We start from the raw sequence: 54,760 nt of genomic DNA, 5'->3' as shown, positions 1-54,760 counted from the left end.
TGCACACTGTACCTTGGTACACGTGATAACAAAGAAGCCATTGCAGTGCTGCCTAGAAAGAACAAACTCCCAACAGGAAGATGTTTAAGAAAGAACTGCAGATGCTGGAAAAATCGAAGGTAGACAAAAATGCTGGAGAAACTCAGCGGGTGAGGCAGCATCCATGGAGCGAAGGAATAGGTGACGTTTCGGGTCGAGATCCTTCTTCAAACTGATGTGGGGGTGGGGGGGCGGGAAGAAGAAAGGAAGAGGAAAGGAAAACATAGAAACATAGATAGAAAATAGGTGCAGGAGGAGGCCATTCGGCCCTTCGAGCCAGCACCGCCATTCATTGTGATCATGGCTGATCGTCCCCTATCAATAACCCGTGCCTGCCTTCTCCCCATATCCCTTGACTCCACTAGACCCTAGAGCTCTATCGAACTCTCTCTGAAATCCATCCAGTGACTTGGCCTCCACTGCCCTCTGCGGCAGGGAATTCCACAAATTCACAACTGAAAGTTTTTTCTCACCTCAGTCTTAAATGACCTCCCCTTTATTCTAAGCCTGGTTATGGACTCGCCCAACATTGGGAACATTTTTCCTGCATCTAGCTTGTCCAGTCGTTTTATAATGCTATATGTTTCTATAAGATCCCCCTCATCCTTCTAAACTCCAAGCGGTTTTATACAAAAGGAAGAACTGTCTCCGCCTCTTCCTTTCTTCTTCCCGCCCCACCCCCACATCAGTCTGAAGAAGGGTCTCGACCCAAAACATCGCATGTTTCCTTCGCTCCATAGATGCTGCCTCACCCGCTGAGTTTCTCCAACATTTGTGTCTACCCCCAACAGGAAGATCATCTTTTCCACCCATCCTTTCTAGTTCACTGTCTGAACCAACGCTTGATGATTTTCCTCATCTCAGTGAAGAACATTGTCAAAGTGGAAAAGATGCAGAGATCAAACAAAATTAGTGAAATGAGATTAAGTTTTCTCCGCACCGTAAAACATAGCCTAGTTAATGCTGGAATCTGTGACAAGCTTCTCGCAGGATTTACACCCAGGATTTAGCTTCATTGATCCATAATGTTTCACTCTCTACAAAGTTCAGAAAAGGAAATTACAAAATTAGATGGGATTTTCATCCAAAGAAATATTTCATCCGAGTCCAGTGTCTGGGTCGGTGTTCCAAAATGTCTCTCTCCGCATGTACGACCTCACACATTCTCCATTGTCACCTCAGTGTTAGCTTTAACACACGGGCTTTTAATCTCTATTTTGGGTGCTATAGAATGATGCGGTTTTATACAAATGCTTATAAAAATGAGTATTAACGCCAGCAGTTAGCTGGATGTTGACAGAAGCATGCCCATCTCTCGACACCACTGGGTCAATCACTCAAGGATCAGTTTGTACCTTACTATGCAATACTCACCAAATATGTGGAATGGGAGGGTGGGGGTGAGGGGAGGGGAAGGGAGATTGCCAGAGTCTCTGAGTTTATAAGATTGTGGGTCTGTCCATTGGAACCCACTGCAGGCTGATCAGGGCCCACCAGCTCTTCAGTCACTCTCGCTGCCACTCTCCTCATTCTCGCTGGACTCCGAGCCCTGCTCGCTGCCGCTCTGCGCGGGCCGCTGGTTCTCGTTGTCCGAGTGCTCGCTGCCGCTGTTGGACGGGCTCCTGCTGCGCCGCTCGTCCTCCTCTTCGCTGCGCTGCTCGCCCTCGCTGCCGCTCTCCTCCTGGCCGCTCCCTTTCTGCCGGCCCTCTTCGCCGCTGTCGGCGTCGCTGCCGAAGATCTCCTCCTTGTCGCGGGCCTCGCGAGCCTGCTGGTCCTCCCCGCCGCTGTCGCTATCGCTGCCGCCACTCTTGCTGCTGGCCTTGTTGTCCTCCTCCTCCCGCTCGCTCTCACTCCCCGAGTGCTCATCCCCGCTCGGAGCCTTCTCACTCCCACTCTCCTTGTCCTTTTCATCATCTAATGAAAACAAACAGAAGGATGTGAGGAGGGGGTGGGAATATCATTGCAACCAGTAGAACCCATGCATCCAGTGAATTGGCCTCCACTGCCATCCGTGGCAGAGAATTCCACAGATTCTCAACTCTCTGGGTGAAAAAGTTTTTCCTCATCTCAGTCCTAAATTGCCTACCCCTTATTCTTAAACTGTGTGACCCCTGGTTCTGGGCTCCCACAACAACGGGAACTTTTTTCCTGCATCTAGCCTGTCCAATCCCTTAAGAATTTTATATGTTTCTATAAGATCGCCTCTCATCCTTCTAAATTCCAGTGAATATAAGCCCAGTCGATCCATTCTTTCATTATATGTCAATCCCTAGAATTAACCTGGTGAACCTACCCTGCACTACCTCAATAACAAGAATGTCCTTCCTCAAATTAGTGGACCAAAACTGCACACAATACTCCAGGTGCAGTCTCACCAGGGCCCTGAACAACTGCGATAGGACCTCCTTGCTCCTATACTCTCAGCAATTAAACGGATTATTGAAGAGGAACGCAATTTGGCCACAAATGAAGCATTCACCTGATCCCACGATGCGTTTGTTGCGTTCCAAATCCTCTTCATCCTCTGGTTCATGGTTCTCCAGCTGAGCTCTTCTGGCATCCTGTAGAGTGACAAATATTCAGGCAAACATTTCCAGGAATGATTTCCCGTAGCGCTGTGATCCCAGTAAGGTTCCCTCACTCCCCTTTATATTCCCCCTCCCTCCCCAGAGTCGCGGTGACCTGTATGTCAATATCTGTACGGCCGATGGGAACAAAATGACGACCTTCAGGTTCAAGTCAAGTCAAGAGAGTTTATTGTCATGTGTCCCAGAGGGACAATGAAGTTGCCCCTCTGCTTCCTATTAAATCCTTTTTCCTCTAACCTTAAACCTATGCCCTCTAGTTCTGGATTCCCCAACGGTGGGGAAAAAGGCTATGTGCATCCCCCCTGACGCTGCTCATGATTTTATACTCCTCTATAATATCACCCCTCAGTCCCTTACGCTCGAAGGAATAGAGTTGATGCCTGTCCAATTTCTCCCTATAACCAAGGCCTGCGAGTCTTGGCAACTTCCAGTAAATCTTTTCTGCACTCTTTCCATTTTAACCGCATCTTTTCTCCAGCATCTCATCAACTACAATTCTGCATCACTCCACCCCTTTGTGAAGATAACAACATTTATTAAAGCATTATCCACTTCCTCCATCACCATATAAATAGATTAGCTTTGATCCCCACTCCCTTGATCGTTCTGGGCTCATAAAGCATCTTTGGGCTATGATTTTGCTTGCCCTTTGTATTATTCCATACCCTTTCTTAATGACCATTTTAATTGATAGTCAGCACAGGCTTGATGGGCCTGATTGTATGCAGAAGAATTGTCTGAAGAAGGGTTTTGGCCCAAAACATTGCCCATTTCCTTCGCTCCATAGATGCTGCCTCACCCGCTGAGTTTCGCCAGCACTTTTGTCTACCTCTGATTGTATGCAGTCTTTCTCACTCTCTCCGACTTGAAACTGTTGTGGTAAGGATCATGTTTCCACATGGAAGCATTGAACTGTATAGTCATTAGGTCGGTGAACTAAGAGCAGCTTCACTTACCTGAGCCTCCAATTCCTTCTCATTCATGTCTCGGTGCTTTACCACCAACACTGCATTGGTGTTTGACTGCACACCATGGCCCCCCTTTGCACGCCGCTTGCTCAGACGCACTCTGTGAAAACAGACCACGCACGTCGATTATCTGGAAGCCATAGGTATGAGATCGCATTCACACACACGAGGCCTTTCAGCACAGAAAACCTCCGCAGGAAGCTCCAGCAAGGAGCTGACGGGAGGTAAAGATGGAAGCAGGAGAGCTGCCAACTATGGCACAGGTTTGTTGGGCGGCAGTGGCGCTGCAGTAGAGTCGCTGCCTTTCGGCGCCAGAGCCCCGGGTCCGATCCTGACAACGGGTGCTGTCCGTACGGAGTTCGTACGTTCGTCCCGTGGCCATGTGGACTTTCTCCGGGTGCTCTGGTTTCCTCCCACACTCCAAAAGACATACATGTTTGTAGGTTAGACACAAAATGCTGGAGTAACTCAGCGGGACAGGCAGCATCTCTGGAGAGAAGGAATGGGTCAAGACGTTTCGGGTCAAGACCCTTCATCTTGACCAGAAACGTCACCCATTCCTTCTCTCCAGAGATGCTGCCTGACCCACTGAGATACTCCAGCATTTTGTGTCTATCTTCGGTTTAAACCAGCACCTGCAGTTCCTTCGTACACATGTTTGTAGGTTAATTGGCTTCTATAAATTGTAAATTGTCCCTAGTATGTAGGATAATGCTAGTGTATAGGGTGATCGTTGGTCGGCGCGGACTTGGTGGGTCGAAGGGCCTGTTTCCACACTGTATCTCTAAAATCTAAAGGTTCGAGAAGAATCATATAAAAGGAGGTGATTATTTAGGAAACAGTGGGGGACTGAAATGGATAGAAGAGTGACAAGCAATACTGAAGGTCAGCACTCTGCAGTCGGTAAAATCAAAAGGACATTGTGTAGGTAGTTGGAGGAACTGGTTTTCACGCTGATAATGTACGTGGCGGGTGGCAGAATAATTTAGGAGTTAGGTTTTTATAATTAATCGCTCCAGACTAGAATCTGTTCAGTTTAAAGCTGCTCAAGATATGAGATAATTACCTTTAATAGACAATAGACAATAGGTGCAGGAGTAGGCCATTCGGCCCTTCGAGCCAGCACCGCCATTCAATGTGATCATGGCTGATCATCCCCAATCAGTACCCCGTTCCTGCCTTCTCCCCATATCCCCTGACTCTGGTATTTTTAATCTGGGGGCTTTAAGGGAACAGAGAAGTGGCAGTGTAGGTGTACATTAATTAAATAGCAGCAGAGACCGACCTCAGGTGCTGTCTGTGTGGAGGTTGCAGGTGTTCCCCGTGACCACGTGGGTTTCCTCCGGGTGCTCCAGTTTCCTCCCACGTCCCACAGACTTGCGAGTTTGTACGGTTAATTGGCCTCTATAAATTGTCCCAAGTGTGTAGGGGGTGGATAAGGAAGTGGGATAACAGAGAACGGGAGATCGATGATTGGCGTGGACTCAGTGGGCTTTTCTGCAGGACCCGTTTCCACGCTGTATCTCTAAATAAAAGAGTTCCCAACTGCAAAGAGTTCCCAATGACTGGTGTCTGCTGTCAGTGACAGTATGCTTGGGTACCCACCTGGTCTCCAACTCATTGTAGTAGACTCCGTCTCCATCACGGAAGATGAAGAAATAGTTCTCCTCGTATCCTTTACTGGCTTTGTTCTTCACATTCCAATTGTATTCTCTGGATATTTTGTACTCGTATCTGAAAACAAAGACCCGGTCATCAGATGCAATGGGGCGGGAGATTGCAACCGTCACGTGGTCCGCCCTGTTTCGACGAATGCATTCAACCTGGCGTGCACAAGCAAATAGAACAAGTTGTCCTACAACTTTAGGCTGTGCACGCCATACGCAAGATCAGATACAATGGGATTCAGAACTACTTCATTCTCACTTCCAATACACTAGGGTACCACCTAACACCTTTTGCTTTGTTAAGGTCAGGTCGGGGGGGGGGGGGGGGGAGTTCCCCTAAACGTCTGTCCCTTAATTCTCAAGTCATGTCCTCTTGTTTGAATCTTCCCTACTCTCAGTGGTACCCCCCTTAACCTTCTGCGCTCCAAAGAATAAAGACCTAACTTGTTCAACCTTTCTCTGTAACTTAGTTGCTGAAACCCAGGCAACATTCTAGTAAATCTCCTCTATACTCTCTCTATTTTGTTGACATCCTTCCTATAATTAGGCGACCAAAATTGTACACCATACTCCAGAATTGGCCTCACCAATGCCTTGTACAATTTTAACATTACATCCCAACTTCTATACTCAAGCACATCTGAATAATGTTCCCTCAGGAGAACTTTGAAGTCTAGCTTATTGTCAACACATACTAATTCCGATAACGAACGAGACTCCCACATGCTAAATTATTACACGCCCCCCTAGTCAGGTCAGGTCGGGGGGAGCTTCCCCCGCCACGGGTACCATGTAATCCCGTGCTACCTGCTCCATGGTCGGATAGTCGGCGACTAAACCGTCTCCCCCACCTGGTTTGCCAGGTGAGGAGAGGGCTGTGGACCCCCAGAAGGACCAGAAACAAGACCTGTCAAAGGGCAGATGAGCTTCTAGCGAGCCGACAGCCATCCACGCTTCAGTAGAAGTTGCGATCACTGTCGTACACGGCATTGTAAGGAGTGAAGAAAAACATGAAATGTAATTCTTCCCTCTCCGTGCTTCTCAAAAGAGAAGTTATTAATAATAATAAGGATAGCACGCAAAACAAACTTTATCTCTGAATAGTCTCATCAATGTATACTGTGGTACACATGATAGTAGTAAACCAATACCTATACCAAGCAGTGATGTACCAAGTGATGTACCAAGCAGACTCAGCATTTCAACTCCCCCTCTCATTCCGAATCCGACCTTTCTGGCCTGGGCCTCCTCCATGGTCAGAGTGAGCACCACCGGAAATAGGAGGAGCAGCACCTCATATTCCGCTTGGGCAGTCTGCACCCTAGCGGCATGAACATTGACTTCTCCAATTTCCGGTAGCCCTTGCTGACTCCTCCCCTTCTCAGCACTCCCTCAGCCTCTTCCTTTCTCCTTTCTTCTCCCCTCCCCCCCCCCCAACCCTACATCAGTCTGAAGAATGGTTTCGGCCCGAAACGTTGCCTATTTCCTTCGCTCCATAGATGCTCCAGCACTTTTGTCTACCTTCGATTTTCCAGCATCTGCAGTTCCTTCTTAAGCACAGTGATGTACCCATACTGGGAATGTTTGAACCACTATTTGTGTAACTGTGCTGAAACCCGCGGGATGGTTAGCTCTGCCATTCCTTCGCGTTTCGCAAGTCAAGTGTGAAGCTTTACATTCCGAAACGGTGGACTTACACATCCTCAGGCATGTAATCAATACATTCATCGTCGTCTCGTTTCCGTTTCCTAATGGTTTCCTCGCTGGGAAGGAAGTAAGCAACAAACTGGTTTCCTTCCTCGTCCATCATGCCCCTGGGCGGAAAGAAATTGTCATATTTCAATGAATCGCCATCGTGGGCTTGCATATTTAATATGTGTTTCACAGTTTCATTTCCAAACCTCTGATCCCATTTCAGCTCCCGGCAATGCTTCCCCTATGATCATTTGTGCCTCATCTAGACTCAGCTTTTGCCTTTTGCCTCTCCCACCTCCATCCCCTTTCGCCATGCACCATCACCCCTGTCATCAGTTCTCATCCCTTGCACCCTATCTCCAGCTCTACAGTCTTCAATTCCACACATGCATTTTTCCTACGATAGACACAAAAAGCTGGAGTAACTCAGCGGGACAGGCAGCATCTCTGGATTGAAGGAATGGGTGACGTTTCGGGTCGAGATCCTTCTTCAGACGGGTCTCAAGTCTGAAGAAGGGCCTCGACCCGAAACGTCACCCATTCCTCCTCTCCAGAGATGCTCTGACGGCTGAGTTACTCCAGCATTTTGTGTCTAACTTCAGTAATTTGTCACCTTAAACCCCCAACAGTATCTGACATTTGCTACTCACAAGCAACGAGTTAGTATGCCTCACCTGATCATAGCCTGGGACATCATTTCCACGGCACCAGAACCAACGATTTCTTTCGGGGCTGGGTCAGAGTCAAATATGACTTGCGCACATGGGTTTATCCACATCTATGGAAAGGAGAAAGAAATCGAGATTTGAAATCATTCCGAAACGGTCTAAATAAAATACATTTCCAGCATTGTATAAATGTGGCCACATCTCTGTGTAAAATGGGAGTCAGAACAATGGAGCTGCCTTTTCAGTCCACTCAAGACCATGTTGACCATTTGACACCCATTTACACTTATCCAACACTAATCTCATTGTATTCTTCCTTATATTTACATTCAGTATTTGGTTCACAAGCCAATGCTCTTTTTACTCCTCCATGGCCAGAATGAGTCCCACTGCAAATTGGAAGAACAGCACCTCATATTTCACTTGGGCAGTTTACACCCCAGTGGTATGGACATTGACTTCTCCAATTTCAGGTAGTCTTTGCTTTCTCCCTCCTTCCCTTCCCCTTCCCAGCTCTCCCACAGCCCACTGTCTCCGCCTCTTCCTTTCTTCTTCCCGCCTCCCTCCCCACCACCTCCACATCAGTCTGAAGCAAAGATCTTATAGCACTCTCTCTCCCCGCTATAGGATCTTTGGTCTGAAGAAGGCTCTCGACCCGAAACGCCACCTATTCCTTCGCTCCATAGATGCTGCCTCACCAACCAGCTGAGTTTCTCCAGCATTTTTGTCTACTTTCGATTTTTCCAGCATCTGCAGTTCTTTCTCAAACAAGACACTTTTTACAATTAGTTTTAACAGGGAAATGTCAGCTTTACATAGCACTGGGCGCTCTCACCCATATGGGTGGTGTCATCGACAGACAGCCCTGGTTGCCTTAAAGAGACTGTTTTCCTTTGGAAGAGTAGAAACAAGGAATAGAAGATGCCGGTTTACAAAAAAGAAAAAAACACAATGTGCTGGAGTAACTCAGCAGGTCAGGCAGGTTAGATAGAAAATGCTGGAAAAACTCAGCGGGTCAGGCAGCATCTCTGGAGAACATGTATTGGTGACGTTTCAGGTCGGGATCCTCCTTCAGACTGAAGGAAGGATCTGACCCAAAACATCACCTATCCACGTTCTCCAGAAATGCTGCCCGGCCCGCTGAGTTACTCCAGCACTTTGCATCTTTATTTGATAAACCAGCTTCCGCAGTTCCATGTTTCTACTCTTCGAAAGAAAGATTGTCTCATTATTCCAGCACTTTAACTTTTTTAATAATAATTTTTCTTTTCCTCGTTAAACAGGTTTGTAGGTTAATTAGCTTTGGTAAAAAAAAATCCAAAAAAATTGTAAATGATCCCTAGTGGGTAGGATAGAGCTAGTGTACGGGGCAATTGCTGTTCGGTGTGGACCGAACAGCCTGTTTCTGCGTTTTATTGCTAAAGTCTAAAACATCCGTTTAGGAACATGTATCCACAGGCCTTACCTTAAAATCAGGAAAGACGGGCATTACTTCCACAGGGGTAACGCGAGGTTTGCTGTAATGTTGAGTGACCTAGGAAACGGAGGGAAACATGAGAGAATGTTGCCTGGGTTTCAGCAACTAAGTTACAGAGAAAGGTTGAACAAGTTAGGGCTTTATTCTTTGGAGCGCAGAAGGTTAAGGGGGGACTTGATAGAGGTTTTTTAAATGATGAGAGGGATAGACAGAGTTGACGTGGAAAAGCTTTTCCCACTGATTCAAACAAGGGGACATGACTTGAGAATTAAGGGACTGAAGTTTAGGGGTAACATGAGGGGGAACTTCTTTACTCAGAGAGTGGTAGCTGTGTGGAATGAGCTTCCAGTGAAGGTGGTGGAGGCAGGTTCGTTTTTATCATTTAAAAATAAATTGGATAGTTATATGGATGGGAAAGGAATGGAGGGTTATGGTCTGAGCGCAGGTATATGGGACTAGGGGAGATTATGTGTTCGGCACGGACTAGAAGGGTCGAGATGGCCTGTTTCCGTGCTGTAATTGTTATATGGTTATATGAGTAAACACCAACCTGCACACCACACGCCCTCGCAGCAACAGGAGAGGTTTAGCTATAACGAGAGGTTGAACCAACTTTGTTTTCTCTGCAGCTTTGGAGACTGAGCGGTTGGAAAAAAATGCAACATCTACACTGACTCCCGGGAAGCCCTAGTCCACGACTACTCAAAGTGGGGAAAAGAGCATTCGGGATGACACTAAGAACTTGTGTGTTGGGAGGATAGGGATACCTGGAGTCAGTGGTAGAAGTAGTACAGTATTGTCTTACTCCCCACCCACTTGCACCACCAGGCACCTCTTCTATATCTGTTGCAGTTTGAGGGTCCCACAATGACCTCAATTGTCACCTCGGAACTGGAAGCATGTCTGGTTCAATCCAAAAGTTTGCCGAAGAAGAAAAGGATAGTTTGGGAGGGAGAGTTTTAAATGGTCTACCATTAAGCTGGGAAGGACATCATCATCATATACCCTGGTAAAGCTCATCACGAGATATTGGAAGAAGGAGGTTTCCGACCCGTAACATCACCCATCCTTTTTCTCCTGAGCTCATTGGAGGTGTTAAGTGGTACCCTAGTGTATTTGAAGTGAGTATGATGTGGTTCTTAATCCCATTGTATCTGATGACCAGGTTGTATGCCCAATGTGCTGACTAACCCGCTAAGTTACTCCGGCATTTTATGTCTGTTATTGGAGGTTGTAGTCGTCTGGGGTGCTTGCTATGTGCTGAATTCTCCCTGGTTCTTTCCCGTAGCAGATTGGGGCGCTAACTATCCGTATTTCTTTCCTACCTCTTTATTTGCATCAACAAAGGTCTTTTCAATTGCTGCTATCTGGCTGTCACGGTCCTTGTAGATCTCTTCTTCTGTAAACTGCTGCTTGACAGAAACACCAATCCTGTTTTTTTTGGGAGTGAATAGAAGGATAAAACAGTTAGACGCGGGACAAGCAACACTACAATAAGAAAATGGCATCCAGTTCAAACACCGATTCTAAAGCCAAACAACAACAACACGAATAAGAACTTCCTGACCACCTTTAACCAACTTTCCACATCCAATCTGAAGCTTCGACAAAATTATAACAGTGGACCAAATGTACCCTTTTGGGTTAAGATATCTTCACTTTGAATAGCTGTGTCGCAGGACTGCACTTAGTCCTTAATATGCTCTGGAGAACTTGCGAGGAGGCTCATTGATTTACAGATCTCCAAACCTGGATTTGGCACCAAAGTAACTAGAGTATTCAACTTTCCCAATTCTGGCTGCAGAATACGAAAGAGGACTTGCCTAGTAACCATATAACAATTACAGCACGGAAACAGGCCATCTCGGCCCTTCTAGTCCGTGCCGAACACTTATTCTCCCCTAGTCCCATCTACCTGCACTCAGACCATAACCCTCCATTCCTTTCCCGTCCATATAACCATCCAATTTATTTTTAAATGATAAAATAGAACCTGCCTCCACCACCTTCACTGGAAGCTCATTCCACACAGCTACCACTCTCTGAGTAAAGAAGTTCCCCCTCATGTTACCCCTAAACTTCTGTCCCTTAATTCTCAAGTTATGTCCTCTTGTTTGAATCTTCCCTACTCTCAGTGGGAAAAGCTTATCCACGTCTATCCCTCTCATCATTTTAAAGACCTCTATCAAGTCCCCCCTTAACCTTCTGCGCTCCAAAGAATAAAGACCTAACTTGTTCAACCTTTCTCTGTAACTTAGTTGCAGAAACCCAGGCAGCATTCTAGTAAATCTCCTCTGTACTCTCCCTATTTTGTTGACATCCTTCCTATAATTAGACGACCAAAATTGTACACCATACTCCAGAATTGGCCTCACCAATGCCTTGTACAATTTTAACATTACATCCCAACTTCTATACTCAAGCACATCTGAATAATGTTCCCTCAGGAGAGGTTTGAAATCTAGCTTATTGTCAGCACATACTAATTCCGATAACGAACGAGACTCCCACATGCTAAATTATTACACACACCCCTAGTCAGGTCAGGTCGGGGGGAGCTTCCCCCGCCATGGGTACCATGTAATCCCGTGCTACCTGCTCCATGGTCGGATAGTCGGCGACTAAACCGTCTCCCCCACCTGGTTTGCCAGGTGAGGAGGGGGCTGTGGACCCCCAGCAGGACCAAAAACAATACCAGTCAAAGGGCGGATGAGCTTCTAGCAAGCAAACGGCCATCCACACTTCAGTAGAAGTTGCGATCACTGTCGTACATAGCATTGTAAGGAATGATAAAGCACACACACCAAAATCCTACACTTCCAGCGGCGGAAGTCCGCAGGAACTGGAGGACAGAGATGTGTGGTGCGTCCGTCACCGTTCCCGTTGGAAACCAGCACCACTGCATCACTAATGTTTTCAACGATGACGAATGAATGAATTGTCACGTGTACCAGTGAAAAGCTTTTGTTGCGTGCCAACCCAGTCAACGGAAAGACTATACATGATTACAATCAAGCCATCCACAGTGCAGATACATGATAAAGGGAATCACGTTTAGTGCAAGATAAAGTCCAGTAAAGTCCGATTAAAGTCAAACCAAGAATCTCCAATGAGATAGATAGTTGTTGAGAACTGATCTCTAGTCGTTGATAGAGTGATTCAGTTGCCTGATAACAGCTGGAAAGAAAGTGTCCCTGAACCTGGAGGTGTGCGTTTTCACATTTCTATACCTCTTGCCTGAGCGGAGGGGGAGGGGGAGGAGGAGGGAGGGAGGGAAAGAGAGAGGGAGGGAAGGAGAGAGGGAGGGAAGGAGAGAGGGAGGGAAGGAGAGAGGGAGGGAAGGAGAGAGGGAGGGAAGGAGCGAGGGAGGGAAGGAGAGAGGGAGGGAAGGAGAGAGGGAGGGAAGGAGAGGGAGGGAAGGAGAGGGAGGGAAGGAGAGGGAGGGAAATGAGAGGGAGGGAAGGAGAGGGAGGGAAGGAGAGGGAGGGAAGGAGAGAGGGGGAAGGAGGGGGAAGGAGAGAGGGGGGGAAGGGGGGAAGGAGGGAGAGGGGGAAGGAGAGAGGGGGGGAAGGAGAGAGGGGGGGAAGGAGAGAGGGAGGGTGGGAAGGGGGGGAGGGAGACATAGATGGAAACTATTCCCCATCTCTCCCTCCCACAACTATATTTTCCCTGAACGCAGTCAGTGCTAACCATCCGGCCACCAGTTATTTTTTTAAGAAGGAACTGCAGATGCTGGAAAATCCCAGGTAGACAAAAATGCTGGAGAAACTCAGTGGATGCAGCAGCATCTATGGAGCCAAGGAAATAGGCAACGTTTCGGGCCGAAACCCTTGGGTTTCGGCCCGAAACGTTGCCTATTTCCCTGGCTCCATAGATTGAATTGAATTTCCTTTATTGTCATTCAGACCTTTCAGTCTGAACGAAATTTCGTGCCTGCAGTCATACATACAATAATACAATAATAGACAACAGAACAGACAGTAAACACAAATTAACATCCACCACAAAGTGAGTCCACCAAACACCTCCTCACTGTGATGGAGGCAAAAATCTTAGGGATGCAGTCTCTTCCCTCCTCTTCTCCCTCTGCGCTGAGGCGATTCCCCACCGGGCGATGGTAAATCAGTCCCGCGGCTCACCGAGCTCCGCGAACGGGCCGGTTCAAACACCGCGGCCCGGGGTGGTCGAAGCTGCCGCCCTCCAGTCCAGGAGCGCTGCTGCACCCGCTGAGTTTCTCCAGCAATTTTGTGTACCAGCTATTTTTTTTTAAACACTTTAATTCATTGAACGTGACTCATTGCTGGCTCCAAGCTGGGTCTGTTTCACAGCATAAGAAGAAATGCCCCTCTTAAATATTCCTCGAGGGTTACAACTGTACAGCGATGTATTACTTACTTGACTTCAGGTTTCTCATTGGAGATTCCATAGCGATTAAACTCAGTGGAGATGTATTCTGTCTTCCTCATCCACGGCACGACCTTGGCATGCTGCTGCGACCTGGACCCAGAGATCACACAAAATAAAAAACTCGTAACATTGGAGGTCAATATTTCAGGTGGCAATTTTTAAACTCCCCAGTTAAATTGTGCAAAGGCAGTGGAGAGAAAGAAATAGCAGAACCATTTTGGGGGAACAGCCGAGAAACAGGAAAGACATTGGTGGGAGGCAAATAATAAAACCAATAAAATTCTGGGGATACTCAGCAGGTCAGGCAACATCTGTGACAATAGGTGCAGGAGTAGGCCATTCGGCCCTCCGAGCCAGCACTGCCATTCACTATGATCATGGCTGATCATCCACAATCAGTACCCCGTTCCTGCCTTCTCCCCATATCCCTCGACTCCGCTATCTTTAAGAGTATCTAACTCTTTCTTGAAAGCATCCCGAGAATTGGCCTCCACTGCCTTCTGAGAATTCCAGATTCACAAGTCTCTGGGTGAAAAAGTTTTTCCTCATCTCCGTTCCAAATGGGCTACTCCTTATTCTTAAACTGTGGCCCCTGGTTCTGGACTCCCCCCAACATTGGTAACATGTTTCCTGCCTCTAGCATGTCCAATCCCTTAATAATCTTATACGTTTCCATAAGATTCCCTCTCATCCTTTTAAAGTCCAGTGTATACAAGCCCAGTCGCTCCATTCTATCAACATATGACAGTCCCGCCATCCCGGGAATTAACCTCGTGAACCTACGCTGCACTCCCTCAATAGCAAGAATGTCCGTCCTCAAATTTGGAGACTAAAACTGCACACAATACTCCAGGTGTGGTCTCACTTGGGCCCTGTACAATTACAGAAGGACCTCTTTGCTCCTATACTCAACTTATCTTGTTATGAAGGCCAACATACCATTAGCTTTCTTCACTGCCTGCTATACCTGCATGCTTACTCAGGTCAGTCAAGGCTTTCGATTAGTACGGGTGTCAAGGGTTATGGGCAGAAGGCAGGAGAATGGGATTGAGAGGGAAGGATAGTTCAGCCATGATTGAGCGGAGTAGACTTGATGGGCCAAATGGCCTAATTCTGCTCCTATAACATATGAACTTATGAACTTTCAAGGCAGTGATCCTTCAGCAAAACTACCAAACAGTGGTAGTTACTGACCCGCTGAGTTACTCCAGCATTTTACGGTCTATCTTCAAGGTAGACTCAATCCCACACTCCAACATTAACCCCCCACCTTTCAGCTCTATGCCCCAACCCCAAGTCACACCTATGCAGAAAACTGGCCTCCTTGTCAGGCAGAACAGTCCAAACCACTGAAAGTCACCCCTGGCCATGAATTACAGAATGCCACCGATCACTTACCGTTTAGAACTGGTCGGCGCCTGAATGTCTTCCTCCAGTAATTTCTCATCTGCAACGTCGAGGATTACTGGAAAGAGAAGTAAACAGAACACATGAAGGAACTGCTGATGCTGGTTTACACCAAAGCTACACACAAAATGCTGGAGTAACAGCGGGATAGGCAGCATCTCTGGAGAGAAGGAATGGGTGACGTTTCGGTTTGAGACCCTTCTTCAGACCTAAGGGTGGGTGTTTTTGAGTAATGGGTTGAAGAAGAGAGATGGGAGAAGTTTTAACATCAGCTAATGTGAAGGCAGCTGATTTTACAGCACAGGACAGTGCACAGCCACTGTTCCAACTTCTGATGCCAAAGAGAAGCTTCATAGCGAGAGGATTGGAGTATAGGAGCAAGGAGGTCCTACTGCAGTTGTACAGGGCCCCGGTGAGACCACACATGGAGTATTGAGTGCAGTTTTGGTCTCCAATTTTGAGGAAGGACGTTCTTGCTATTGAGGGAGTGCAGCATAGGTTAACCAGGTTAATTCCCAGGATGGCGAGCTGACAAATGATGAAAGAATGAATCGACTGGGCGTATATTCGCTGAAATTTAGGATGAAAGGGAGTCTTATAGAAACATATACAATTCTTAAGGGATTGGACAGGCTAGATGCAGGGAAAATTGTCCCGATGTTGCGGGAGTCCAGAACCAGGGGTCACAGTTTAAGAATAAGGGGTAGGCCATTTAGGACTGAGATGAGGAAACACTTTTTCACCCAGATAGTTGTGAATCTGTGGAATTCTCTGCCACAGAAGGCAGTGGAGGTCAATTCACTGGATGCTTTCAAGAGATATTTAGATATAGCTCTTAGGGCTAACGGAATCAAGGGATATGGGGAAAAAAGCAGGAACGGGGTAATGATTTTGGATGATCAGCCATGATCATATCGAATGGCGGTGCTGGCCCGAAGGGCCAAATGGCCTACTCCTGCACCTATTTTCTATTATTCTAAAAGAATGCAACAGGGATATGGATTTGGCCCAGATACACACATGGGATCAGTTATACAGTCCCAATAACAGAGGTTTTGCTGCTAGTCTGGGACTCACCATTGCTATCGATCCTGTACGTATCTGGATTAATCAGATCAATCACTACTCCTAGATCTGGCTCTGTCAACAGTTCATGTTTGTGCTGTTTTTCAAGAGAGGTAGCTTTATACTGTACAAACCTGGGAAATAAATTGGGAAAAAAATGTTCAGTGTTGTCAAAGTAAAGCATCGTATGTTGTTGAAGGAGCACGGTGGCGCAGCAGTAATGCTGCCTCAGACCTGGATTCAATCCTGACTACGGGTGCTGTCTGTACGGAGTTTGTACATTCTGTCCGTGACCGGGTGGGCTTTCCCTGGGTGCTCCGGTTTCTTCCCACACTCCAAAGACGTACATGTTAGTAGGTTAATTGGCTTTGGCAAGGATTATAGTGTGTAGGATAGTGCTAGTGTACGGGGATCGCTGGCTGGCGCAGACTCGGTGGGTCGAAGGGCCTGTTTCCGCACTGTATCTCTAAAACTAAACAATCAGTTTAAGATGTTGTCGACAATAATCTTGTTCTTACCCATCTTCCTGGTCCCTATAATTGCTGCAATTACTTCCCTCCATCAAGTATAGTGTCAAAGACCTTTTTGAAGGCTTCTCTAATGTGTATCCATCAACCGTCACAGAACATTCCCGATCTTCACCTCTCCCCGCGCCCTCAGGCTATCAATCTTTCAGTCATTAGAAGCAGTTTTTCCTTGTCAACCTGACCTACAACTTTCAGGATCTGTTTCCGCGCTGTATCTCTAAACTAAACAGAAACAACTATTATCATACCTGTTGGGATCAAACGGATATGTCACAAATTTGGGGTCAAAGGGAATATCGGGCAGAGAATTGCAGTATTTGACTCGACACACAACTCCGGACCTGGAAAGAAGCAGATATATTAACACTCAGTCATGGAGCAAAACACAAGCCAGCACTGGCGCTGGGCCAGAGCGACCACGGTGGCACAACTGTAGAGTTGCTGCCTGACAGCGCTCACAGCACCAGAGACCTGGGTTCAATCCCTGCTACGGATACTGTCTGTATGGAGTTGCTACGTTCTCCTCATGACTTTTCTCTGAGATCTTCGGTTTCCTCCCACACTCCAAAGACGTACAGGTTTGTAGGTTAATTGGCTTGATATGTGTAAATTGTCTCTAGTGTGTGTGGGATAGTGTTAATGTGCGGAGATTGCTGCTCGATGTGGACAAGGTGGGCCTGTTTCCACGCTGTATCTCTAAACTAAACTAAACTGAAATTCCAAGTGGATCCGGACTTCCTAGCCCCAATAATTCCCAGAGTCTGTGACTCATTAATCCATCCTCCTCGTCTGACCTGCTTTGGCTTTCCCCTGCTGGCTGACATTTATCAGACCCAAACACAAAGCTCAGTGCTGTGACATCCCACCACCACCCCATAGTCTCAGCATTTTAGCTGGGAGCCACAAAACTAGATTCCCGATGGAGGTAGAAAACATTGGCGAGGCCACATTTAGAGTATTGTGTTCAGTTTTGGCCACCTGCTGTAGGAAAGATGCTGTGAAGCTAGAAAGGGTGCAGAGAAGATGTACAAGGATGTTGCCCGGGCCAGAAGGCATCAGCTTTAGGGAGAGGTTGAATAGGCTCGGACTTGGATTCCTTGGATTGCAGGAGGATTAGGGATGATTTTATGGAGTTGTACTTACCTCTCAGGCGCGGCTCTGTGTGCATTGGACCTGAAACACAACAATGAAGAGAAATGAGCTTCAGTATGGCGCAGACCTTCAGTGTGCCAACAATCATCACACAGTTCTGGCCAGCTAAATGGCCAATAAAAATACAGCAAATACTTACACGCCTTCTTCAAAGCATAGTCATTCCATATTCATTTCCCACACACTCAGATTTACATATAATGAATTCCAAGTTAGTCACACACCATTGAAACAGGCCCAACTCATCCATGCTAACCATGTTGCAGCTCCTAGACTGTGGAACAGCATCCCTCTTCCCATCAGAACTGCCCCCTCCATCGACTCCCTTAAGTCGAGACTTAAAACTCATCTCTACTCCCAATCCTTTCTTGACGTCATCTGAGCGAGGGCTATATGTGTATGTACTGATGTTTGTATTTAATCTATGAACCAATGTTGTATAACATTAGTACCTCCACCAATGAAAAGCACTTTGGCCAAAGAGAGTTGTTTTTTAAATGTGCTATAAAAATAAAAGGGACTTGACTTGACTTGACTTGACTAAGGTACCCAATCTAAACTAGTCCAATTTGCCTGCATTTGGCCCATATACCTCTGAACCTTTCCTATCCATGCACCTGTCCAACTGCTGTTGTAGTACCTGCCTCAACCACCTCCTATGGCAGCTCGTTCCACATACCCATCACTCTGTGTGAAAATGTTGACCCTCGGGTTCCTATTAAACCTTGCTCCTCGTGAACAGAGACAACAGCACTTTATAGGATGCAAGTGATTTTACCCTCAGTCTAATATCCTATTCAATTAAATAGTGGCTGATTTGTGACCTAATTCCATGTTCCTTTTCACCCCAAACCCTTAAAGTTCTTTGGTTAATGAAAATGTATAAAAACTGTAAAATTAACAAGAGCAGCGGGAGAGTTGCTGCATTACAGTGCCAGTGACCCTTATTCGATCCTGACATCAGGTGCTGTCTGTACGCAGTTTGTACGTTTTCCCCGTGACTGCTCTACAAAACCAGATGAAGCCAAGAAGAGGATGAAGCACGATGGACTGAGATCGAAGATCATTAAATTGGCAGGAGAAATGCAAACTATAGCAAGGCCAGAGTGCATATGTAAAAGTAAGTGGTGTGTAGTAAATAAATTGGTGAGCTGCAGTTACATAGCCATATAAAGCTGTTATACAGCAGTAAAATAGCAAAGAACAGGATGGGATTCGGAAAATAGATTATTCCACCCCTTGCAGAAACAAGGTGTTGCAGATACAGGTTTACAACAATAAAAATACACTAAGCGCTGGAATAACTCAGCGAATCTGGCAGCAGCCCTGGAGAACTTGTGCTTAGAAAGGTTCCGACCGAAAATGTTCTCCAGTGATGCCGCCAGGCCTGCTGAATTACTCCAGCACTTTGTGTCTGCACTTTTTGTCACAGCCATTGTTAAGATTTGAGAAATCAAATAATAAAAAACTATTTGGCTTGTGTTATGAGGCAGAATAGGAATTGTAATCAATCACTAATAGGGCAACACAGTGGAGCAGCGCTAAAGTTGCTGCCTTACAGCGCCAAAGACCCCGGTTCAATCAGGACTATGGGTACTGTCCGTGCGAAATGTGTACATTGTCCCCATGACCATGTGGATTTTCTCCGGGTGCTCCAGTTTCTTCCCACATTCCAAAGACGTACAGGATTGCAGATTCATTGACTTTGGTAAAATTTGTAAAATTGTCCCTAGTGCGTAGGATAGTCTTAGAAAAATAGAAACATAGAAAATAGGTGCAGGAGTAGGCCATTCGGCCCTTCGAGCCTGCACCGCCATTCAATATGATCATGGCTGATCATCCAACTCAGTATCCTGTACCTGCCATATCTCCATACCCCCGATCCCTTTAGCCACAAGGGCCACATCTAACTCCCTCTTAAATATAGCCAATGAACGGGCCTCAACCACCTTCTGTTGCAGAGAATTCCAGAGATTCACCACTCTCTGTGTGAAAAATGTTTTCCTCATCTCGGTCCTAAAAGATTTCCCCCTTATCCTTAAACTGTGACCCCTTGTTCTGGACTTCCCCAACATCGGGAACAATCTTCCTGCATCTAGCCTGTCCAACCCCTTAAGAATTTTGTACGTTTCTATACAATCCCCCCTCAATTTTCTAAATTCTAGCGAGTACAAACCGAGTCTATCCAGTCTTTCTTCATATGAAAGTCCTGCCATCCCAGGAATCAGTCTGGTGAACCTTCTCTGTACTCCCTCTATGGCAAGAATGTCTTTCCTCAGATTAGGAGACCAAAACTGTACACAATACTCCAGGTGTGGTCTCACCAAGACACTGTACAACTGCAGTAGAACCTTCCTGCTCCTATACTCAAATCCTTTTGCTATGAATGCCAACATACCATTCGCCTTCTTCACTGCCTGCTGCACCTGCATGCCTCCCCCCTCGACTCCATTCAAGGACCCAAGCAGTCGTTCCAGGTGCGACAAAGGTTCACCTGTATCTCCTCCAACCTCATCTACTGCATCCGCTGCTCTAGATGTCAGCTGATTTACATCGGGGAGACTAAGCGTAGGTTGGGCGATCGTTTCGCCGAACACCTCCGCTCAGTCCGCAATAACCTACTAAACTCCCGGTGGCTCAGCACTTCAACTCCCCCTCCCATTCCCAATCCGACCTCTCTGTCCTGGGTCTCCTCCATTGCCAGAGTGAGCAACAGCGGAAATTGGAGCAACAGCACCTCATATTCCGTCTGGGGACCTTGCGTCCGGATGGCATTAACATTGAATTCTCCCAATTTTGCTAGCCCTTGCTGTCTCATCCCCTTCCTTAACCCTCTAGCTGTCTCCTCCCACCCTCCCATCCGCCCGCCCTCGGGCTCCTCCTCCTCCTCCCCTTTTCCTTCCTTCTCCCCCCCCCACCCCCCATCAGGCTGAAGAAGGGTTTCGGCCCGAAACGTCGCCTATTTCCTTCGCTCCATAGATGCTGCTGCACCCGCTGAGTTTCCCCAGCAATTTTGTGTACCTTGCCTACTTTTAATGACTGGTGTACCATGACACCCAGGTCTCGTTGCATCTCCCCCTTTCCTAATTGGCCACCATTCAGATAATAGTCTACTTTCCTGTTTTTGCCACCAAAGTGGATAACCTCACATTTATTAATGTACTTAGTGATCGCTGGTCAGCGTAGAATTGGTGGACGGCACTGAAGGGCCTGCTACCATGCAGTATCTCTAAAGTAAAGTAAAGTAAACTAATATACAAGATGGGGAAGTAAATACACCAGTAACAGCGAAAGGTAAGAATACTGGAGTACCAGTAATTGACAGGGGAGAGAGAGAGCTGTGACCTTATATTCTGTGACATTATATGATACATGGTAAAATGGGGATAGATGCCAAAGAAATGTTCAAAATAACTTTGTTGGTCTGTACATGTGGAGGTTGATGTCATGTTGGAGCTTAATCAAGGAATGGATTCAGTTCAAGCTGATCAACAGTAAATTGGTGGATTTGGAGCTGATGATCTTGGAAGAAATTGGAAAGGGATCAGAGCCTGATGAAATACAGGAATCATGTATAGCAGGGGTCCCCAACCTTTTTCGTCCCATTTACCCCAGGCAACTTTAATAGCATATAAAATGTATTACACATATTTATGAACAACTAATGATGAACAGATACCGACTGGTATACCAGAACCAGTCAGTCAATGAGAAAAAAAATGTACAAATCCAGAATCAACAACTTTACCCCCTGGGTAAGCGAAATGTACCGCTTGGGGGGTAAATGTCCCAAATCTCGTTGCACTTTTGTGCAATGATAATAACATATATAATAATAATCATTATTATTATTATTTACCCCCGGTTGGGAACCCTTGATGTATGGGAAGGAACTGCAGATGCTGGTTGAAACCGAAGATAGACACAAAATGCTGGAGTAACGCAGAGGGACAGACAGCATCTCTGGAGAGGTTTCAGGTCGAGAACCTTCACCCACAATATCGTCCATCCTTTCCCTCCACAGTAACTATGGTTGTTTACATACATGTAAGTAAAAGAATTGCAAAAGATCTGAAGAAGGGTCTAGACCCGAAAGGTCACCCATTCCTTCTCCCCAGAGATGCTGCCTGTCCCTGGGGAAGGGGAGGAGGGGGGGGGGGAGCTTACCCTCCCATATAATCGGGGAGGGAGTTCACCACCAGATGATCAGAGGACGGGCACTTACTGCCAGAGGGGACCGCCCACAGACAATGGTTCACCCGCAGAAGATTCAGGGGTGGTTTAAATCGGAGTTAGAGAGGACATCGGCTACTCGGACCCCGATTCGATGCATCACCAACCCGTCTAGCTTGTTATTAAAGATAAAAGCGAGCCCCGGGCCTACCTGTGTCCGTCTTCCCGCTGAGCGTTCTGTATCGTGGGCGCCATGGCACCGCGCCGCGCGGGGACTGCTGGGAGGCTGACTACAAGTCCCAGCCTGCCCCGCGCGGTCCAGGCTGCACTGCCACGTGACGCGGCCACATGACACGGCTCGGCGTTAAAGTGAAGGGCTGACCCCGCCCCCTCCCCCCCACCCCCGGCGCAGAACACGCCCCCGACATTGATCCCGCCCCCCCCGACATTGATCCCGCCCCTTACGTACGTCATGGCAACACCACTGACACTAGCACCGCCCCCTGACGCTGACCCCGCCCCCCGACATTGATCCCGCCCCCCCCGACATTGATCCCGCCCCTTACGTACGTCATGGCAACACCACTGACACTAGCACCGCGCCCTGACGCTGACCCCGCCCCCGACATTGATCCCGCCCCTTGCGGACGTCTACGATCTTTGGTCATGACGACACCACTGACACTTGCACCGCCCCCTGACGCTGACCACGCCCACCGACATTGATCCCGCCCCTTGCGGACGTCATGACAACACCACTGACACTAGCACCGCCCCCTGACGCTGACCCCGCCCCCCGACATTGATCCCGCCCCCCCCGACATTGATCCCGCCCCTTACGTACGTCATGGCAACACCACTGACCACTAGCACCGCGCCCTGACGCTGACCCCGCACCCGACATTGATCCCGCCCCTTGCGGACGTCATGGTAACACCACTGACACTGGCCCCGCCCCCTGGGCCTGACCCCGCCCCCACGGAGCAGATCCCGCCCCCCCGGTGCTGACCCCGCCCCTTGCAGAGACTCCGCCCCTTCTAATAACACAACAACATAGGTAGGAAGGACTGCAGATGTCAAGTCAAGTCAAGTTTATTCGTCACATACACACACGAGATGTGCAGTGAAATGAAAAGTGGCAATGCTGACTCGCGGACTTTGTGCAAAAAGACAAACAAACAAACAACCAAACAAACTGTAAACACAATCATAAACACACACATATTCTGTTACATATCAAATATTGGAAGTGGCTTACACTGAAGATAGACACAAAATGCTGGAGTAACTCAGCAGGAGAGGCAGCATCACTGGAGAGAAGGAATGGATGACGTTTCGGACCGAGACTCTTGCAGGAGTAGGCCATTCGGCCCTACGAGCCAGCAACGCCATTCAAAATAATCATGGCTGATTCTCTAATTTCAGGTAGTCCCTACTTTCTCCTCCCCTTCTCAGCTCTCCCTCAGCCCACTGTCTCCACCTCTTCCTTTCTTCTCCCCCCCCCCCCCACCTCCCCCCACTCTCACGTCAGTCTGAAGAAGGGTCTCGACCCGAAACGTTGCCTATTTCCTTCGCTCCATAGATGATACCTCACCCGCTGAGTTTCTCCAGCATTTTTGTCTACATGCAAGATCAATTCCTGCTTTTTCCCCCCACATCACTTGATTCTATTAGCCCTAAGACTTAAAACTAACTCCCTCTTGAAAACATCCAGGGAATTGGCCTCCACTGCCTTCTGTGGCAGAGAATTCCACAGATTCACAACTCTCTGGTTGAATAAGTTTTTCCTCATCTCAGTCCTAAATGGCCAACCCCTTATTCTTAAACTGTGACCCCTGGTTCTGGATACCACCAACATCAGAAACAGTGAATACAAGCCCAGTCGACCCATTCTTTCATCATATGTCAGTCCCGCCATCCTAGGAATTAACCTGGTAAACCTATGCTGCACTCCCTCAATAGCAATAATGTCCTTCCTCAAATTAGGAGACCAAAATTGCACACAATTGTCCAGGTGTGGTGTCACCAGGGCCCTGTACAACTGTAGTAGGACCTCCTTGCTCCTAAACTCAAACCCTCTCTCAATGAAGGCTAACATGTCATTTGCTTTCTTCACTGCAAACCCATAAATTGATCTGTGCATCTATGCATCTGTGTATCTATGCATCTATTGTCTATGCATATATTGTCTGTGCATCTGTGCATCTATTGTTTATGCATCTATTGTTTATGCATCTATTGTTTATGCATCTGTGCATCTGTTGTTTATGCATCTATTGTTTATGCATCTATTGTTTATGCATCTATTGTTTATGCATCTGTGCATCTATTGTTTATGCATCTATTGTTTATGCATCTGTGCATCTGTTGTTTATGCATCTATTGTTTATGCATCTATTGTTTATGCATCTGTGCATCTGTTGTTTATGCATCTATTGTTTATGCATCTATTGTTTATGCATCTGTGCATCTATTGTTTATGCATCTATTGTTTTTGCATCTGTGCATCTATTGTCTGTGCATCTATTGTCTATGCATCTAACCTGCGGTGGGGGGAGGGGCTGTACCACGTCGCCCCGCCTCCTCCGCAGCGTCCCCCGGGACGTCACGGCGCAATGTTTACGTTGCGTCGGTCGGGCTGGTGGGTGGGAGGGAGGAGCGATGGCGGCCTGATCTCGCCGCTCGTCCACTGCACTCTCCGCCCGCTCCCGGGACAGCAGGAGGCCGCCCCGCCCAACGACAGCCGCCCCGGGGGGACCCGAGCTGAAGCTGAAGCTGGAGCCCGCCCTCCCGCCGCCGGTCATTAGTTGGTTGGCCTCTTAAAGGTAACCTGCCGACGGCCAGCAGGTTAGGTTGCGGACCGGCATTTTCATCCCAGCAGGTTAGGTTGAAGAGCAGTCCTTGCCAGCAGGCAGCAAGTTAGGTTGTGGTTTGGCCTTCACCCCAGCAGGTTAGGTTGCACGGCAACCCACTGCCAGCAGGTTAGGTTGTGGTTTGGCCTTCACCCCAGCAAGTTAGGTTGCACGGCAACCCACTGCCAGCAGGTTAGGTTGTGGTCCAGCAGGTTAGGTTGAGGTCCAGCAGGTTAGGTTGTGGTTTGGTCTTCACCCCAGCAGGTTAGGTTGCACGGCAACCCACTGCCAGCAGGTTAGGTTGTGGTTTGGTCTTCACCCCAGCAGGTTAGGTTGCACGGCAACCGACTGCCAGCAGGTTAGGTTGAGGTCCAGCAGGTTAGGTTGAGGAGCACTCCCAACAGTGGGCAGCAGGTTAGGTTGTGGTTGGGCCATCACCCCAGCAGGTTAGGTTGCACGGCAACCCAGTGCCAGCAGGTTAGGTTGAGGTCCAGCAGGTTAGGTTGAAGAGCAGTCCTTGCCAGCGGGCAGCAGGTTAGGTTGTGGTTTGCCCATCACCCCAGCAGGTTAGGTTGAGAAGCATTCCCACCACTGGGCAGCAGGTTAGGTTGTGCTTTGGCCATCACCCCAGCAGGTTAGGTTGAGAAGCATTCCCACCACTGGGCAGCAGGTTAGGTTGTGCTTTGGCCATCACCCCAGCAGGTTAGGTTGCACGGCAACCCACTGCCAGCAGGTTAGGTTGAGGTCCAGCCTTCACCACAGCAGGTTAGGTTGAGGGGCATTCCCACCAGTGGGCAGCAGGTTAGGTTGAGGGGCATCCACCACCTCCCACCCAGCAGGTTAGGTTGGGATGGTGCACGCAGTCAGAATCTAGATCGGTACAGCACAGCAACAGGCCCTTCAGCCCACAATGTCTGTGCTGAACGTGATGCCTAGACCAACTAGCCTCAACTGCATGCATATGATCCGTATCTCTCAGTTCCCTGCATATCCATGTGCCTCTTAAATGGGGAGTCCAGAACCAGGGGTCACTGTTTAAGAATAAGGGGTCGGCCATTTAAGACTGAGATGAGGAAAAACATTTTCACCCAGAGAGTTGTGAATCTGTGGAATTCTCTGCCACAGAAGGCAGTGGAGGCCAATTCACTGGATGTTTTCAAGAGAGAGTTTGATTTAGCTCTTAGGGCTTTCGGAATCAAGGTATATGGGGAGAAAGCAGGGATGGGGTACTGATTTTGGATGATCGTATTGAATGGTGGTGCTGGCTCGAAGGGCCGAATGTAGCAATGTTACAAAATTTTGAGATTTTAAAAATCAAGTCTGTAACTTATCCCATCAGATAAAGCATAAAAATAAGTTTAATTTGACACCTAATTCACTTTCATATCTCAAGTATTTAAAAAGTTATGGCCATTTTCATACTGGGAAATGAGCATCTTGTTCCCTATTGACTTTCTATGGACATAACAAAAAAGCTGTGATCGTGAACAGTCAAAAGCCCATTACTTTCTTAAAAATTAAGAGAACTGAATGAAATTTTCAGTTATCATAGATTGAAGCATTCTGAAACAAATATAAAATAATCTTACTTGGATGACCTGAAATTAAAGCATATAATTAGTTAGTTACCTAATTGTAGCTAATTTCAGACTTCAATGACTAGATCTAAACACCTATCCATTTCTTAATAAATGATTAACATTTTTAAATAGCCTAAATGTCCAAATAATATTCACAAATAATTCACAATAAAACATGATTTTTAAATCTCATTTACATTAATTTATAGGCCAAATGGAAGGAATTCAGTGTTTAATTGCTGTAAATAAATGCCCATTTAAATCAGCTTTCCAGTGGGTTCCTGTGGAACGCGCTGGTTTAGAACGTTCACATTGCGGTAGATTTGTGCCCCAAATGCCCAGAAAAATACTGCGCGATATAATGGGCCCAAATTGAGCTACTCGCAATATTAAACTTTGTATAAAGGGATCTTTAGAAGCCCTTTTGAATGTAAAAATATACAACCTAACTTCTGCTATTTGCTTTATGAGACTCTGCGGTTGCTGATGGTCGCGGGTTTAGAGATTGATTTTTAAACTACTATAACTATTATTCAAGGCCTTTAAACCTAATAATAGCTTTTGCGACGGGGTCTTCCAGCGATTTTTCGTTAATAATTAACTAGGCTGAACATTTTCGATTGGAACACCTTAGAGAAAATCGCGTTTTAAACCCGCCCCCTCTAAACGGCGCCAAAATCGCGCACACCCTCAGCAGCAGATCTTCAACGACGCTTCAGGTAGGCTTTGCAACATACCTACCGAATGGTCTATTCCTGCATCTATTTTCTATGTTTCTATGCCACTATCGTATCTGCCTCCACCTCATCTCTGGATAGAAGGAATGGGTGACGTTTCGGGTCGAGACCCTTGGAGTCTACTGCGCCATTCAATCATGGCTGATCTATCTTTTCCTCCCAACCCCATTCTTCTGCCTTCTCCCCATAACCCCCTGAAACCCTTACCAATCAAGCATCTGTCAATTTCTACCTTAAAAATACCCGATGACTGCCTCCATAGCTGTTTGCAGCAATTAATTCCACAGATTCACGACCCTTTGATTAAAGAAAGCACAGAATTAGAATTGAGACAGAATGATGTACGAGTGCACGGGAGACACGATATTAAGGAGTAGTTCAAATAAAATACAGATGGTCAAGGGAGAAGAGAGACTCGACCATTTCCTCATTTGCAGGGGCTGACCTGAAACTCCAGGAACTTAAACTGCTTTCAAGATGCGTTTGTAAGAATAGTGAGGGTTATTGTGGAGAGGGAAGCGAAGATGGAGATGTGTGAAAGCGACAGACAACAGATGCTGTGAATGAGGAAATGCCAGCCGCAAATGCAGCAGAACTCAAAGTAGCAACGGCCAGAAAATTGCCTGTGCACAGAGATGACAAAGAGTGAGCCCAAAACGCCTTGGGATCATGACAGAAGAAGGCACAGAGCGCTGGAGTAACTCAACAGGTCAGGCAGAATCTCAGGAGAACTTGGATAGGTGACGTTTCGGGTCGGGATCCTTCTTCAGACTGAAGACCTTCAAATTGTTGACAGCGAGGTTGGATAAACGCAGAGTCTTCTGCCCAGAGTAAGAGAATCAAGAGCAAGCGGGCATAGTTTAATCAATCAATCAATCAGTTTTATTCGTCACTTGCACATAAAGTGCAAATGAAATGAAGGTGAGGGGAGGGAAAGATTTCATGGTAAACTGAGAGGTAACATTTTTACATATAGGGTGGTGGATATATGGAACGAGCTGCCAGAGGAGGTAGTTGAAGCAGGTACTATCGCAACGTTTAAGAAACATTTAGACAGGTACATGGATAGGACAGGTTAAGAGGGATATGGGACAAACGCATGCTGATGGGACTATTGGATAGGGCATATTGGTTGGCGTAGGCATGATGGGCCGAAGGGCCTGTTTCCACGGTGTATGATTTTATGACTAGCTGTCTGAATGAGAATTAACATTACGGATAAGAGGTCATTATCAGTGTAAGAAGAAACTGCAGATGGTGGTTTACACCTAAGATAGACACAAAACGCTGGAGTAACTCAGCGGGTTAGGCAGCATCTCTGGACAAAAGGAATAGGTGATGTTTCGGGTCAGGACCCCTCATCAGACTGAGAATCGAGGAGGGGGAAAGTAGAGGTCCTGGCAACATCCTCATAAATCTTCTCTTCTTGGTGGGCCGAAGGGCCTGTTTCCGTGCTGTTATCTCTGAGAGAGAAGGGATGATGAATATTTGGTAAGGATCGGAAACTCGTGGGTTGAATCCGTTAAAAAATTCCACAATGACCATTAATTTAACTTCTCTTGCAGCTGGGTTCGATCCTGACTACGGGTGCTGTCTGTATAGAGTTTGCACGTTCTCCCCGTGACCTGCGTGGGTTTTCTCCGTGATCTTCGTTCTCCTCCCACACTCCAAAGACTTACAGGTTTGTAAGTTAATTTGCTTGGTAAAATTTCAAAATAGTCCCTAGTGTGTGTGGGATTGTGTTAAGGGCCTGTCCCACCTGGGTGTCATTTGCGAGTCTCGCAGATGGTGCGCGAAGATTTTGTACATCGCAAAATCCTGGGGCGCCGCGCGCGACCGAGCATCACTGCCTACGTCCATGCGCGTGTCGTAACGCGTAAATGATGTCGTGTAAATTACACGCAAATGACGCCCAAGTGGACAGGCGTGGTGTGCAGGGATCGCTACTCGGCGGGCCGGAGGGACTGTTTCCGCACAGTATCTCTAAACTAAACCAAACCATTGGAGGAAGTGGCTGGGGAGAAAACTAGCTGAAAGATTAAATTGCGTTGCGGTTAACACTATGTGGGTTCCCGTGACAACGCTGTTAATCAGGAGGAAGTGAGCTAAAATGAGAAGTTGTTTAAGATGTGGAAATTGAGCATTGTGTGGGAGAGAGGTATTTCCTGCGCACTCTGTCGCACGCTCCACTCTGTCAAGAAGGTAAAGACTCTAAATGATTTTTAAACCGTTCACAATGTTCGAATTGACGTAAATTGGAAATGTGGTAAAAAGGGCGGCACAGTGGTGCAGAGGGCAGAGTCTCTGCCTCGCAGGCAGTGCCAGAGAATTGGGTTTGATCCTGACCTCGGGTGCTGTCAGAGCAGCCAGGCACACAGGCCAAGATGTGCAGGTTTGTAAGCTAATTGGCTTGGTATAATTGTAAATTGTGTGCGTAGGATAGCGTTAGTGTGCGGGGATCGCTGGTCGGCACTGGCTTGGTGGGTCAGAGGGCCTGTGTCTGTGTTATATCTCTAAACTAAACCCGCACGTCTTTGTAATGTGGGAGGAGTCCAGAGCACCCGGAAAATACACACGGGGTCGTAGGGAGAACGTACAAACTCCGTACAGACAGCACCCATAGTCAGGATCGAACCCGGGTCTCTGGTGCTGTAAGGCAGCTACTCTATCACCGTGCTGCCTGCACTGTGAAGCCCACCTTTTCAGAGAAGCAATTGTTCCGTTAGTCCAGTTTGTTCTGAAATTATACCCCATATACCTTCATAAGTATAGAAGTTGGGATGTAATGTTAAATGTTAAAATTGTACAAGGCATTGGTGAGGCCAATTCTGGAGTATGGTGTACAATTTTGGTCGCCTAATTATAGGAAGGATGTCAACAAAATAGAGAGAGTACAGAGGAGATTTACTAGAAGTTGCCTGGGTTTCAGCAACTAAGTTACAGAGATAGGTTGAATAAGTTAGGGCTTTATTCTTTGGAGCGCAGAAGGTTAAGGGGGGACTTGATAGAGGTTTTTAAAATGATGAGAGGGATAGACAGAGTTGACGTGGAAAAGCTTTTCCCACTGAGAGTAGGGAAGATTCAAACAAGGGGACATGACTTGAGAATTAAGGGACTGAAGTTTAGGGGTAACATGAGGGGGAACTTCTTTACTCAGAGAGTGGTGGCTGTGTGGAATGAGCTTCCAGTGAAGATGGTGGAGGCAGGTTCATTTTTATCATTTAAAAATAAATTGGATAGTTATATGGATGGGAAAGGAATGGAGGGTTATGGTCTGAGCGCAGGTATATGGGACTAGGGGAGATTATGTGTTCGGCACGGACTAGAAGGGTCGAGATGGCCTGTTTCCGTGCTGTAATTGTTATATGGTTATAAGGGGAAACATGTTTCCTGTTTCCACCATCAAATGCCCCTCAGAATCCCCCCACCGTAATTCCTTTAACCTCCAGTAAACGACTACTCTGCTCAACCAGTCTTTGGGAGATAGGAATAGTGTCAAAGACAAAAGAGACTGACGACACTAGAGTCTGGATCAACAGCAGATCCCCAGAAAACTCGCGGGTCAAGCAGCATCTGTGGTGGCAAAAGGTATCAGTCACCGGTTCAGGGGAGCAGGGAGGATGGCCGGTGTGTAGCAGTACAGAGGAGGGGTGGGATGGAGGCTCTGACTTGACCCATGGAACCAGATAGGCGAGGGATGATGGGCAGATGGAGCTGGGTGGTGGAGGGGCTGGTGATTTGGGGAGTTCCTGCAGCAGAGCCTGCAGAGACGACAGATGGCACAATGGGCTAAGTGTTCGGCTGGCGACCGGAAGGTAGCCGGTTCGAATCCCGCTTGGAGTGCATACTGTCGTCGTGTCCTTGGGCAAGACACTTCACCCACCTTTGCCTGTGTGTGAATGTGTGTGAATGTGTGTGAGTGATTGGTGGTGGTCGGAGGGGCCGTAGGCGCAGATTGGCAGCCACGCTTCCGTCAGTCTGCCCCAGGGCAGCTGTGGCTACAGAAGTAGCTTACCACCACCGAGTGTGACTGAGGAGTGAATGAATAATGCGATGTAAAGCGCCTTGAGTATTAGAAAGGCGCTATATAAATCCCATCCATTATTATTATTATTATCTCCAACCCCTCCCCATCTGGCTCGATCTCTCGCCCATCCACCCCTCCCAACCTCCACCTGGTCCTATCTACCCATCACCTTCTCCAGCGGTATGATTTCACTTGGGCATCTTACACCCCAGCGGTGTGAACATTGACCTCTCTAACTTCAAGCAACTCTTACTTTCCCTCTCTCTCTCCATCCCTCCCCCTTCCCAGTTCTCCAACCAGTCTTACTGTCTCCGACTACATTTTATCTCATTATTTGCTTTGTAGTTATCTTCTCCCAACCAACAATCATCTATTCTCCATGTTCCTTGATCTCCATTCCCGTTGCCCTGTTTTCACACCTTACACTTCCTTACCTATGCACTTCCTTATCTATGTGCTTCCTTCTCCCCTGCCTTTTGTGGCAATGAATTCTACAGAATCACCACCCTCCGACTAAAGAAATGCCTCCTCATCTCCTTCCTAAAGGAACGTCCTTCAATTCTGAACGAATGGCCTCTGGTCCAGGGCTCTCCCACTAGTGGAAATATCCTCTCCACATCCACTCTCTCCAGGACTTTTACTATTCGGTAAGTTTCAATGAGGTCCCTCTCCTCATTCTTCTGAATGCCAGTGCGTACAGGCCCAGTGCCGTCGAACGCTCATCGTATGTTAACCCACTCATTCCTGATCTCTGTTTGTTCAGGTCTGTATGCAACATAGAGAGGGCAGTAGGATGGTGGGTGCGATGGAACCCCTCGGTGCCCTTTCCCGCTGGTACCTCTACGCCATCCACGGTTACTTCTGCGAGGTCATGTTCACCGCCGCGTGGGAATTCGTCGTCAATTTCAACTGGAAGTTCCCGGGAGTTACCAGCGTGTGGGCTCTGTTCATCTACGGCACATCCATGATGGTGGTGGAACAGATGTACCTGTCCCTCAAGAATCGATGCCCGGGTCTGGTGAGGTGCCTCATCTACACTCTGTGGACCTACATCTGGGAGTTCTCCACAGGATTCATCCTTCGCCAGTTCAACGCTTGCCCCTGGGACTACTCTCAGTTTGACTACGACTTCATGGGGTTGGTCACCCTGGAGTACGCGGTGCCCTGGTTCTTCGCCTCCATCATAATGGAGAAGCTGGTGATCAGGAACACCCTGTGCCTGCGGTTCGATGAGAATGGGGAGCCACGGTCGCCTGCCATTGCCCCGGCTACATTGTGGGACCACTTGACACTGAGGAAAGAAGAGTGAAGTGCGGGGTGCTTGTCCTGCATTTGATGCTTCCCAGAACTGGCCCAGCCGGACTGACCCGGGGACAACCATGACATTTATCAAGACCTTTTATTTTTGTACCTTCAGGAATAGCTTTATCACGAGTTCAGGCTCCAGTGTTCTGTGACCTGGTTGATGCACTCTCTCTCTCTCTCTCTCTCTCTGTGTGTGTGGCGTCCACATCTCCAGTGCAAGCAGTGATTACCGGCAAGAATTTAACTCATCGTGGCTCAAGCCAGGAGAACACCAGATGTGTGTGTATACTAACTTATTTCAGTTCCTTAAATCTCTTACTCTCCTCCACAAGGGATCACTGCTTTTGGAGAGTTGCTCTGCTAGCCTCTGACAGGAGAGGGTTTGTGGAATTGTCCACAAGCCCGTGCAAAAAAGTCGCACCTAATACTGTTCTGCTTCCCCTGCAGCTTCTTTGCAATAATTCCCCCTCAGATTGTTCGCGAGCGGTGATGGCGGGGGATACGTGTAATTGCGTTGAACTTTCTCTGCGGACAAGATAAGATGCTACCACAGATGGGACATGTTGATCCTCTGCGGAAGCCACATGTGCCCGACTGTTGTCCCAAGGGCTGCTATCACTTCGAGATCCCAATTAAACATTCCTGCAGTTGTTTCAATAAAACCCATCAAGACATCGCTGACATTTTGAGCACTCGCCTCTCCTCAAAGCACTTGGTCTCTGAATCTAATGCATGTTGGGCGGATGTCGATATACTGTAGCAGGGTACACTCTCATACGGGTTGCATGGAACACGGATAATGCATTCCTTCAGCACATACCGTCACTGGGTATAGGTCCTGTAAATGTTGCCCCTCACTGCGATACAGGTCCCACAGACACGGACTATCAGCTAGTAGACACTGACCCTCACTGGGGTACAGGCTCCACTGATGCTGACTGTCATTGTGGCTAACACAGCCTATAGGCACTGACTTAATGGAGGGGGTTACAGTTGCCACAGGCGCTGGCTCTCTGGAATAGATCACTGGAACAGATAGTGACTGAGGAGATGAGCCCACCAACCAATTCCAGAGCCCCGGCCGTATTGGATCTGCCCATCAGCGTGGAGAGGTCGAGATTGGCCAAAAAGCCATAATTTCAGGGGGACGGGCGGGGGTCACCAGTTGCCGGAAAACCAGTGTTGGGCCTGTACCAGGAGTGAGATACAGGCTTGAATTCATTCAAACAGATCCCACAGTTTAAATATAACATTCTTTTCCACCTCCCCTCTATCCGTCTAATCCTCGTCAGTGGAAAGTGTGTCTCCAACTAAGATTCCCGGGGTTCTCCCTAACTAACCACCCTTGATGCCGCCAGTTCCACTTCTTGGCACTGAGTACAAATTGTTGCTGTATTTGTTGCCAAATGTGATGATCATAGCCAGGACTTCCCATCTGGCTGTGATAGTTAATTTGCTCATTAAAATTCCTCACATCTGCCCTAAGACCTTTGTTGACAGTATATCAACTCCAATAAGGTTTTAACTGCAGACGCTGGTTTAAACCGAAGATGGACACAAAATGCTGGAGTAACTCAGCGGGACAGGCAGCATCTCTGGAGAGAAGGAATGGGTGATGTCTCGGGTCAAGACCCTTCTTCAGTCTGATGTCGGGGGGGATGTCCTCCTGTCATCCTAGGGAAAAAGTCCTAATAACCCTTGGGTGCAGGGTTGGTATAAATTGGCTTGGTATAAATGTAAATTGTCCCGAATGTGTGTAGGATAGTGTTTAGTGTTGCTGGTCGGTGCAGACTCGGTGGGCTGAAGGGCCTGTTTCCGCACTCTGTCTCTGAACTAAACTAACCCAAACTAATCTAAACTAATCTAAACTAAACTAAACTATACGCAAACCTTCTCTCCAGAGATGCTGCCTGTCTCACTGAGTTACTCCAGCTTTTTGTGCCTAACTCCAGCAATACAATGGTTCCTCACAGTGGGCTTTCACTGCATTGCATGCTACCATTTACGTATTCTCAACAGTGCCTAGCAGTTACAGACACTCCTCTCTATGGGAAGGAACCTCACTTGCCAATTCCCCCGTGTCTTGTATCTTACACTAAGATCCCTCTTTCCACACTCCATAGAGTATGGGCCCATCTTGTTCAATCTTTCTCCGCATGTTAACCCCTTCAACTAAGTGAACCTTCTCTACTTTCCCTGCAATGAAATATATCCTCCGATAAAAATGGTCTATTGAGCCACTGTCAAGGGCAACTGGGGATGGATCATAGAAACATAGAAAGTAGGTGCAGGAGTAAGCCATTTGGCCCTTTGAGCCATTCAATATGATCGTGGCTGATCATCCAGAATTAGTACCCCGTTCCTGCTTTCTCCCCATATCCCTTGATTCCGTTAGCCCTAAGAGCTTTAAAGCCCTGTCCCACTGTACGAGTTCATTCCAAGAGCTCTCCCGAGTTTGCCCTGATTCAAACTCGGAGATTTACGGTAATGGCCACTCGTCGGTACTCGGGGATCTCGTGGACATTTTTCAACATGTTGAAAAATCTTCACCAGTCTTCCCGTGCTTACCTGCCGTTAGCGAGTCTTCCCGAGTACCTGCCGTTAGCGATACGAGCCGCTAAGAGACATCCCCGAGCTCCGACGTACCCGCTACGTTCATTCTCCGTGCTTACCATGAGTTTAATTTCGGGAGAGCTCTTGGAATGAACTCGTACCGTGGGACAGGGCTATTATCCAACTCTCTCTTGAAAACATCCAGTGAATTGGTCTCCACTGCCTTCTGTGGCAGAGAATTCCACAGATTCATGACTCTCTGGGTGATGGATGTTGGCCTTGCTCACGATGCCCATTGCTGAAAGATGAAGTTAAACAATATGGCGTCAAAGCCAGGCCTCTCTTTGTGTGCTGGCCCCCAAAGTGGAGCTGCTATAATTTATCACAATCACTCCCGCTCTGTTGTATCTTTATTTCAACAGCAGCATTTCTTACGCTAACTATGTGGGTGGAGCAGCGGTAGAGTTGCTGCCTTACAGAGCGAAAGGCCCGGGTTCGATCCTGACTACGGGTGCTGTCTGTACGGAGTTTGTACGTTCTCCCCGTGACCTGCGTGGGTTTTCTTCGACATCTCCGGTTTCCTCCCACTTTCCAAAGACGTGCAATTAACTCTCCAAAGATGTCCCAACTGTGTAGGATGGTGTTAATGTGCGGGGATCGCTGGTCGGTGCAGACTCAGTTTGCCATAGGGCCTGTTTCCACACTGTGTTTCTAACCTAAACTATGCACGAGGCTCTTCGTAATCTCCTCTCAGCACTATACCCTTTATCCTATATCCATACACTGTGGACAACTTGATTGTAATCATGTGTAATCTTCTCGCATGGCACGCAACAAAAAGGTTTTACACTCAGTACCAATAATAAACTAATCTAAACTCTGGACTTTCACTACAATACAATCACAATAATACTTTATTAGCCACGTATGTTTTGCAACATACGAGGAATTTCATTTGCCAAGTCAGTCATACAATTACACACAAAATACATTTTAACATAAACATCCACCACAGTGACTCCTCCACATTCCTCACTGTGATGGAAGGCGAACAAACGTTCAAATCTCATCCCTTCTTTGTTCTCCCGCGGGCGGGGGCCTAGAGCCTTCCGTTGACGGGATATTCTTACTCCCGTAGCCGGTGGTCGGGCCCTCCGTGTCGGGGCGATCAAGCTCCTGCACCGGGAGGGGGGAATCTCACCTCCACCTCGCCGGGGATTGGACCCCGGGTCAGGGCTTGTCGAACCTACAAACCTATTGAGTTGGAATCCAACCCCCCCCCCCCCCCCCCCCCCCCCCACCACGAAACCCCCCTAACTGTGCAATCCTGGAGTCTGACCCTGAAGATAGACAATAGGTGCAGGATTAGGCCACTCGACCCTTCGAGCCAGCACCGCCATTCAATGTGATCATGGCTGATCATCCCCAATCAGTACCCCGTTCCTGCCTTCTCCCCATATCCCCTGACTCCGCTATCTTTAAGAGCTCTATCTAGCTCTCTTGAAAGTATCCAGAGAACCGGCCTCCATCGCCCTCTGAGGCAGAGAATTCCACAGACTCACAACTCTCTGGGTGAAAAAGTGTTTCCTCGTCTCCGTTCTAAATGGCCGACCCCTTATTCTTAAACTGTGGCCCCTGGTTCTTGACTTCCCCAACATCGGGAACATGTTTCCTGCTTCCAAACCCTTAATAATCTTATATGTTTCAATAAGGTCCCCTCTCGTCCTTCTCTACTCCAGAGTGTACAAGCCCAGCTGCTCCATTCTCTCAGCATGTGACAGTCCCGCCATCCCGGGAACTAACCTTGTAAACCTACGCTGCACTCCCTCAACAGCAAGAATGTCCTTCCTCAAATTAGGGGACCAAAATTGCACACAATACTCCAGGTGTCTTTGTCAAGGGAAGCGGATGTGTGCAGCCGTAGGAGTTTGGCGTCTGTGACCTTAAACCCATGTGACTGGGCTTGACATGAAGTCAGAAGTTGGGCGACATTAGCTTCACACGCACCCAAGGACTCTCCACATTCTGGCTCAGCTGCTCCCTCTTGACTGCCACAGGTTCTTTACTCACTGCAAGCTCCCCTTTCTGTTGTCCAGGAGTCCGAAACCAAGAGCGTGCAGCTTCTCTGGTTATGTTGGTGGTGGACCATTCGGGTAGGTCAGCGCAAAATGAAACGGCAGGAAGGTATTTCTCCGATGCCAGTCGCGTTGTGTTACCAGTGAAGGGAGAAGGAAGATGGCAGCCATCAGGGCAAGGAGAAGGAAGATACAGAGGACAGCAAGGAGACGACACAGATGTTGAAGGCAGACTGGAGGGTGGAGATAACGCCCAAGAGGTAGATACCTCTTCCTGGCAGGCCCAGATGTTAGACGCAGTCTGTAAAAGACAAGGCAATGCTATTACCCTGTGGAGCAATGTGTAGGAAGGAATTGCAGATGCTGGTTTAAGCCAAAAATTGATACAAAATGCTGGAGTAACTTGAGGGCGGCACGGTGGCGCAGCGGTAGAGTTGCTGCCTTGCAGCGAATGCAGCGCCAAAGACCCGGGTTCGATCCCGGCCACGGGTGCTGTCTGTACGGAGTTTGCACATTCTCCCCGTGACCTGCGTGGGTTTTCTCCGAGATCTTCGCTTTACTCCCACACTCCAAAGGCGTACAGGTTTGTAGGCTAATTGGCTTGGGTTTGTATACTTGGTATAAGTGTAAATTGTCCCTAGTGTGTGTAGGCTAGTGTTAATGTTCGGGGATCACTGGTCGGCGCGGACTCGATGGGCCGAAGGGCCTCTTTCCACGCTGTATTTCTAAACTAAGCTAATCTAGAACTAAAAACTCCAGAATAGACAATAGGTGCAGGAGTAGGCCATTTGGCCCTTCGAGCCAGCACCGCCATTCAATGTGATCAAGGCTGATCATCCCCAATCAGTACCCCGTTCCTGCCTTCTCCCCATATCCCCTGACTCTGCTATTTTTAAGAGCCCTATCTAGCTCTCTCTTGAAAGTATCCAGAGAACCTGCCTCCACCGCCCTCAAGTATATTAAACGGCAGAGAATTCCACACACTCACAACGCTCTGTGAGAAAAAGTGTTTCCTCGTCTCTGTTCTAAATGGCTTACTCCTTATTCTTAAACTGTGGCCCCTGGTTCTGGACTCCCCCAACATCGGGAACATTAATGTTCGGGGATCGCTGGTCGGCGTGGACTCGATGGGCCGAAGGGCCTCCGACCCCAACCCCCACCCTTGTCGTGTCTTTACTCTTCACCATCCCCCCTGTCCTCCCTGCTTTCCGATACGGAACGCTCTGTCCACAGCAGGGACCTCACCTTCGTTCCCCCCCACCCCCACCTCAACAAGTCCGGGTCCGCCATGATGTGGAGCTTTTCTTCCGTCTCTTCCGTCTCTCCGCATTTTTCTATGGGAAGGAGTCCTCACCGCTCAGGGGTGACCCTTATCCCGTCTCCAACGGACCCCCTCCTCTTGGACCTCCCCAGACGGCCTTGTACTCACTCTAGACCAGGGGTTCCCAACCTTGTTCGTCCCGTCTACCCCGGGCAACTTTAATAGCACATAACAATGTTATTTCACTTATTTATGAACGACTAATGGTGAACAGAACCAAATGTACTAATGGTATACTAGAACCAAACACAGTCAGTCAACGAGAAAAAATATCTACAAATCTAAAATCAACAAATTTACCCCCTGGGTAGGTGACATTTACCCCCTTGGCCTCTTTATATCTAACTGCCAGCGTGACATCAATATTAAAAGCTGAAGAAGGGTCTCGACCCGAAACGTCACCCATTCCTTCTCTCCAGAGATGCTGCCTGTCCCGCTGAGTTACTCCAGCATTTTGTGTCTATCTTTGGTTTAAACCAGCACCTGCAGTTCCTTCCTGGACAGGTTGGTCTGTATGAAGGACTGGACTTTGTTCACGACCCTCTGCAATTTCTTGTGGTTTGTGGACAGGAGCTGTTCCCAAACTAATTGGATCATGCATTCAAAGGGCCGAATAGTTTCTCCTGTCTCCTACATTTCTATGTAATATGCCACTATGTAGATGACTCTACTCACTGGATGCTGTCTCCTGAACCCTCTCCGAACGCCGGTGCTCCTTTCAGCCCCCATCTCTGCTCTGGCTGTGGGGAGACAGAATTGAGACAGACGTTACAATGGATATCGGTAGACACAAAATGCTGGAGTAACTCAGCGGGTGAGGCAGCATCTCTGGAGAGAAGGAATGGGCGACGTTTCGGGTCGAGACCCTTCCTCCCACCTGAAACGTTGCCCATTCCTTCTCTCCAGAGATGCTGCCCCACCCGCTGAGTTACTCCAGCATTTTGTGTCTCCCTTCGATTTAAACCAGCATCTGCAGTTTTTTCTTACACAAAATGGATACAGGTTCAAGTCTCCGTCCTTCGCGCCTCATGCTGCACTCTCCCTCCCTCAGCGTTAAGCCCCTGTCCCACGCTACGGGTTCATTCCAAGAGCTCTCCCGAGTTTGCCCTGATTCGAACTCGGAGATTTACGGTAATGGCCGCTCGTCGGTACTCGGGGCTCTCGTGGACATTTTTCAACATGTTGAAAAATCTTCACCAGTCTTCCCGTGCTTACCTGCCGTTAGCGAGTCTTCCCGAGAACCTGCCGTTAGCGCTAAGAGACGTCCCCGAGCTCCGACGTACCCGCTACGTTCATTCTCCGTGCTTACCAGGAGTTTGATTTATTTTTTTAAACTCGGGAGAGCTCTTGGAATGAACTCGTACCGTGGGACAGGGATAATACTCCCTCTATCCCTCCCTCTGTCTCACCCAAGAAGACAGAAGGGGTCAGTCAATCCTGCACGTCAAGTCTGTTGTACACCAACCCCATCAGTCCCATTTCTCCAAGGCCCAGGGAATCACTTTGACCATCAATAATCAACCATTTACAAAAATAATACGAAAATACAAGCAAACCCACAACCATAATACACAATAAAACAAATATTCTTAAAAACTGAATATTAAACTACTATTTCCCCATCCTTATTAAGGAAACATCCCACCCTCCGCAGTGCCCAGCGGTCCTGGAAATCCCCCAGGGAGCCAGTGGACAGCGCGTAGACCCTCTCTAACACGGAGGTAACCCCGTAAAGGGGCAGGCAGCCGGCTCGGGTAGAGTCCACATCCAACTTGCGCCGTGACTCGCGGATAGCCAGCTTGGCCAGGCCCAGGAGCAACCCGACCCTGGACATCTTCAGCCCCAAACCCTCTCCCCTACGCACAGGTTGACCAAAGATGTGGATGTGAAGTGCAGCAAGAAGGCAAGGAGAAGCCCCTTTAGATATTGGAACAGGAGCTGCAGCCCTACACAGACTCTTCCAGCCCGCAAGAGTGGCAGGCGGCTGTGAACCGCGATCTTCAAGTTAGAATGTGGGAGTGATAATGTCTCGGCGGGCCGTGGAGAAGCCCAGGCTGGAGTCTCGCGTGTCGGAGCCCGCGGGCAACAGAGTCAATGGCCCCTGGGTCTGCGGAACCTGCGGCCACAGAGGCGTCCGGAGAGGACTCGGCAGCGTTCGTGGAGATGTCGGTGTGGCGGTCGATGATGGCCCTGACCGACGGATGAGGGCGGACCGCGTGGAAGTGAGGACGTGGCTGTCGGGGGAAGGGACAAAGGAGGACCCGGAGTGGGGGGACCAGGGAGGGGGAAGAACAATGGACTATGGGAGGGTGGAGAACAGAACAAGGGGACCTGGCGCAAATAGTTCGTAACTTTGACAGTGCCCTTTATGTGGAGACTATTTGCATACCTCGGGTATACAAGCAGAGAATTTCACCGTGGCTTGTGACATGTGACCATAAAGTGTTCATCCATTCATTCTTTAGGGTCTCTGCTGTCCAGTGGACGGAATCCGTCACCTTCACTGACCTCTGTCGTGTACGGCCACTGCTCCCCATCGCTGTCTCTTATCGACATCGGACCTGGGTCACCTCCTGGGTGGAATTGGTCTGGACCCAGCAGAGCTCTTGGTGGTTCATAGTCCCGACACTGCCCCACTTGACCGACCACCTCAGCCTCTCTCATCCTCCTCATCTCTACGGCCTTCTCTCCAAGACCCGCAGCACCTGGAGAGAAGGATCGGCGAGGTTTATCTCCACTCAAATTGGTTACCTTTGCTTTCAGCCCCTGCCCGAATCTCATCTTCCCTTCTCCAGTTAAAGCTAAAATAAAACAAATTGCTTTTTTAAATACAAAATTATAGGGCAGCACAATGGCCCAGCGGTAGTGTTGCTGCCTCACAGCGCCAGAGACCCGGGTTCGATCCTGACTATGGGTGCTGTCTGTACGGAGTTTGTACATTCTCCCCGTGACCCGCGTGTGTTTTCTCCGAGATCTTCGGTTTCCTCCCACACTCCAAAGACGTACAGGTTTGTAGGTTAATTGGCTTGGTGTAAATGGAAATTGTCCCTAGTGTGGGTGTAGGGTAGTGTTAGTGTGCAGGGATCGCTGGTCGGCGTGGACTCGGTGGGCCGAAGGGCCTGTTTCCGCGCTGTATCTCTAAACTAAACAGAAAATGCCGAAAATACTCAGCCAGTCAGCTGGCATCTGCGGGAAGAGAAAGTTAACATAGGTTTAGGATGAGGGAGAAACGGCATTTTCTCCTCCATTCCAAAGATGTACAGGTTTGTAGGTTAATTAACCTCTGTAAATTGTCCCGTGTGTGTAGAATGGAAGTAGTGTCCGGATGATCGCTGGTCGATGCGGACTCGGTGAGCTAAAGGGCTTGTTTCCACGCTGCATTTCTGAGCCAAACTGGGGGGGAAAATGAGGGAACTATCCATGGTCCTGAAACCCAGATGTGCATTGCTGAAGCTAGCTCCATGCATATCACAGCGTCCTTAATCGCCAACTCTCTTTGCAAGAACAATTCAGCCCACCTGCTTACCCGACCGACCTTCACCCACTTTCCCCTCGATCTCCTCCAGGATCCTTCCCTCTCAATCCTCCCAAATTCCCTCTGAATCCTCCCAAACTCCCTGTTGAATCCAGCATCATCCACGTCTGAGGAAGGGCCCCAACCCAAAACATCGACCATCCATTCCCTCCACAGATAATAGACAATGGACAATAGGTGCAGGAGTAGGCCATTCGGCCCTTCGAGCCAGCACCGCCATTCACTGTGATCATGGCTGATCATCCCCAATCAGTACCCCGTTCCTGCCTTCTCCCCATATCCGCTGACTGCTATTTCTAAGAGCCCTACCTAGCTCTCCCTTGAATGCATCCAGAGAACCGGCCTCCACCGCCCTCTGAGGCAGAGAATTCCACGATTTGCGGAATTCATTGCCACAGAAGCCATGTCAATGGATATCATTTCAAGGCGGTGTAAGAGTGTGATTAGAACGGGTGTCAGGGGTTATGGGGAGAAGGCAGGAGAATGGGGCAGGGAGGTAAAGATAGATCAGGCATGATTGAACGGTGGAGGAGACCTGATGGGCCGAATGGCCTAATTCTTGCACCTATCTCTTATGACCTTACGACCTTTCCACGTTACTCGTGGATTTACTTCCCCACCTTGTGCATTGGTTTATTTTACTTTAGAGATGCAGCGTGGAAACAGGCCCTTCGGCCCATCCATCGATTGCACGATCATTAAGTAGACTAGGTACCTGTAACGTTTGAATTTACGACAATGAAAGAGTTTGATTTTAGCTGCGTTTGGAATACTGCGTGCGGTTCTGGTCATCCCATGGCAGCAAGGATGTTGCAGTGTTGAATAGAGTGGAGCTCCTGTTCAGCACAGACTTAATGGGCCGAAGGGCCTGTTCCTGTCCTGTGCGGTTCCAATCCCTTGCAATCTCGAATCTCTTCCCACATCTTCTGGCTTCATCACCGCCCCGACACCCATCCAGCAAGCGAAACTCCCCAGCGCCAAGCCCCCCCCCCCCCCCCCCCCCCCCCCACCGCATCTCACTGTCTGTGGCACCCCATATCCACTTACCCCGAGCGGGTCCAGCAGTTGTCTTCTGTACCTCTGCCTCACCCGGCCCCTGCTCACCTGACACGGCACCAACCTCAGACCCACACTGGTGCTCCACACAGACCTGGAGAGAAGTAGGACACGGATTAAACACTGTGAGCAGCATTGGCACACTCACAGTCTGACACACACACACACACACACACACTCATACACACACACACACACACTCACTCATAGTCACACACACACACACACTCATAGTCTGATACACACACACTCATAGTCTGACACACACACACAAACACACTCAGTCTTACACACACATACATACTCACACTCAAAGTCTGACACAAGCATGCATACTCACACTCATAGTCTGATACACACACACTCATAGTCTGATACACACACTCATAGTCTCACACACACTCACAGTCTGCCACACACACACACTCATAGTCTCACACACACTCATAGTCTGACACACACACACACACACACTCATAGTCTCACACACACTCATAGTCTGACACACACACACACACACTCATAGTCTCACACACACTCATAGTCTGACACACACACACACACACAAACGCACTTAGTCTTACACACACATACATACTCACACTCAAAGTCTGACACAAGCATGCATACTCACACTCATAGTCTGATACACACACACTCATAGTCTGATACACACACACACTCATAGTCTGATACACATACACTCATAGTCTAACACACACACGCAGTCTTTCACACACACACCTACGCACACTCATAGTCTGATACACACACATACACACACACTCACAGTCTGACACACACTTACACTCTGTCGGACACACACTCAGTCTTACACACACATACATACTCACACTCCTACATACTACACACACATACGATAGACTTTATTTATCCCAGGGGGGAAACTGATCTGCCAACAGTCATAAAAACACATGAAACATGAAATTAAAATGACGAGTGGAAAGGATTGGGGATGTGCAAAGATTTGGGGGTGGGGTTGTCAGTCTAGATAGGAGCCAGACGCACAAGGCATCATTGACCCGAACGGTTGACTATTTTTCTTCCCACAGATGCTGCCTGACCTGCTGCGTTTTTCCAGCATCGTCCGTTTCTGTCACAGTAAGTGTTCACCACCGGGGGGCGCCGCAATGGCAGCCTCGCCAACAGTCTGTCAGTCCTTTCGCCCTTTACATATTATTTTTAGTGTGTTTTAAAAGTTTGTGTTAATTTTCTCTGGTTTGTTTTATGTGGGGGGTGGGCGGGGGGGGGGGGGGTCGGGGAAACTTTTTTTCAGTGTCTTACCTTGCCAGAGATGCGAATGTTTTCCGGATCGTATCTCCGGTCGCTCTGCGGCCTAACACCATGGAGCTGGCGGCCTTGCTCGGGACTGATTTTGAGCCCTACCGTGGGTACGTGGACTTACCATCGGAGCCCATCCCTTGCCTGGGATCAACACTTCAACCGGGCGCGGCCTGCGAACTTTAACATCTAGGGCTCGCAGTCTCGGGTAGAGACCGAGTCGGGAGCTCCAAAGACGCAGAAGGCTCGACAAGCCACAACCGGGGTCTGATTGCCCGGCGCGGGGAGCTGACATCCCCCGAACGCGGGAACTTGATTGCCCCAACGGGGAAGGCCAACCCGCTGGCTACAGGAGTCAAGATCGTCCCGACAACGGAAGGTTCGAGGCCCCCAACCACGGGAGAACAAAGAAGAGAAGAGATTGAACTTTTTTTTTGCCTTCCATCACAGTGAGGAATGTGGAGGGGTAACTGTGGTGGATGTTTATGTTAAAATGTATTTTGTGTGTTCTGTTGCTTTGTTACTTGTATGTCTATACGGCAAATGACATTCCTCGTATGTTGCAAAACATACTTGGCTAATAAAGTATGATTATGACGATAATTTCCGGCATCTACAGTTTACCAGTGATTTTAACTGGAAGGAGTCTGGCCCGGGGAGGTGGGCCTGCGACTGACAGATCCGTAGGTGGGAGCCCGGACCCCACGAGGAAGGAGACCGCATCGCTCTCACCTGCTCAGGTGACCTCCACTCAGCTTCTGGCCGTCTCCAGTCCTGGCGACTCGTCCCATAGCTCTTCAACTCCAGGCCGATGAACCTGCCTAAAGTTAGAAACAGTGTCGGACGGTTGGTTTAAACTGACGATAGACACAAAATGCTGGAGTAATGCTCGGCTCGACAGGCAGCATCTCTGGAGAGAAGGAATGGGTGACGTTTAGGACTTGAGACCCTTCTCCAGTCCTGTATCAGTGATAGACACAAAATGCTGGAGTGAAGGGCCTGTGCTACTTGGGTGTCAGTTACGCGTCTCGCAGGTGGCGAGCGAAGATTTTGTGCATCCCAAAATCCTAGGGCGCCGCGCGCGACTGTGCATCACTGCCTACGTCACCACGCACCATGCGCACGTAATGCGCGGTGCTATGCGCACACCGTGCGTCGTGACGCGTAAATGATGCGCGTAAATTACGCGCAAATGCCGCCCAAGTGGGACAGGCCCTTAACTCATCAGGACAGGCAGCATCCGTGGAGAAAAGGAATGCGTGACGTTTCGGGTCGAGACCCTTCTTCGGACTGAAAGGGAAACGAGAGATACAGATGCTGATGTGGAGAGATAGTGAACAAATGAATGAAAAGCAGCAATGATAAAGGAAACAGGCCGTTGTTAGCTGTTTGCTAGGTGATAACGAGAAGATGGTGTGACTTGGGTGGGGAGGGATGGATGGAGAGAGAGGAAATGCAGGGGTTACTTGAAGTTAGAGACATCAAGAATCATACCCCCGGGTTGAAAGCTGCCCAACGCGAAATATGAGATGTCACTGAAGATAGACACAAAATGCTGGAGTAATTCAGCGAGAGAGGCAGCATCTCTGGAGAAAAGGAATGGGTGACATTTTGGATCGAGACCCTTCTTCAGAAGTCTGAAGAAGGGTCTCGATCCGAAACGTCACCCATTCCTTCTCTCCAGAGATGCTGCCTCTCTCGCTGAGTTACTGCAGTCTTTTGTGGATGTCTTTGCCTTTGTGGAATCTGGTTTTTGCTGCCAGATTTTCTCACCTGACTCCACTAGAGAAATGCTGAGGTCTGCGTGTCCTTTTGAAAGATGGTCTTGAGGGAGAAGAGCTGCAAGCTGTGCAATGCCCCCAGAGTCTCTCCAACGCTCGATATATTTAGTACACTGAGAAGAGGGGCGGTACGGTGGCGCAGCGGTAGAGTTGGCGCCTTACAGCGAATGCAGCGCTGGAGACCCGGGTTCCATCCTGACCACGTGAGTCTGTGGAATTCCCTGCCTCAGAGGGCGGTGGAGGCAGGTTCTCTGGATACTTTCAAGAGAGAGCTATGTAGGGCTCTTAAAGGTAGCGGAGTCAGGGTATATGGGGAGAAGGCAGGAACGGGGTACTGATTGGGGATGATGAGCCATGATCACATTGAATACCGGTCGAAGGGCCGAATGGCCTACTCCTGCACCTATTGTCTATTGTCTATTGCTGTCTGTACGGAGTTTGCACGTTCTCCCCGTGACCTGCGTGGGTTTTCTCCGAGATTTTCGGTTTCCTCCCACACTCCAAAGACGTGCAGGTGTGTAGGTTAATTGGCCTGGTAAATGTAAGAATTGTCCCTAGTGGGTGTAGGATAGTGTTAGTGTGCGGGGATCGCTGGTCGGCGCGGACCCGGTGGGCCGAAGGGCCTGTTTCGGCGCTGTATCTCTAAAACTAAACTAAAAACGAAAACTAAAGACATGAAAGCCACAGCACGCACCTGCCGCTGGGCTGTGAGGGCCATCGATCCCCTTGTCCACACCCGCATCTCCAATGTCAACGGAGGAGTCCCACTCCAGGGACAACGTGTCCAAGCTGCTGGGACTTGAGCGTCCAGAATCGGAATCACTTGGACCCCCTTCATGGGCCGGGGTGCTCCTGCCTTCCCTCGCACCCCGTCCAGCCAGCCCCCTCTTGCAGCCACAGGCAGCTTCCCCGTTGGACCACTCATCGGATTCCTGGAACGACGGGAAAAGCATGAATCAGCAAACAGTTCACCGACTGGAGTCATCTCAGCGGGTCAGGCAGCATCTCTGGAGGACAAGGATGGGTGACCTTTCGGGTCGGGACCCTTCTTCAGACGAATGTAGAAGGGGAGGGGGAACTGGAGATAGGAAAAGGTCAGAGCAAAGCAGGGCCGGCGATAGATGACCAAGGATGAGTGGAGCCCACAATGGTCCATTGTTGACTGGCGAGGAGGTGATAACGAAGGGATGTGAACAGTGGAACTAGTAGGACGACTAGAGTGGGGGAGGTGGGGAAGAGGGAATGCCGGGGTTACTTGAAATTTGAGAAATCAATACTCATACCACTGGGGTGTAAGCTGCCCAAGTGAGATTTGAGGTGCTGTTCCTCCAATGTATGTTGGGCCTCATGCTAACACTCTTGGCACAAAGCTAACTCTGCAAGCTGGGCCAAACTCAGCAATCTGATTAACACTTAGATTCATTCAAACTTTGTACATCTTCAAGAGTCATTTGCTTTGTGTATTATGTGGAGACCTGATGTGCTGACCATTATAGTGCCAGTGTACCAGGGTGATCGCTGGTCAGCACGGGCTCGATGGGCCGAAGGGCCTGTTTCTGTGCTGTATCTCTAAACTAAACTAAACTAGACTAAATTAAACTAGATTTAACTAAACTACTAGGCCCCCTCTCGGTCATGACTGACCATGGGTGATGCATCCTGGTCGGGTGGATGCAAGCCTGGGCGATCAATGTCATATGGAGGACAGGCTGTTGCCCATGCAGCACGTCCCCTCTCTCCACATCACTGATCGATCCAAAGGAACAGCAGGGCCGTTACAGTTTGGCACCAGCGCCGTCGCAGGAGCTGCCAGAGCGAGGTTGTAGACAACGACAAACTGCCTTAGGGGCTCCGACTTTCTTCAGGTTTACTCCTGGAGCCTTTTCCATGACTGGATATGGCCACAAGGAAGTGGAGGTTTGAAATCAGCGTTTTCCCTCTCCTAGATGGACTGCCTTCCCAGGCTGACGAGCCCCATCTGCCCGAGACTCATGGGGGCGGGAGCGTCTACCTTCCCGTGCAGGTCTATAGCACCTGCCCACTGCACTAATTAACTAAACTAAATTTAAATAAACTAAACTAAACTGAGTGAAACTAAACCCAACCCCACCCCACCCCAACCCACCCCACCCCAACCCAACCCCAACCCCAACCCCACCCCCACCCCACCCCAACCCAACCCAACCCAACCCAACCCAACCCCAACCCAACCCACCCCACCCCACCCCACCCCAACCCAACCCCAGCCCCACCCCCACCCCAACCCAACCCCAACCCAACCCAACCCAACCCCAAACCCAACCCAACCCCAACCCCAAACCCCAGCCCCAAACCCCACCCCATCCCACCCCACACCAACCCAACCCCAAACCCCAACCCCACCCCCAACCCAACCCAACCCCCAACCCAACCCCCAACCAACCCCCAACCCAACCCCCAACCCAACCCCCAACCCAACCCCACCCCAACCCAACCCAACCCCAACCCCACCCCACCCCAACCCACCCCCACCCCACCCCAACCCAACCCAACCCAACCTCAACCCAACCCAACCCAACCCCAACCCAACCTCAACCCAACCCAACCCAACCCAACCCCAACCCAACCCAACCCCAACCCCAACCCAACCCAACCCAGCCCAACCTAAACCAGCCCAGCCCAACCAAACTAAACTCAACTCAACTCAATTAAACTGAGTGAAATTAGACCAAACTAAACCCAACTAAACTAAACTACTCTGAGTGAAACTAGACTAAACCACACTAAACACTTACGTGCCGTGCCTGGTGGAATCTCTTGTGGAAGTGATCCATCCGAGTGAACAGACCCCAATGGATGTGGAGGAGATCCCAGACCTTGGCTTCAATCGTCTCAGCGTCCGAGGGCTCGCTCTTCTGCAGCAGAGTATCTGCCGCCTCCAGTAGCTCGCCCATCCTGTCCGCAATGCACGTCACCTCCCGCTGGAGACCCTGGGGGCGGCAGCAGGGGGTTGGAGGGCAAAGAAAGAAAGGTTCAAGCAATGGGGAGAGACACAGGACAATTAAGCAGATTGAGCCGAGTGTGTTAGTGAGGGATAGCATCTGTGTGGAGTTAATGAGAATGGGAGGAAAATAAACAATGGTAGGGTTATTATTGTAGGGTTAGTGTTGGTGGTTGGCATAGACTCGATGGGCCAAAGGGTCTGTTTCTGTGCTGTATCTCTCTCTGACTGGCCTGTGTGGGTTTTCTCCAGGATCTCCGGTTTCCTCCCACACTCCAAAGACGTCCAGGTTTGTAGGCTACCTGGTAAAATTGTAAATTGTCCCTAGATGGTGTAAGTTTGGTTTAGTTTGATTTAGAGGTACAGAGCGGAACAGGCCCTTCAGCCCATCGAGTCTGCGTCGACCAGCGATCTCTGCACATTAACACTACCCTACACTAGGGACAATTTTTACATTTACACCAAGCCAATTAACCTACAAACCTGCACGTCTTTGGAGTGTGGGAGGAAACCAAAGTTCTCGGAGAAAACCCACGCAGGTCACGGGGAGAATGTGCAAACTCCGTACAGATAAGCACCCGTAGTCGGGATCGAACCTGTGTCTCTGGTGCTGTAAGCGCTAGAAGGCAGCAATTCTACCGCAGCGCCAACGTGCCACCCAGCGATCGCAGGTCGGCGCGGACTCGGTGGGCCAAAGGGCCTGTTTCCGCGCTGTATCTCTAAGCGTACAGTTTTGGTCTCCTAATCTGAGGAAAGACATTCTTGCCATAGAGGGAGTACAGAGACGGTTCACCAGACTGATTCCTGGGATGACAGGACTTTCATATGAAGAAAGACTGGATAGACTCGGCTTGTACTCGCTAGAATTTAGAAGATTGAGGGGGGGATCTTATTGAAACTTCCAAAATTCTTAAGGGGTTGGACAGGCTAGATGCAGGAAGATTGTTCCCGATGTTGGGGAAGTCCAGAACAAGGGGTCACAGTTTAAGGATGAGGGGGAAATCTTTTAGGACCGAGATGAGGAAAACATTTTTTTTCACACACAGAGAGTGGTGAATCTGTGGAATTCTCTGCCACAGAAGGTAGTTGAGGCCACAGTTCATTGGCTATATTTAAGAGGGAGTTAGATGTGGCCCTTGTGGCTAAAGGGATCAGGGGATATGGAGAGAAGGCAGGTACAGGATACTGAGTTGGATGATCAGCCATGATCATATAGAATGGCGGTGCAGGCTCGAAGGGCCGAATGGCCTACTCCTGCACCTATTGTCTATGTTTCTATGTAAACTGAACAAAACTCTCCCTTTGTCTGCCCATCTATTCACTGGCATCAGATGGGAGGGAGGGAACCTTCTTTTTGCTGAGGATTTGATTGTGTTACCTGCACAAGGTCCATCTTGTCAGCTGCTCCGTCTCTGGAGATATGTTCCAGCTGTTTCAGTCTGAGGTCCAAATCCACAAACCTCTGCCGCAGCTGATCCCGTTTGCTTTCAAACGCTTCCCTTTGGCCTATAAAATACTGTCAACAAAATCCAGCATGAAGCATCGTTAAACACGGAGTTTGTACATTCTCCCCGTGACCGGCGTGGGTTTTCTCCGAGATCTACGGTTTCCTCCCACACTCCAAAGACGTACAGGTTTGTAGGTTAATTATAATAATATAACTTTATTATGGACTCGAGGTCCAGACAAGGAGCAACATTACATAAAAAATGCATTGCATATTAAATATCATAAAATACATATAAAATCTTAGTATATCACTTATAAAAACATCATAAATTATATTAAAAAAAACAAAAAAAACACACACACAATACATAAGTTAAAAATCCAGATTAAAAGAATGATCAATGTCCTACAACGAGACAACGATACCAGTGTCTCCACAGCTGGGATTTGTAGCGTGTAGTGCTAAACCCTTATGTTTGACAAGGCCACAATAAGCACATTTTTAGAGTCATTTATCCTGCAAATGAATTGTCTTGGTATGAATGCAAAATTGTCCCTAGTGTGTGTAGGATAGTGTTAAGAGCCTGTCCCACTTAACTAGAAACATAGAAAATAGGTGCAGGAGTAGGCCATTCGGCCCTTCGAGCCTGCACCACCATTCAATATGATCATGGCTGATCATCCAACTCAGTATCCCGTACCTGCCTTCTCTCCATACCCTCTGATCCCCTTAGCCACAAGGGCCACATCTAACTCCCTCTTAAATATAGCCAATGAACTGGCCTCGACTACCCTCTGTGGCAGAGAGTTCCAGAGATTCACCACTCTCTGTGTGAAAAAAGTTCTTCTCATCTCGGTTTTAAAGGATTTCCCCCTTATCCTTAAGCTGTGACCCCTTGTCCTGGACTTCCCCAACATCGGGAGCAATCTTCCTGCATCTAGCCTGTCCAACCCCTTAAGAATTTTATAAGTTTCTATAAGATCCCCCCTCTATCTCCTAAATTCTAGAGAGTATAAACCAAGTCTATCCAGTCTTTCTTCATAAGACAGTCCTGACATCCCAGGAATCAGTCTGGTGAACCTTCTCTGCACTCCCTCTAGGGCAATAATGTCCTTCCTCAGATTTGGAGACCAAAACTGTACGCAATACTCCAGATGTGGTCTCACCAAGACCCTGTACAACTGCAGTAGAACCTCCCTGCTCCTATACTCAAATCCTTTTGCTATGAAAGCTAACATACCATTTACTTTCTTCACTGCCTGCTGCAACTGCATGCCCACTTTCAATGACTGGTGTACCATGACACCCAGGTCTCGCTGCATCTCCCCTTTTCCTAGTCGGCCACCATTTAGATAATAGTCTGAGAAGGCGACTCTTTGGGCGACGACTCACGACCCTACAGCCGTCACATGTCGACATGTCGCCCAAAGAGTAATTCAGCTCGACATAGACTACAAGACCTACACCAAACCCAAACCAATTAGGAGCAGACGAGGGCATTCGATCCAAGTTGTGATCCCAGCTACAAAGACAGATGTGTACAGCAATTTGTTCTTCCCCCGCACAATTAAAGCATGGAATAATCTCCACCCATCTATAGTTACCCAACCAGATGCAACTACATTTAAAGTAGCTCTTTCTTCCCAATAACCCTTTCTGGCTTAAGCCCTCCCTTCACCACCTCCAGTTTAAATTCCATTTGGAATATTTTTGGAGGACCAAGAAACCAAGAACCAAGAGCCAAGTGGGTCAGGCAGCATCTGTGGAGAACATGGATAGGTGACGTTTCACAGAGTGCTGGAGTAACTCAGCGGGCCAGGCAGCATCTGTGGAGAACATGGATAGGTGACGTTTCACAGAGTGCTGGAGTAACTCAGCGGGCCAGGCAGCATCTGTGGAGAACATGGATAGCCTTCAGGCTCGAAGAAGATTCTCGAGATGGTGACTCCGCTGCCTGAGTTACTCCAGCATTTTGTGTCCTTTTCTGTGTAGACCGCCCACGCTCTGACCCACAGAACCCGTGCCCACCCTAAACACGGCCAACAGATTGGTGTTGCAATGTGGTTCGAGGGCAAGAGCCAGCCACGGGAACAGAGAACGGGTTGAAATACCTTCAGCCTCCTACAGATGGTGCCAACTCTCCCCTGGAGGATGTCCCCTCTCTGCATGCTGTCTTGGAGCATCCCCTTCAGCTCGCTGGCCAGACGTCTGCATTTCCGGCCCATCGACTCCAACCAGACCATGGCCTCTTCCACTTGTTTCCAAAGGGACTATCCAAGCAAAAACGTATTATTCACAATTTTTGTGCGGGTTCAACCACGGATGGGAATGTGGGCTTAGCTCTGTGTTTTGGGTCCAAACCCTATGAAACAGAAGACGGAGCTACCGGTAGGTATTCTCTGTGCCTTGAGACTTCAAACTGGAGACTGAAGAAGAGTCTCGACCCGAAACGTCACCTAGCCATGTTCTCCATACAGGAGCAAAGTGGTCCTTCTGCAGTTGCACAGGACCACCCCTGGGGTATTGCGCGCAGTTTTGGTCCCCTAATTTGAGGAAGGACATTCTTGCTATTGAGGGAGTGCAGCGTAGGTTTACAAGGTTAATTCCCGGGATGGCGGGACTGTCATATGCTGAGAGAATGGAGCGGCTGGGCTTGTACACTCTGGAGTTTAGAAGAACGAGAGGGGAACTTATTGAAACATGTAAGATTGTTATATGTTTCAATAAGAGTGGTGAATCTCTGAGGAAAACATTTTTCACACAGAATCTGTGGAATTCTCTGCCACAGAAGGTAGTTGAGGCCAGTTCATTGGCTATATTTAAGAGGGAGTTAGATGTGGCCCTTGTGGCTAAAGGGATCAGGGGGTATGGAGAGAAGGCAGGGATGGGATACTGAGTTGGATGATCAGCCATGATCATATTGAATGGCGGTGCAGGCTCGAAAGGCCGAATGGCCTACTCCTGCACCTATTTTCTATGTTTCTATGTTAAGGGTTTGGACATGCTAGAGGCAGGAAACATCTCAGAGGTGGGTCTTCTGGTGCAGACAGCTGTGGGTGTAAGGAGGCTTTGAGCATCACATCCCCACCTTGGGATGAGAGTGGATGGATGAGGGGGAAGGTTCTCGCTAACACAGACCAACCAGGAGCCGCGACCTGGGGACTTGCTCTCTGATCCTAAACTCTGGGGAATGGCGAGCAGCTTTCCTACCTCAAACTTGTCGAGCTCTTCCTTAGCCTGCGAGTAGCAGACCAGCGATGACCAAGGCACCCTGGCGATGGCTTCCGCCCGCTGCATCCGGAGATCAAAGCTGAGCAGCTCCTGCTGCAGCTTCTGGAGCCTGGGGGACAGAGATGGGCGGAGAGAGTGAGTGTGTGGGAGCCTGCACTTCATGCAGTGTGTCTGATCTAACACACTGACACTGTTACAGGCACTGTGTGTCTGTACCTACACACAGACAGTTACTGGCACTGTGTGTCTGATCTAACACACTGACACTGTTACAGGCACTGTGTGCCTGTACCTACACACAGACAGTTACTGGCACTGTGTGTCTGATCTAACACACTGACACTGTTACAGGCACTGTGTGCCTGTACCTACACACATACACCATTCGTGGTCCCATGTACCTGCACCCACACACATACACTGTTACTGTGTCTGATCTAACACACTGACACTGTTACAGGCACTGTGTGCCTGTACCTACACACAGACAGTTACTGACACTGTGTGTCTGATCTAACACACAGACAGTTACTGACACTGTGTGTCTGATCTAACACACTGACCTTGTTACAGACACTGTTTGCCTGTACTCACACCATGACCCTGTTACTGGCACAGTGTGCCTGTACTCACACACATACATCATTACAGGCACTGTTTGCCTGTACTCACACACACAGACATCATTAGTGGTCCCATGCACCTGCACCCACACACACAGACACTGTTACAGTGTTCAAAAGGGAACTGCAGATGCTGGAATATCGAAGGTACACAAAATTGCTGGGGAAACTCAGCGGGTGCAGCAGCATCTATGGAGCGAAGGAAATAGGTGACGTTTCGGGCCGAAACCCTTCTTCAGACACTGTTACAGTGTCTGATCTAACACACTGACACTGTTACAGGCACTGTTTGCCTGTACTCGTACACAGACACCATTAGTGGTCCCATGTACCTGCACCCACACACACAGACACTGTTACTGGCACAGTGCGCCTGTACCCACACCATGACACTGTTACCCACACTGTGTGCCTGTGCCTGCCTAAGGACTCCATTACCGGTACTGTGTACTTGTATACACACACACCCACCCACACTAGGGACAATTTACAGTTACACCAAAAGCCAATTAGCTTACG

At 48.7% G+C, this 54,760-nt stretch overlaps 2 protein-coding genes across 5 annotated transcripts; one reads left to right on the top strand and one right to left on the bottom strand.

Annotated features, from left to right (window-relative positions):
* Nucleotides 1–1,223: 1,223 nt before the first annotated feature.
* paf1 (PAF1 homolog, Paf1/RNA polymerase II complex component) lies at nt 1,224–22,166 on the bottom strand. The gene is made up of 14 exons (XM_033014466.1): nt 22,045–22,166; nt 17,652–17,681; nt 16,757–16,849; nt 15,994–16,115; nt 14,908–14,974; nt 13,498–13,599; nt 10,428–10,533; nt 9,091–9,159; nt 7,632–7,735; nt 6,960–7,076; nt 5,201–5,329; nt 3,584–3,695; nt 2,519–2,600; nt 1,224–1,953 (listed from the first exon to the last, which is right to left on the bottom strand). Exons 1-14 carry the CDS (start codon nt 22,086–22,088, stop codon nt 1,541–1,543), a joined length of 1,590 nt encoding a protein of 529 aa, XP_032870357.1. The 5' UTR covers nt 22,089–22,166; the 3' UTR covers nt 1,224–1,540.
* On the top strand, nt 17,058–33,042 carry LOC116967845 (transmembrane protein 229B-like). 4 transcript variants are annotated; one of them, XM_033014470.1, is made up of 2 exons: nt 17,058–17,086; nt 31,793–33,042. In XM_033014470.1, exon 2 carries the CDS (start codon nt 31,799–31,801, stop codon nt 32,336–32,338), a length of 540 nt encoding a protein of 179 aa, XP_032870361.1. In that variant the 5' UTR covers nt 17,058–17,086; nt 31,793–31,798; the 3' UTR covers nt 32,339–33,042. The 4 variants fall into 4 exon arrangements, with proteins under 4 accessions (XP_032870361.1, XP_032870358.1, XP_032870360.1 ...); XM_033014467.1 differs by lacking the exon at nt 17,058–17,086 and adding an exon at nt 24,617–24,680; XM_033014469.1 differs by lacking the exon at nt 17,058–17,086 and adding an exon at nt 28,631–28,683.
* Nucleotides 33,043–54,760: the final 21,718 nt, after the last annotated feature.

The sequence above is a fragment of the Amblyraja radiata genome, chromosome 41, assembly GCF_010909765.2.
Source record: "Amblyraja radiata isolate CabotCenter1 chromosome 41, sAmbRad1.1.pri, whole genome shotgun sequence".
NCBI classification, from domain to species: Eukaryota; Metazoa; Chordata; class Chondrichthyes; order Rajiformes; family Rajidae; genus Amblyraja; species Amblyraja radiata.
Note: the sequence above shows the minus strand (reverse complement) of the source record. Positions and strands in the feature narration are given on the sequence as shown.

Bases quoted from the DNA above. Each gene is read 5' to 3' on its own strand.
- paf1 (XM_033014466.1), bottom strand. From the start codon at position 22,088: ATGGCGCCCACGATACAGAACGCTCAGCGGGAAGACGGACACAG. The intron at 16,850-17,651 runs GTAAGTACAACT...GCTTCTTTCCAG, and splicing joins CACAGAGCCGCGCCTGAGAG to GTCCGGAGTTGTGTGTCGAG. The intron at 1,954-2,518 runs GTGAATGCTTCA...TGTTTTCATTAG, and splicing joins CAAACGCATCGTGGGATCAG to ATGATGAAAAGGACAAGGAG.
- LOC116967845 (XM_033014470.1), top strand. From the start codon at position 31,799: ATGCAACATAGAGAGGGCAGTAGGATGGTGGGTGCGATGGAACCCCTC.